This window comes from Aegilops tauschii, chromosome 6 (genome assembly GCF_002575655.3).
Source record: "Aegilops tauschii subsp. strangulata cultivar AL8/78 chromosome 6, Aet v6.0, whole genome shotgun sequence".
NCBI classification, from domain to species: Eukaryota; Viridiplantae; Streptophyta; class Magnoliopsida; order Poales; family Poaceae; genus Aegilops; species Aegilops tauschii.
This window is the reverse complement of record NC_053040.3, coordinates 492,612,127-492,683,458: the sequence shown is the minus strand read 5'-3', so window position 1 is coordinate 492,683,458 and position 71,332 is coordinate 492,612,127. Positions and strand designations below refer to the sequence as shown.

General features: G+C 43.1%; 4 protein-coding genes across 7 annotated transcripts; 1 reads left to right on the top strand and 3 right to left on the bottom strand.

Moving 5' to 3' along the window:
* Positions 1 to 15,889: 15,889 nt before the first annotated feature.
* Positions 15,890 to 20,017, top strand: LOC123494401 (uncharacterized). Its single transcript, XM_045230222.1, has 3 exons — positions 15,890 to 16,177; positions 16,430 to 17,423; positions 17,727 to 20,017. Exons 1-2 carry the CDS (start codon positions 15,929 to 15,931, stop codon positions 17,420 to 17,422), a joined length of 1,242 nt encoding a protein of 413 aa, XP_045086157.1. The 5' UTR covers positions 15,890 to 15,928; the 3' UTR covers position 17,423; positions 17,727 to 20,017.
* A 2,110-nt stretch (positions 20,018 to 22,127) lies between these two features.
* On the bottom strand, positions 22,128 to 27,144 carry LOC109756482 (uncharacterized). The gene is made up of 4 exons (XM_073502270.1): positions 27,124 to 27,144; positions 25,693 to 25,722; positions 24,385 to 25,334; positions 22,128 to 23,307 (listed from the first exon to the last, which is right to left on the bottom strand). Exons 1-4 carry the CDS (start codon positions 27,142 to 27,144, stop codon positions 22,128 to 22,130), a joined length of 2,181 nt encoding a protein of 726 aa, XP_073358371.1.
* A 3,202-nt stretch (positions 27,145 to 30,346) lies between these two features.
* Positions 30,347 to 34,128, bottom strand: LOC109756483 (uncharacterized). Its single transcript, XM_020315317.4, has 2 exons — positions 31,182 to 34,128; positions 30,347 to 31,031 (listed from the first exon to the last, which is right to left on the bottom strand). Exons 1-2 carry the CDS (start codon positions 34,090 to 34,092, stop codon positions 30,655 to 30,657), a joined length of 3,288 nt encoding a protein of 1,095 aa, XP_020170906.1. The 5' UTR covers positions 34,093 to 34,128; the 3' UTR covers positions 30,347 to 30,654.
* Positions 34,129 to 48,803: 14,675 nt separating this feature from the next.
* Positions 48,804 to 56,137, bottom strand: LOC109775899 (putative disease resistance protein RGA4). Of its 4 annotated transcripts, none has more exons than XM_040393201.3 (10): positions 51,610 to 56,137; positions 51,222 to 51,516; positions 50,957 to 51,118; positions 50,782 to 50,870; positions 50,568 to 50,681; positions 50,270 to 50,474; positions 50,118 to 50,183; positions 49,551 to 49,918; positions 49,376 to 49,452; positions 48,804 to 49,273 (listed from the first exon to the last, which is right to left on the bottom strand). In XM_040393201.3, the coding sequence occupies exons 1-2, from the start codon at positions 55,712 to 55,714 to the stop codon at positions 51,506 to 51,508; spliced, it is 4,116 nt and encodes a 1,371-aa protein (XP_040249135.1). In that variant the 5' UTR covers positions 55,715 to 56,137; the 3' UTR covers positions 48,804 to 49,273; positions 49,376 to 49,452; positions 49,551 to 49,918; positions 50,118 to 50,183; positions 50,270 to 50,474; positions 50,568 to 50,681; positions 50,782 to 50,870; positions 50,957 to 51,118; positions 51,222 to 51,505. The 4 variants fall into 4 exon arrangements, with proteins under 4 accessions (XP_040249135.1, XP_020190179.1, XP_020190178.1 ...); XM_020334590.4 differs by having other exon boundaries at positions 50,270 to 50,419; XM_020334589.4 differs by having other exon boundaries at positions 50,270 to 50,365.
* Positions 56,138 to 71,332: the final 15,195 nt, after the last annotated feature.

The window sequence follows — 71,332 nt, the reverse complement described above, 5'->3', positions numbered from 1 at the left end:
ATCTTTCTTTCTGCCTTTATACTTCTAACAGTTTAACTTTTAGTATTTCTCCTACTCGCAAAAGAAGCACCCAACTTAAGAGTGGCGTTTGCCCCAGACTTCCCAGGCATGTAAGTCATACTAACACCCTTTGGACACTTCCTTTCTCTTTAAGTTGTTGTTTTATTCATCTTTCATCATATGACAGGCGTTCTTTTGGATCCCTCTCTTATCAGTCAAATGCCCAGTAAACACTTTACTAATCCTTGCAAACAAACATTGCTTTGTTTGTATCTGAAAACAATTTTCAGTTCCATGAATATCACATAACTATCCCAAACTTTCGAAGTTCGAGTTTCATGGAAGCAAACATATTGCACTTGACCGAAACGGAATTCTAGCTTTTGGATCGAAGGACAAGAGTCTCATCATCCATTGCATTTAGCGGGAGTATACGGAAAGCATGCGATAGGACAAAGTCCTTCTCGGCACTTTTGAGGACAATCCTCACATTACGTTACCAACCGTAAAGTTTTAACCAGATATTTAACAGCTATTCAATTTTATCAGGGAAGGTGGAAACGCGAGCCATTATTCTACAACTATTTTGCAAGAAACACTTAGACAGTGTTCATAATTAATTGCACTGAGAATTAAACATGTTAATTCAATAGTGCGCTCCCACTCAAATCAATATCTCTCAAAATTGATTATGAGTGACACAAGATCCAGACTTCAATTCATCGCCATAGAATCATCATCTCATAACGGGAATTTTAATCGGTAGGCCAACTTGCCGATCACATCTCTATGTGACTCTTGCTCATCTTTCGATGCGTGTGTTCCGAGCTCAGGACGATCCTGCCATGAACGTCAAGACAACCAAGAGATCTTGCTGCGAGGTCTGACCTCACCCGCCTCACACTTCTCTAATCGTTCGTACCCATCCATCCATGGCGCACCCCGAAAAGATAGGTGCCGTGACGGTGCTACACTTGGGAGAACACTAACTACTTGATATTTTAGTGAGAGATCACCCTAATAAAAAGCGACTACCGCGCAATCAAAAAGGGTGCATCAAAGGGATAAACATCTCGGGCAATTCATAATAGCATGATATGGTATAGCCCTTTATGACGGAGAAGTCTTTCATTCCTTCGTCTTCGGCATTCGCGTCGGTGTTCACCTTCACGAAGATTGCCACCACCCTGTCTATGCACCGGATAACATTGCTATCTCTATAGCTAATAAAATAAGTGCATTACTTAAGGTTGACACGCATGTCATTAAAGTGACAATCATATGGCTCCAGCCATCATGCCGAATCATGACACGCAGGTCATGTTAATTACATCATATAGTCTTCTCATACATAATCAAATTGAATATGAGCATTGCTATACCACATCACATGCACATCCTGCAAACCCTCCTGCAAAACCAAGTTAGACGTTTCTAATCGGTTCATGCAAAAACTTGTTTTTCGTGGCTTCTAAGGTTTCGACTTAAACCGCAGCTACCAACGTTTTATCATCAAGTATGATTATTCAAGTTCCTAGATTAACATCTCGGGGTGTATGAAACACGAGATAATTAAATCTCGAGCCCCATACTAAACTTCGTCATACGCATGACCCCCGTGCAGATCATATCTGCAATGCCCTTTCATCCGCGAATTTCATCTTTCTTTTGACTACGGCAGAACCCAAATAACTGATAGCACTTCCATGATCAATCAGGATCACGGATTGCCAGAACTTTGTCAAATTCCACCATGCTGTCTCGAGATTGAGCAAACGCAAATTCTAGGGAAGCAACAAGAACGTCGGGTAACAGATTTCATCTGTCACCCGCATAAATAATTTTCAGCAATAGATCTCATCTACTCCAAAAATTATATTATGCAATACCCATACATCTCCATGTATTCTAGATCGTAACCTGCATCTACGCATAGCACGGCTCTTGATGCCACTGTAGGGTAACGCAGCAGAAAACAAAAAAAATTCCGACCTATGCACCAGCCCAGGACCACTATGGAGATTGCATACAAGGTTTGATCTTTTTCGTTACCGACTCGTAGCGCAGCGGGAAGTAGAGTCGATGACGATCGGCGGTGCAGATCCCCGCAGCTAGGATTTAGAACCTCCCCACCGCGAGGATGTATACCCTCATCCACCCCACGGACAGCCCTCCGGGAGGCGGTCGGACAGTCCCTCGGACGGTGTCGCGGACAGCCCTTCAGGAGGACTCACAGAACTCGGACCGTCACTTGGACAGCCCTTCGGGAGGCACTCTCAAAACAGCCCCTCGGGCAAAAGGATCGAAACTACGACCTCTCTACGGGGTTGCACACATACGGTGTCATCTATCTGGCAGGTTTTCGCCGTCCAGAACTAGTTCCTGCCGGAACCCAGACAGCCTTACGGCTCTACGAAACTATTTCGCTGGGAGGGAGAGAGAAGTCGGATCATGCATGGCACTTGTTTGTGAGAAAGAGAGTGTCTTTAGGCATCCCCCTCCACCCCTATTTATAGGCCAAGCCCAAGGGTGGCTTCTCCAAGAAGCCAAGGGGATAATACCAAAAGGCCCTCAAGGTGGCTTCTCCAAGAAGCCAAGTAAAAAAGCAATTTCACTATTCATGACAACATTTTTCAGCGTCTGTTCGAACTGAAAATATTTATGTGGGCTCAGAACATTTCCAGTACACACTAAAACAATTTTCAATGCGTTCCGAAACAATTTCGGTTTAGTGATTTTCATATGCGAAAAGCAAACAAGAATGTGTTTTCACTATTCATGAAGACAATTTTTCGCGTCCATTAAATCCGAAAATATTTCTGTGGGTCTTAGAATAATTCCAGTACCGACTAGAATGATTTTGGATTCGTTCCGAAACAATTTCAGATAAGTGAATTTCATCGCGAAAAACAACCAAAGCGGTACAGGCAGCTCCGGAACATTTTCGGTTTTGATCCCGAAAAATTCCCAGAAGTTTCCAGAATCATTCTGGCACCCTCCAAGAATTATCAGGCGTGTCCCGAAACCAATTTGACTTCATGGTATATCCCGAAACAACTTTTCAGTTTTATGAAACTATTTTGCTATTCTCTCTCCGGAACTCTTCCATTGTCTCCGAAACTTTTTCGGCGAATTTCTCTCAGACTCCCTGTCTAGTATTCAGCATATAGATGACCCTTAAGCGTGTGACCCTATAGGTTCGGTGAAGTATAGACATGACCCGGAACCCCTTCCGATCAATGATCAACATCAGAGCTGTGGACACTCATATTGACCCCTATACCCACACGAATGAATATTCGAGTGAACCTCCAGTTGCAGTGAGCTATTCCTGTTGCTTCGCGATATGTCACAAACACCCGAGGTGAGATTTATTGCATCCCCTTGGACGAACAATTTGTCCACCATGCAAGTTACCTCGTTACCGGTTTTGTTCTCATTTCTCGTTTCCGTGTTCTGGCATCCCAGTGATCAAATCACAAGGTGTCTGGCCAGACGATTATGGATACCGTAACACCGAGAGGGCCCGAGAATATCTCTCCATCGTCGGAGGAGCAAATCCCAATCTTGAGCTACCAAGTTACTTGACACACTTTTCCATGAACCCGTAAGCCGCCGTAATAGCCACCCATTTACGGATGACGTTTAACAAACCCCAAAGTTCATGAAGCAAGTATGAAGAAACTCGATACTCTCATGGTCTAAGGAATTATGCAAACATTAACCATCTCTGTGTTATCAACCATAAACTTGTGACAAATGAATCTCATAGCATAACATCAATCTGGGTCGATTCAACACAAATGTTCTCTTAACATTGTGCCCTCAAAGTTGCTGGCATAGACATGCCCATGGTCAGGAAAACACAACCATCATGCAACACTTGAGCTAGTCTTAGAGGCCAGACTAGGAATACTTCTTACCGTTTATTATTCCACACGTGCATATGAGTCTTCCTCCGAGCCTCGTGTTATTGCAGACTCGAGAACCATAGCAGTTATAGCATGGAACATAAACATAATTATGAACATGGAGATAAAAATATCATTTATTATTGCCTCTAGGGCATATCTCCTACATCCGACGTGGATGTTGCGGGTAGGCGGGCGGCGATGCCATGGACTGATCTACCTTGCTCAAGATCCGGTCATGCCTGCTCCTTGGCTGATGGGTTTGAGAAAGGCTATCTCCGGTAAGATGGAAGTCGATTATGATGTGCTCCATCTTGGTGTTGGTCGGTGTGGTGACAACTCCGACCTATGGCGGCTGCCTCACCACAGATTGTGGGGCCACCAAAAGATCTTTGCGAGGGTTCCTCTTTCCAGATCTGGTGGTTGCCTCGGCAGTGAGATGGATTCCATGGAGGGTATGTTTGTGCAACTGCGGCGATCGGTGTTCTATCCCAACGCATGTATCTGTTAGGATCTCGGGTAAGTGGTGGCAACAACACATGGTTGACTTCGATGGTGGTGCTTCCCGAGTGCCTAGTCTCGAGCATTGTGGTGAAAACCTAGGTTTGGCCCGAGTTGGTTATACCTGACAATGGTGATGTCTTTGCATCGTTACCTTGTTCAAGGCATTACTCAAATATGCTCATACCAGCTCTTCATTGTGAAAACCTAGGTTCTGGCCTTTGGGGGTTGGATTCGATGATGGCGACGCTTGAGCGACCCTCTTTTCCTAAAGGCATTGCTGTTGAAGAATCTCATTGTCCTTGTGGTGTTATGATATGATTGGTGCAGATATGGTCATTGATGTAGTTTGTCATTTGCGGATTTGATCGCTTCATTATTTTTCCTCTCGCTTAGGCTTAGCTTTGGTGTTATTGTACTTTGTTATTTGCCGGTGTTTTTGTGTGTGTGTGTGCATCCTACCTACGCAGAGGCCGGGTGTGTCTCACTGTGTTTATATCCACTTGATGCTTCATCTTGAATATATAAAATCCATCCTTTGTTGAAACACAAACACTTAGCTATACATTTTATATATTCTAGCCAAAGTTGTTTCTAGAAAGATAGTCAAAGTTTGAAAATCGTCTGGAGCAACCAAAAGTTGTACAAAATGAAGCTTCCTTTGAACTGATGGAAAATTGCTGTTGTTTACATTCTCAAGATCATATTTTTTACAGATAATACTTCATAGGGGTTGGGTGTGCGTGTGTGCGTTCACGAGGATGAGTATAACTAAGCATCCGTGGTGTACCGAGTTGACACTGGTGGTCGCATTTTTCTGAATTTATCCCGTAACCCTTAGTCGTGAAAAATAGCACGCAGGGGAAATGGCATTAGAGATACGTTATCAACCAAAATAAAGTCTAATTCTCCCAGTCTAAATGATACTAATCTAGATACTCCGAGGCACATGATTTTATTTGATTTGCTTATGCTATGGTATCCAGCAGAAAGAGTTGCTAGGTACTGCATCATAATTAACTTAACTTTATATAAAAGGTAGAATGAGCAAAAAATGTTGCCCTTTGTACTAATAACAGCTTCATAGGGGTAGGGTGTTCATGTGTGTTCATATGAGTGAATGTAATTAAGCATCTGTGTTGTACCGTGTTGGCACTGGTTTTTCACATTTTTTCTCAATTTATTTCAGGCTCTCCGGATAGCGTTACAGGGATAGGATGTGCGTGTATGCGTTCATAGGGGTGAGTGTATGTGAGCATTAGCGTCGTACTTTGTTGGTACTAGTGCCCGAATTTTCTTGAATTTATTTCAGGCTCTCTGTTGAGGAAAATCCTATTTGATGCATGGCGCTTCGCATAGGTGAGCGACCGAGCAGCGACACGATGGGCCGGCCGAGTTTTTGAGCGTACAATCGCAACTAGCCAACCAGTTTTAGGAACCTTCTAGAAGGTTCACGGAACCGTTTTTTGTTTTTTACTGGTTTTTCCGTTTTCTTTTGATTTTTTGTTTCTGTTTCTTTTTCCTCTTTTTCTTTTCTTTCTTTTCTGTTACTTTTTAATTTTTTTCCTTTTCAAGGTTATTTTATCTTTTAAAAACTAAGTTCATGTTCGAAAATTGTTCTTACATTTAGTAAAATGTTCTTTCCTTTAAAAAAGGTTTGAAATTTAAAAAATCATTGTTTTCAAAAATTATTGACAAATTCGAAAAATATTCTCAAATATTCAAAAAAATGTTCTTGTTTTTGATAAAATGTTGTGAATGTTTTTTTCTCAAAAATTTCACAACTTTCCAAAAAATGTTTGGGTGTGAAAAAAATGTTCATGATTTTCAAATGTTCTTGCTTCTAAAAATGATAAAAATTCAAAGAAGATCATTTTTCCAAAAAAATAAAAAAATGTTTGCATGCATTTTTCAAAAAATGTTCCCTTATTCAAAAACATGTTTGCGTTCTTTCAAAAAAAAAAGTACGGATTGTTTCTACTCCAAAATTTCACAACTTCTCAAATAATGTTCATGTTTCCATTTTTTGAAGTTTCAAAAAATGTCTCCGTGTCGAAAATTGTTCAGAAATTTCAAAAAGTCTGTTTGCAAATTTTAGTCGGGAGTTTAAAATGTTCGCTTTTGTACCATTTTCTTTTGGAATTTCAAAGAATGTTCCCATTAAAAAAAACTGTTTCTAATTTCGAAAAATGTTCATTATTTTTTAAAACATTTCAGTTTATATAAAACCGTTCTGAAATTTGAAAGGTATTTTCGTTTCAGAAAAACTAAGTTTTTCTATAAAAAAAATGCGTTCGAAATTCCGAAAATAGTTCGGATCTGCCCTGTGTGTTGGTTCTTAACGGAATTGCTATTTCACAACTAGATGCAATATACATATCTCACATCGAAGTCCAGAACCGTTGATCTGATTTGTTTTTAATTTTCGCGCAAGGTTTTTTCTTTTTTTAGGGGAAATTTTCGCGCAAGTTGATGTCTCGCCTCGCGCACTCGTCGGTGTTCGTTGTCGGGCGCAACAGCCTGTTTCCACGGCCATGCGAGTATGGGGCGGGCTGCTGTTTTTTGTTCACGATCTTGGATTCACGTCGATGCATGTGCGAGCGGCCGGGGTTTTTTTTTTTCCTTTTGTTGGCCTGTCGTCCCCGCACATGACTTTATGGGCTGTTATAGGGATTGTTTTCGCGTCGATGCATGTGTCCTTTTGCGAGCGTTATTGTTTTCTCATCCTTGGTGCAGGGTAGAAACACACGAGTTTGTTTGTTGTTTTATCTTTTTCCCATCCTGAGCGATTTTTCTTTGTTTGCCTTTTTAGTTTTTTGTTGGTTTTATGCATTTTTCTTGTTTCTTTGTCGATTTTCATCGGGCTTCTGTTAACACATGTCAATTTTTTCGATATACACTTATTTTCTTTAATGCATCAGAAACATATCTATATCGGGTTTGCTATTTCACATATTGATGTGAAATAGTTACCTCACATCTAAGTCCATCCCCGTAGGATAAAACTTTGCTATAAGATTGTTGCAACTGTCACTCGAACTCGTATGTCCCATGCAGTCATGTATGTTGCTCAGTTGTGTTGTCTTTGTCTAGTCTGGCTCAATGGCGAAATAACTAGTTTCTTTTATGGCTTTTTTGTGGGTTGGGCTGTCACTGTGATTTTTTTGAAGGGACGTAATTGAGAGCGGGGAGAGGCATTCTCAAAAGAAAACGAAAAGTAGGGAGAAGAAGCAAGGCAAGGTATAGGTACGCTCCATGAGTTATAGGGCGCTAGGGTGACGACTTGTAGTTTTCGTTCTTTTGAAATAAGGCTTCTTACTTTTTTCCTTGTTTGTTTTTTTCCTTTTTTTCTTTTGGTTTGTAAACTTTTGTTTTTATTTCTCCTTTTTTGGTCTTTTTGAATCCATGATTTTTTAAATTTTATAAATCGATCTTTAATTCGCTCATCGGTTTAGTTTCCGTAAATTCCGTGCAAGCACTCTATCTCCCGCCTTTCTTTGTTGTTATTTATGTATTACGTATCCTGTTAGTTGGCCTAGGCCCGTTTGGCTTCACTTTTGTTGGCTGTCGACTCGCAACTAGGGTGTGATCATTTTTTTTCCCAATTGCATGTCCACCCTCGACTCACAACCGAGACCCGATATTTTTTCCCAGTTGCAAGGCCGCCCTCGACTCGCCACGATGGCCCGACCTTTTTTCTCCCATTTGCAAGTCCACCCTCCAGTTACAACGAGGACTCGTTCTTTTTTTTGTCCCAATTGCAAGTCCCCCAACCTTTTTTTAGTTGCAAGTCCACCCTCGACTCGCAACTGGAGCCTGACCTTTTTTCTGTCCCAGTTGCAACTCCCCCCTCGACTTGTAATTGGAACCTGACTTTTTTTGTCCCAGTCGCAAGGCCACTCACAACTCGCAACTAGAGGGCCGGCCTATTTTTTGTCCCAGTTGCAAGTCCATCCTCGAGTTGCAACTGGGGCCGGCCTGGACTTTTTTTACCAGTTGTAATTACACTCTCGACTCACAACTGGACCCCGACATTTTTTCCTCATTGCAAGTCCACCCTCGACTCGCTACTCGGGGTTCAGCCTTTTTTGTCCTAGTTGGAAGTCCACCCTCGATTCGTAACTGGAGCCCAACCTTTTTTGTTCTAGTTTCAAGTTCACTCTCGACTCACAAAATGGGGTCAGGCTTTTATTTTGTCCAAGTTGCAAGTCCATCCTCGAGTCACAACTGGGGCACAACCTTTTTTGTCCGAGTTGTATGTCCACCCTCGACTCGCAATTGGGCCCTTGTTTCTTAGTCCCAATTGCAAGTCCACCCTCGATTTGTAACTAGGATCTGACTTTTTTTTGTCCTAGTTGCAAGTCCGTCCTTAACTCGCAACTAAGTGTCCGACCTTTTTTTCCGAGTTGCAAGTCCACCCTCGATTCGCAACCGGGGCCTGACCTTTTTTCCAGTTATCAATTCTAGTCTCTACACGCAACTGAGGCTCCACATTTTTTTGTCTTAATTGCAAGTCCACCCTTCAGATGCAACCGGAGTCTAACCTATTTTTTCCTAGTTGGAAGTTAACCCTCAATTCGTAATTGGGGCTCAACATTTTTTGTTATAGTTGCAAGTCCACTCTCGACTCACAAATGGGATCAGACTTTCTTTGTCCAAGTTGCAAGTCAGCCCTCGACTCGCAACTACGCCCCAACCTTTTTTGTCCAAGTTGCAAGTCCACCATCGACTCGCAACTAGGGCCCAACTTTTTTTGTCCGAGTTGCAAGTCCACCCTCGACCCACAACTGGGGCCCGATTTTTTTAGTCCCAATTGCTAGTACACCCTCAATTCACAACTGGGACCCAACCTATTTGTTGTCTCCACAAGTCGACTATCGACTGGCAACTGAGGCACGACCTTGGGTCCAACCTTTTTTGTTCCAGTTGCAAATCTAAGCTCGACTTGCAACTAGGGCCCGACCTTTTTATACTCCCAATTGCGAGTCCATCACCGACTCGCCACTGGGGGTCCGACATATTTTTGTCCCAGTTGCAAGTCCATCCTCGAAACAAACCACAGATGAGCCGACCTAGGTAGCTAGGATACACTTTTGTTTTGTTTTGTATTCTTCATGTTCTCATAAGTTGATCCCCATTTAATTTTTTTAGTTTTAAATTTTTTATTCATTGGTTTTCCTCTCCTTTTAATTTTTCTATTTTCAGAAGTTGATCTCATTTATTTCGTTTTTCTGATTCTTTTTCCTTTTTATATATTCACAAATTCAATAAATGTTCCAAAATTCATAAATTTGTTCATTTTTCTAAAAAAAAATCATGTTTACCAAATTAAAAAAAATCCGAAATGTGTTCATCTTTTGTTCTCTTCTTATTTATCTATTTTCTCTATGTGGTTTTCTCATAATTTTGTTTTTTCCTGTTCGCTTTTAGTTAAATGTATATCAAAAGTTCACTTTTTAATTCATCATATATAAAAAAAGTTCACTATATATTAAAAACATGTTCAATGTATATAGCAAAACATTTAGTGTGTATTAAGAAAATGATCATTAAATATTAAAGGATTTTTTTGCCGTATATTAGAACATTTTAAGTATTCATTAACATTTTTTATAATTTGAATTTTTTTATGTAAATTCGTGAATACATTTTTGGAAATATGTTTTGATCAAACTTTGTTCCTTATTGAAAATTAACTATAAAATATAACAGTGAAAAGCGCAAAAAACCAAGAGGCAAAAGAAATCATTGGCAGCCTAGAAGCTAGCAACGAGAGACGTACTTGTAAATGTATAGCGGTCAGACACCAAAGCTAACAAATCGATGTTAGCACTAGCGAGGAGCGATCAGTTTTTTTGTGTGGGTAGGTAGCTAGCTACCAGATTTTCTCTAGCGGAGCTAGCGACCAGATTTTCTCTAAACCGAGCACCCACGCGGACTCGGGGTGAGCTGGTTTTAGTTTTGGGCTTTGGCAAATTAAAATCAAACAAACATGAGAAATAATGAAAAGAATAGGTGGCGCTGACATCATACTTAGATGTGAGATATTATGTCACATCTGGATGCGACATAGACGGCCCCGGTTCTTAAAGGTGCGAAGCGATGACACTTTGCCGCAGAGTGCGGCATATAGGAGGTCCCCTCTGTTGATATTCCTTTGGTGGGAGCAGGGGTGGGCCAGGGTCAATTGCCCCCGATGACCTCGGTCCAAACCCTGTGCATTTAAATAGGCCAGTAAGAAAGAAGCCCCATTGGAAAAAATATTTGACCCCAGTCTAGCAGTAATAAGCCTACTGCCCACTACTTGTACAGGCCCCAAAAGACGCACAATGCCCACCACCGATTCAGACAGAGGCCGAACCCAATAGCTCCTCGATCACGGACTGACGCGCGATTGATCGTAGATAGCTCCATATACAATACATTTGTCAAAAAGAAAAAAAATGATCTGCGATTATTTTTCTCGGCGTTCCCTATTTGACGCGCGCGAGCGTCCAGCTGCGTTGCTTTCGCTGAAGCGCGTGCGAAAAAGGCTGGCCATATCGAGCGTTTTACAGCAGCGCCAGTCAACCGGTTTTGGGAACCTTCCCCTCAACCGTTTTTTTTCTTTTTGCGGGTATTCTGTTTTTTCTGTTTTCCTTTTTCCTTTTTGTTTCTGTTTTTTCTTCTGTTTCTGTTTCTGTTTCTTTTTCGTTAGCCTTAATTTAATCATTTTTTTCGTTTTTATCTTTTTTAAAAAAATATGAAATTCCTATCTCTGTTCATGGTTTCAAAATTTATTCATGGTTTCCAAAAAAATTCACTTTTTTCAGAATTTTTTCACAATTCAAAATTTTCTTTTGCATATATCACATAAATATTCAATGTATATTTAAATATTGTTCAGTGTATATCACAAAAATGTTCAATGTATATTTGAAAATGTTCAGCGTATATCACCGAAATGTTCAATGTGTTTTAAATATTATTCACTGTATATCACAAAAATGTTACAGTGTGTAGTTAAAAATTGTTCAGCATATATCTAAAAGAAATTCAATATATATTTAAAAATCGTTCATCACATATAAAAAAAAAATCCAATTTTTTGTTCCATGTTTAGAATATTCGTTAACAGTCTGTTGGAGTTTCTAAATCTGTTCAAGAAAACATTATTCAATTTTTAAGAAAGATTATAACGAATTTGCCGCTGTACATAATACTTCAAGTTTACCGCTGTACTATAAACCACTCCCAGTCGTTAGCAGCAGCGCCAAGCAAAGCCACGATCGAGCGCTTGGTCTGGGCTTCGAATCCATCCAGCGTTAGTTCTTTTTTATTATTACTAGCAAAAAGCCCCATGCGTTGCAACGGGAGAAAAAGTATCTTCTTGTGTTTTTCTAACTGGGTGGAGGCACACGTTGTATTGAACAATATATAATTGTAATTAACATTAAGCTGCACACATAACTGGCGACGACATGAATGGTTAATTTGAATTTCTTCTCCGGAAATATTAAGCTACTCCATTATGATGTGACTATAGAGAAGAAAAGCTTAGCTTTTTCTCAACATAAATGTCTATGCTCAAATTGCAACAGTAGTGTACTGGGATTATTTAAAATTTTGGATACAGTTTTCCTTGCTGAAGTGAATTCTTGAATTTTTTAATTCCAAATTCTGCACAAAGTTGTGCCAACTGTTTTGGTTTTCTCCCTAACTCTGAATATTGGGCCAACTATATATTAAATCTAACCTATGTATTTATGTGACCAAATGGTAAAATGAATCTCCAAAAAAATGATGCGTCTTCTCCTTGCGTGTGTATGCGTCAGAGTGAGCAGTGTCCAACTTCGGTTCGAATACTATGAGTCCCACGCTCAGTCATTCCCTCGTTATTTTCATTGTTTAGTCTCTGCCACAATCTGGCCAACACATCACCCTCTGTTTGATTATTTGATTGATAAAGAGGCTTGTTTATTGTCTATTTGTTGAGGTATTGATCAAACCGTTGAGATTTAATGTACAATAGCAAGGTGGGACTATTAATTTAAAACCAAACCCTCCCTTCTCTCACAACCAGAAGGTAGCTCTAATGGCTGCAGACTTTGGAACGGAAGGAGAAGACATGGATTTGTAGGAGCAGTAATTTTTGGCAGGCCCATCAACATATGAGCTGGCGCACTTCATTGGGAGAAAACGGGCCAAGGCCTAGACTCCCGATCCAAACAAGCGATCGACTATAAATAAGAGAACTTTCTCAACGTGAACACAATTCATTCTCTGGTTTGGTGGCTAGGCATGTGCCACTTCATATGTGGGAGGTTGTGTGTTCGACTGTAGAGGCCAAAACCTTTTTTATCTACGTAGAACATGTGGAGACCGGACGGGCGAATACTTTTTTTTTGAACAAAAAAGTGGACCAGGCCCAGCTAAACATGCTGCCCAAGAGCTGACAGACGAAACACGGCAAATTAAAGCGTCATATGTCCTTAGGTATGTACCTTAAATAGCAGATAAAATTAATGCGTGACGAAACCAAGAATATCATCTTGCTTTATTAGTAGGTAAATAGATACAGATATAGATTAAATTACGTTCACTCCTGGCAATGGGCCGGCCCATTTGCGCGAACTCTGCGCGAAAGCTGATCTGTTTGACGCCAACGAGCGCCAAACAGGAGCTCTCGATCTCCTCCCCCTTCTCCCGTGTCGGTAATCACGTTGATTACCCAATCCAGATTAGGCCTTTTTAAGTCGCACCCCAATCACAATGTCAAGTAAGCTAGCAAAATAAAAAGGTACTCCCTCCGTTTGGAATTACTTGTCACAAAAATGGATGTATCTATAACTAAAATACATCTAGATACATTCATTTCTTGGACGAGTAATTCCGAACGGAGGGAGTACCTACGTGGGATCGGAGTTTATTTTGTTATGATATATTGGCAACTATGAGTTTTTATTTATGTGAGGTTACAAAAAAAAACATCATGCACATGTTAGTTAACAAAAATTGCGCATTTTTATCCATATATTATTGATACGGGAATACAAAGTTTTACTTGTTCGTGTTGACCCTAGCGACATGTTTTCCTGGCTTTGCCCCTGGGTGGGAGGAGATGTTACTGTTGACTAAGACGTCTGTTGTGACTTCGTCAATCTGAAGATAGAGTGCCAGCTCAGTATCCCGAAGATTATTCTCAGGTAGGGTAGACGTGTGTGCGTTTATAAGGGTAAGCTTATGTGCGTATATGTGAGCATCTGTGTTGTACTGTGTTAAATAACTGTAGCAAACACAAAAGAAAAAATCTTGTAGTAAACTAATTAAAAAACTAACACGTGTCAGCTTGAAATTCACTCATGCAAAGTACTTCAAACGCATGACAAGGGCGCTAGCTTAGCAGCTTTTATTCTTTTACATATGGCAAAAGTCTGAAAAAAACCTTCAATTCGTTCTCAAAGTCTAAAAGCGACCCTGAAGTCTGAATCCCCAAAATTGACACCCTGTTCTCTCTGATCCCAGTTTATCCTAGCCCTTTACGTGTTTGTGTGAGATGGGATTGAGTGCGTGGCATAGAGAGGGGGAAAGGCCCGCCAAAACGGACTGGTTGTGGGCCTCCTAGGGCCCTCATAAACCCCAGCACGAACCCACCTCCCTCCCCTGTTTCTCGCCTGACGCCACGCCTTGTCCCGCCGCTCCTCTCGTCCTCCCAGCAGCAATGGCAGCCGGCAGCGGTTGATCGCTGGAACGCAAGAAGATCGAGGCGGAGAAAAATCGCTGGTAATCCCCTTCCTCCTTTTGCTAGTCTTGTCACACTTGCATCTCCAACCGCTGATTGTTGTTATGGTTTTTGATTAGGGAAAGTGAGGGTTCTTAGGGCGTTTAGTTTTTGAGTTAAATTCGGATTTCATCTTGCATTCAGTTCGGATGAGTTGTATGAGCCATTGATTCTTGTCAAAAATTGTATGGCAATGCAGGTTAGGGTTTGTGCTTTCATCATGGATCCATGTGACATACTGAATGTGAGGTTTCACTTCGGTGGCCAGTTTGTTCGGATGGGGCCTAACTTAGATTATGTTGGAGGAGATGAGGCAATGTCAGAGATAGAAAGAGACAAGTTGTCTTTGCCAGAACTGAAAGGGTATCTTGGTGATCATGTTCCTTTGAAAAAAAGTATGAAAATATACTTCCTGTTGCCTGGTAAAGAACTAGTGGATGGGTTGTTTTTCCTGTGTGATGATGCTGGCTGCATTAAAATGTGTGAATACATAACTGAAGGAGGAGTTGCTGATGTTTATGTGGAGTATTCTGGGGAGCAAGATGATGGAAGTGCAAGTGACAGTGCAAGTGACTTTGAAAATGAGATGGGTAATGAGTCAGCGGGAGAGAGTGATGTAGAACCAGATGCAATCATAACTGCAGAAGAAGATGTGCAGATTGTTAGTGAAAATCCATCATCTGTGACTGGAATTGGGAACTTGTTTGTAGCAAATGGGAGTGGTGTTATTACTCAAGTACAGGGACAAACTTCTCAGTTCGATGTTCTAGATGAACCCATTACTGGTAGCTCTCAGATCTTCAATCCAGGATCACAAAGTGGGAGTGCAGCAGCTCAACAACTAATTGTGCAGCAGTTAGATCATGCACATGAACATGAGGAAGATGGTAATGGCTCTGCATTTTCAGATAGTGAAGAAGATGATAGCGATTATGTGGCAGGAAGTGATGACAGTGGGTTGGATGATGAATATGTGGAACTAAGGGAAGAAGCAAGGGCTTTCAAGAAGAGAATTAGAGACTCAAAGAGGTGGGCAGAGAGAAATCCATCTGGTGTTGTTCCAATAGATCTAGTTGCAAATATGGAAGAAGTTGTAGGGGAAGATCACTTTGACTCAGATGATGATGAGACTGATGATGATGGCCATGTTGTCAGGAGGAAGAGCCAGTACATCAGGTATAACCCCAAAACAGATATCCCCATGTTCTGTTTAGGAATGGTTTTCAGGAGCAAGAGCCAAATGAAAAAGGCACTAATAAAGTATGGGCTGCTGACATTTAGGAGTATTATTTTCATGAAGTCAGAGGATGAAAGGATTAGGGCCAAGTGTGGTTGGCCTGGATGTCCATGGCTTATATATGGTGCAAAGACTACCAGGTGTTCCAGGTTTCAGGTCCTAACATATGAGGATGAACATATGTGTGCTCCAAACAGGGACAATCACCTTGTAACTTCAAAACTCATTGCAAGAAGGTATGAGCATATCTTAAGGGCCAATCCCACTTGGAAGATTGATAGCATTAAGGCCACTGTTCTGAAGGATTTCTTTGCTGATGTATCAACATCAAAGTGCAAGGCTGCGAAGAAGATAGTGTCACAGAAGTTGTTAGAAGGGATGAAAGAGGAGTACACCAAGGTCTTTGACTACCAGCTAGAGTTGCTGAGAAGCAATCCTGGTAGTACCATTCTTGTTGGTCTAGATCCTAAATACATGGATCAAAACATCTTCCAAAGATTCTATGTTTGTTTCAATGCAATGAAAAAAGGGTTTAAAGCATGCAGAAGGGTTATTGGGCTTGATGGTTGTTTCTTCAAAGGAGCTTGTCAAGGTGAACTTCTTTGTGCTATTGGTAGGGATGCTAACAACCAAATGTACCCAATTGCTTGGGCAATAGTGGAGCAAGAAACTACAAAAAATTGGGAGTGGTTTATTGGCCTTCTGATCAAAGACTTGGACATAAATGATCAAGGTGAAGGCTGGGTGTTCATTTCAGATCAACAGAAGGTAATTTGTTAATCATGATGTTAATCACTCTCTTAAGCATGTTGTTAATTACTATTGTTAAATATTCATAGAATATTGTAGTCATTGTTCTTTATTCGACTCGATGGAGCATGACCTAGTACTTTGGTAGAATATTGTAGTCATCATTGTTTATTTGCCACGACGGAGCATGACCTTGTACTTTGGTAGAATATTGGTAGTACCACTTCTTACAATTAATGTGCTGACATTGTAATTTATGGTGATCTGTAGGGCTTGATCAGTAGCATGCAGGATTTTCTGCCAAAAGCACAACATAGGATGTGTGCTAGACACATCTATGCTAACTGGAGGAAGAAGTACAGGGAGCATGCTTTACAGAAGAAGTTCTGGGCTATTGCAAAGGCTGCAAATAGAGAAGATTTCATGTACAGAAAAGCAAAGTTGGCTCAAGACACACCTGAAGGAGCAAGGGACATAATGAGAACAGAACCTAAGCACTGGGCCAGAGCATTTTTCCCTGTGGGTTCACTATGTGACTCAGTGGACAATAACTTATGTGAGTCCTTCAACAATTCAATCATTGAGGCCGGATTCTATCCTTGCATATCCATGCTGGAAAAGGTTAGACAAAAAATGACAAAGAGAGTTCAAGAAAACAGAGAGAAATCTGATAAGTGGACTAATAATCCAATTTGCCCAAACATTTTAAAAAAGCTTAAGGTGAACATCAAATTAACTCAGTTCTGTGACGTACTCTGGAATGGGAAAGAAGGGTTTGAGGTTAAACATGTTAGTGGAAGAGGAAGGACCTACACTGTCAACTTAGATAACAGGACATGCTCCTGTGGGTACCTGCAGCTGGCAGGTCTACCTTGCTGCCATGCTATCAGTGCTATTTATAAGAGTGGCAGAAGAATTGAAGACTTCATTGACAAGTGCTATTCAGTTGAGCAATTCAAGAAAATATATGAGCACTGCTTGGAGCCAGTTGAAGGTGAGGAAAGGTGGCCTATTTCTCAGAATCCCAGACCACAAGCTCCTAGTTATGTGAGCATGCCATGTAGACCCAGGAAAAATGGCAGGAGGAGGGAAGAGGGAGAAGCACCAAAAGGAAAGAAGATGTCAAGACATGGGATTAAAATTACTTGTAGTATGTGTGGGAATAAAGGCCACAATAAGTCAGGTTGCCACAAAAATCCAGAAAAAGGCAAGAAAAAAAAATGCCTTTCTGAGAAAAACAGGGAGGAAAATGAAGGCCTCTGAGGTATATAATTGTGTATTTCTTCTATTTCATATACTAGTGGATTTCTTCTGTTTCATGTAATTTTGCATTTCTTCAGTTCCATATAATTTAGCATTTCTTCAGTTTCATACACTAGTGGATTTCTTCTGTTTCATGTTAATTTGCATTTCTTTAGTTCCATATAATTTTGCACTTCTTCTGTCTCATGTACTTGCGCATTTCTTCAGTTTCATATAATTTTGCTTTTCTTCTGTTTCATATAATTTCGCTTTTCTTCTGTTTCTATTAATTATGCATTGTTGGATATACTTGATTTCTCAACAGCAAGCACAAACAGATGCTAACATCACAGCAAGCCAGCAGAATGGAAACAAAGGAAAAGAACATGCCCAAGCAGGACCAAGTACAGAGAAGAGGAAGGCTTCTAAAATGCATAATGGGCAAGGCAAGAAAAAGGCAAAGAAGTGAACCTGCTTGACAAGTGTACGGGTTCTTTTAGTTCCGATCAAAACTAGTGATTCTACCCTTTTGGTGTTAGTACTGGTCATGTAATTTTGGTCCTGGTCAAAACTGGTTATTATGGCCTCTTTGTTTAAGTACTGGTATTATGTAGTGGTCATGTACTGAAAGTTTAGTCGAGTTTGAAGTACTAATTTACAGAGCATTGAGTGTGTGTTTCAAGGATCTTTTGTTGCTGCGTGTGTACTGTATGAGCACCCAGGTCATTAAAATTGGTCATGGGAACCTTACAAACTGACAACGTGCTACTAAATTAACAAGAAGTTATTAGTGACCAATGTTGAGCGATTAACTGATCAAAATGAGATGGAGCAATAGCTGATTAACAGTACTTCCATACTAGAAGTGGTGAGAAGTAAAAAAGATCTTGGAATAGGAAATGAGACTGGAAATTAGGTGAGGAATAAGAAAACAACTTACAGGCTATCGGCGCATCTCATGCTTTGTATTATCCCATTTCACTCCCGAAGCTAGCTGCAGAACCAGAGAAAAATAGAGAAAAGTAGAAGGATGAGCAATGCAGTCTATATCATGACACATGTAGTACAGACTAGACAGTGTTCTGAAAGTATGTGCTGCCAAATACCAATTTCCTACTACTTACGAGCTGTCAAATTTGAAACACAAACTGAAGTTCCGGTCATATTTTTCATAAATTGAGCACAAAGGCCATACATCACAGAAAATTTAGTACAAAATGTGAAGTTCGACTCATAATTTTCATAGTTTGAGTACAGAGCCCACTCATAACAGATCAGTTCATCCAACCTTTACATCATCTAGCCACAACATTGATCCTCTACCTAGCACAAATCCTACAAAAAGACCAAGTTTAGCATCGCATCGCATCTCTCTCTCTCCGTCCTTTCACATCTAGCCCTCGCTTCATTAATTTCTTCATTCTTCTCCTCAACTTGCTGTCTCTGTCCCTGTTCTAGCCAGGCTTGTCCACCATCAGCATTCATCCTCCTCATTGCATCCTAAGATCAATCAGTACTTGATGAAGAAATGGGGAGCACGGATCATCATGCCTGTCCACTGTCAACAAATCATACAATCATAATCTGGAAAGAATAAGAGATATGAAATAGGAATGAGGAAAAACGGTGGAACAGAGCAACACACAGTAGCTTACAATTCCTAGCACGCAAACAGTAGTATCAAAATCTGGAAAGAAGAAGATATCCAACGGGGAGGCTTCTTTCGTGGAAGGCGGTAGCATTCCCTCACCGGCTGGTACGCCGCTACTGCCTTGCGACTGCGACGGCATCCTCCGCATGAGTACGTCGAACAGGAGGAGGAGGCCATTGTCGATTGCTCTGCCGCCGCTCGCCTACCCTCCTCCAATAGCCGGCTCAGCCGCCGCCGTTCGCCTACCCTCCTCCAATAGCCGGCTCCGCCGCCGTCGTCGCCGCCGCCGCCGCGAACCCTAGTCTCTCTCTCCCCACCGGCAGTTCTTCTCTATTTGCATCTGATTAAACCATAATCCATGCCACATCAGCAAACCCGGTGCACAAACGAGCTTCTCAAAGAAATCAGCCAGGATAAGCTGGGATTAGAAAGGACAGGGTGACGAATTCATGGATTCACAGGTGAGGGTCGTTTTCAGACTTTGAGGACGAATTCAAGGTTTTTTTTAGACTTCTCCCTTTACATATATATGGCTTCCCAATCACATATTGCTTATTCGAACAAAAGTTCAATTTTGATAGGAGTGCACTTTGGCACATTCGAACGCATAACTCTTGTGGGTAATAGCACATACTCGTCACAAGGCAACAATAGTAGTTATTTTCTCTATGGACGCACAACCCATGCGGAAAATTGATCTTATCATTATGCATGCCTTCGGTGATTTGACCTATAGAAAAATTTAAAGACAAACGATTGACATTAGTATGACTCACGTTGATTAACTAGGAAGCACCAGATGGCACAAGAATAGAAAAAAACATGTCATGAACTAACAAAATATCTACTTCCAGCATAAATAGAAAATTAAATCATTACACGAGTATAATTAGCATGTGCATGGACATATTTTAAAGACAGATTACCGAAATTAGAGTTGTGTATCGAGCGGCGCTTACATTGTGTGGTAGTTGCAAGGCATACGAGAAGAAGCAGAGAAAACAGGACTGGAAGAGTCATGTACTTGTCCATCTAGATAATGTAATGCAACGGTGGCGCTTGTTTGGCTTATTAACAGGATCGAGAGTGACAGGACAATATGTGTTGTAAGCAAAACTGCAAGATGATTTGCCCATCCACATATGCACAATCCCGTATATATAGAAATAGTCCGAGCAGGATTTGCATAAGCCTTTTTATGTTTAGGAAAGATTGCCAAAATAAGCTGGCCATAAATGATTGCCATTAGGATTGGGTGAAGATCACTATCACTAGTATTAAAGGAGAAAGTGCGCATGTAGCCGTCGTTCACAAGGAGACATTAATGCGATATTTTCTTGGAAACCAAGGACAAAATCAATCTGGGAAGCAAGAGATTTATGCAATAAATTAGTCAGACACTTAGTTAGATGTACAATTAATTCAGTCCATTTAAATACTCCCATGGTTCCTAAATATAGGTCTTTCTAGAGATTTCAATATGGACTACATATGAATATATATAGACATAGTTTAGAGTGTACATTCACTCATTTTGCTCCGTATGTACTCTATATTGGAATATCTACAAAGACTTATATTTAGGATTGAAGGGAGTAGGGATTTTTCCGTGTGGAATCAATTTGGATACGGAGTCCGCTGTAGTCGTTCGCACACAACCCCTAATGCAAAAACTATTTGGAAACCAGGTGCCGAATCAACATTAATGCAATTAATTACCAGTTAGATATTAATTAATTCATGTAATTAATTAGGTTCATCTAAATGTGGATTGAAAAACAAGTAATTAATGTAATTAATTAACAACACATACATTTAATTAAGTCTACGGATAACTAGAAGTTTTGTGCAAAAAATGTCCTTGAGGTCGGCTTTTTTCGTGAATAAGAAAATACAAGGGAGTTTTATGCAAAAGTGCATAGGCAGAGCACTGTCCCTCACTGCCATGTGGGTCCATAGACGTGGATACACCCTCATATGCATTTTGTGACCGTATGTCCCCGCTTGAGTCAAGTTGAGTGACTGCAATTTCGTATTTTGAAAGTTCTAACACCAAACTGAACATCGAACCCAAGTTCTATGACTCCTGGTGATATTACCTTTTTTTCAAATATATTTCCCTACTAGTCTGGATGATAAGCTTTTCTAGCTATTCTTTCCAAAAATGCACATAATCTACCATTTTGCATGCCAGACACTCTTCAAATATTGTCGCATCCCGTAGCAACACACAAATATTAAGCCAGTTCTCCTAAAATACGCTTCTATCATTACTTTTATGCTAGTTTATCTCCCTTCTTTTGGACAAACTTTCAAAACAGGGTGGCGAAAAATGAATGCTGGTCAACAAATTATTATTAGATAGATTTTATCACCTTCTAATTCGATGTGTTTCCAAATTAAACTCCTTCGAATTTATTGTCTGCCGAGAAAATAACCAAACCCAAATTACCAACAAATTCTGGTTCGAGTAATTCGGTTATCCATGAAAACTGAAATATTGGAGGAAGCAGCTCCTAGACACCCTGCACAAGGCGACCACACGCGGGATCCACGTGTAGGATACCCTCGGTCATCGTCTTCCTCAAATATTAGGCCGAGGCCCTCGTCCTCGCCATTGGGACAGATGAGGCGACGAGCAGCGGGTCGTGAGCTCGTCAAGAAGGCCGGTATCAGTGTCAGCTCATTGCCATGGGTGGAGGTGGTGCTCCTAAACCTAGGCAATGACAGATCTAGCACAACAACAATGAGAGGTCGAGGAGGAGGTGGACTGTCTTGGCCATGGGGCGTGGTCGAGACAGGAGCTCTGCCTGATCCAAAATTAAAAGGGCGATGGAGAGACAAGAGAGGGGGTGGTGGGGGCGTGGGGTGAGTAGAGAAGGTCGGTTGGGTTATCTTCTCTAATGGGCCGGGCCTATTTTGCGAGGTGGGACGTCGCATGTAGGTTTCTTTTGATTATTGTGGTCTATTCTAGTAATGAGCGATGATACCCGATTAGTGCTTGAAACCGAAATTGCAGATTAAGCAAGAACTAAACCCGAACCAGAAGACCATAATACCCGACAATTGGGAAATTCAGGACGGTTTGGGTTCAGTTTTTAGTACCCGAATGCCCATGGTTAGCTTGAGGGGAAGAATACAAAGATTCTGAACTGAACGGAGGATAACATTATCAGCCATTTCTGCAGAAAACGTGTCACTACATTTCATGAAATGTATATTTCTCAACGAATTTAGTTTTTGGAGGTCTGAAAATGAAATGTGTGACACATCTGTAATTTGCATAACCTCTACTTCATCCATATTGTGGAAGGCCAAAGCACTAGCATACCCATCAATGATCAATTGTTTACCATCATATAATAGCTCTGACCCACCATTTTCCACACGAATATTTGTTAGTGTGGAGGTGTGAGGCATGGGTGGGAACTGAGACAACTCGGGGCAGTTGTCAATATGAAGACTACACAGGTTGGTAAATAGGTCAGAGCACTCCAAGAAGGGAAACAAGCTGAGAATGGGACAACCTCCAATCTTGATGCTTTCAAGCCTTGAAAATAGACGGCTATTAGGTTCCCCGACCCACTTCTCAAGCTCTGGCATATTCTCAAACTGAAGTTTCTTCAGGTGCATGAAGCTTCTTTCTGTAACACCACTAAAGCCAGGCCCGAACACACTCAGCCCAGCAATATTTTTCAAAGTGAGACTACTGAGGTGTGGTACCTGCTCAAAAGCTGGAAGAGTTCCCCAAGATACACCCTCCAGATGGAGATCCTCCAACCCTTTTATGCTAATGTCACCACACAACCATCTAGGACAAGGGGCAACACCGGGATTTATAATGCCAAGCACCCTAAGATTAGGGTGTGGTTGAAGACCATCAAGAACATCATCATTTATGGTCTGGTGCTCTGTACTCCAGAGTAATTTTAGTCCTTTCAGATTCTTTTTATTGTTCAATTTGGCAGCACTAGCTTCCACCTTGGATGCCACAGTTTCAAGATTACATACACAGAGCTCTCCTGCTAGCTCTCCCAATTCCCCTAGTTCTCTCAATTCAAAGCCAACACCCTCTTTCTTAACATGGAACTCTTTTAGCTCCTGTAAACACTTCATCTTTCCAACCTCATGAATTTTGGAATGGAGTTCTTTGGAAGAATGGAAATGGCATAAATTCACAAGACGGCTAATGTCTCTAGGCAACTTTGTACTACCATGCCAATCTTCTAGGTCTAGGAATTTTAAGTGGTAAAATCTAGACAATGTGGTAGGTAAAGTAATTTATTTTGAGCTATAGGAGCTAATTTTGAGGTATTGCAGGTGGATAAGTTTTGAAAAGATGTTTAGTAGAGATCTCGGGGTGTCGATTGCTATGAATAATACTCGGAGGCCCATCAATTCTTCAAATGTGTCTTTCAAGACGTTGGCTATTGTTCCATTACATAACCCAAAAATCATCAAAGTCCGCAAATTGCCAATGTCTATCCTACCCTTCAGTTTACCCATTTCTTCTTCAAAACTTTCATCATTTATATCTTCTATGTTGATTGATAAATGTCGAATAGGTTGTGGTATGTTATGAACACTGAAACTTAAACTACTTATATTGACACATTCTTGTGATGAAACATTACGAGATAGTTCATGTAATAAATCATGCATCACGTAGTATTGATCATTAGATTTGTCAACTCCCGTCACAAGAAATCCATTGTCCACAAGTTCTTCTAAATAATTCTTATTGTTTTGGCAACTAGAGTCTAAGATACCAATCGCGGTCCAAAAGCTAGTAATCTGTAAATTATAAAACTTATAATCTTTAGGGAATAGGGCACAATGTGAAAAACATTTTTTTAGAAGGAAAGGAAGGTAATCATAGCTAATTTTCAGACAAGGCATAATATCATCATCATTTTGTGTATTTTGCCACTCATTATTTTCAAGAACTCCAATCCAATATTCCCGAGAAAGATTTTTCCTCAATAACCGACCAACTGTATTGGCTGCTAGTGGTGAACCCTTTAGTTTCTTAGCAATATCTCTTACAACATCGGTTAAGTCATCTTCATAATGCGCAGGTTTGCTATGACCAAATATGCATGCTTCAAATAATTCCAAGAAGTCATTAGGCTCCAGACCATGCAGTTCTACTGGATCAGTTGTTTTCACCATATGTGCTATAGATGGAAATCTAGTGGTGACAAGAACCATGTTGCCCTTTGTCCCCCCCCCCCCCCCCCCCCCCCCCCCCCCCCTTTTAAATGGAGATGATAGGTTATTCCAATCACTTTCACTATTGCATTTCCGAATGTCATCCAAGACAATTAAAAACCTTTTGGACTTCAGTCGCTCTGCAATGGATTTCTGAAGCTGGTCTAAGCTGGCTGTTTCAACTGTACATTTGTATTTTTCGTTTTCAATTGCTGGTATGCACCTAAGGATCTGCCGGGTGAGGTTTGTCACATCAAAACTAGTTGAGACACATACCCAGACCCTGATAGTGAACTGCTCCTCAACCCCTTTATCATTATACAAGTGTTGGGTCAAGGTTGTCTTTCCCATACCCCCTGGGCCAACAAAAGGGAGAACAGAAAGGGTTTCACCAAGATATGTGCTACCAGTGAGCGCACTTATAGTTTGCTCAAAGATAACACCCCTCCCATACAATTTATCTTGTGCAGCTACTGAACCCGTGGGAGGCCTTTTGAGAGTGATAGGTGTGCTTGTTGCAGTGTTACTATGGTTGGCAATTTTGAGCAAGTCAGAGACAGGTCCACACATGGAGTTCAATTCCTCTATTACCAACTTGATTTTGTTGGACATGTCTACCCTTTTGAAAGACAACTTATCAACGGGGCCACCATCATTGCCACTACCAGACCTTGTTGCCTTTTGTGGGTTACAGAAACACCATCTTGTGACAACAGGAACAGAAGAATCACCATCTTGAGTACGCGAGCAAGAAAAGCATGGAAGCCAGTTACCGAAGGTGTGGCGAGCAGCATGGCGGACATGGAGGGCAGGGCCCTGGACGCCATCGAGTTGATCCTGGATCATGAAGTAGTGGAGCTCGTCGAGGATGTCCTCGGCCTCATCGGCCTTCTTGCTCAACTCCCGCAGCAACCCGTAGAGGCCAGGGTTGTTGCTTAGGTCCCTCCCGTCGGATGCGTGCAGCAGCCCTTGTGTGTATAGGAGCTTCTGTTTGATGTCTTGGAAGTTGAGGCCCAGCTCCTTGCTGGACACGTACGCGGCCACCAGGTCCTCGGACAGCTTCGTGAGCACCTTGCCCAGAAGCCAGTTGGCCGCAGGGATGGTCCCGAGCACGGGCCGGCTAGGCTAGCTGGTTGATCTGCGTGGTGGGAGTTTTGTGTGTGTTTTGGGTAGAAAGGTAGCAGTGTGAGCGTATCTTGGAGGAGCCTCGATGGCTCGTTTTATAGATGCTCCAGGCCAAAGGAAGGTTCCACTCAATACTAGTATCCAGTGCGACAAAAAATATTCAGACTCGTTTGCCTATTGAGCAATTCGTAAGGCCATCATTGACCTCGCGGATGGTACACCGGAGGAGAGGCATCCAGGAACAGGATTCTCTAAATTAAATGGGGATCAAGCTGAGGTCTAAATCCAAGTGTATAGCCATAACCATTGTTAGATCTAAACCTGGTAGACGAGCCTGCAGCATTGATCAAAAAGGAGCATGATTTAATTAGCCAGCCCAGATGCTAGTGGTTCCCGGCTTCAGTTAGAAAGGATGGATGGATGTTGTTTTTGAATTTTAGTTTTGGAGACGCAGATGCAGGATGCATGATGGCATTTCCTTTCTAACAAGGGTGAACTACGAGCTGATTAAATTAACAAGAAAGAAAGGAAGGAACAAGAGACCAGTGATTTGTTTGCCTCTTGAACTATTCGAAATGCCATCCTTGACCCAGCACCAGACAACATGCATGTTCTCCAAATTAGGAGCAACGTAGCAACAAATCACATCTTGATCGAGCTGGAGTTTTAGAAATACAAGGACTTGGTGCTTTAGAAATACCAGAAGGGTCGATCGATCCAACCGGTGCCAGTGGCGACTAAGCAAATAAGTCAATGGTACCGTTGCTTGGCTGTGTGCACTCAAGAAGAGGAAGCATCCAATTAAGCTAGGGGCCAGCTAGCTCCGGTGGTTTAATTTCTTTAATCTGAGCTATACTACTGGTTAATATTGGATGCACGCCTTGTCGACGAGCCGTCATGTGATGGAAGGTGTGAGAAGACGAGCTGATAAGCTCGGTGGTAAGTGGCTGGCAGCCTGTGATCCTGACTGGGTCAGCTCGGCGGAGGGTGACTAATAGTGGGCCTTAAGTTTGGGTCAGGAAGGGCTGGGGACGTCATGGGCCTGGATTATTGGGTTAGATCATCTTCAACATTTGTTTTCTGATACCCCTAAAAAAGTTGGTGTATTTTGAAAAAATAAAGACAGCTCCGACAGATGCCCTATCTCTGTATGGCGTCAAAATAATTTGCTACTGTTTTAAAATTCTGCAACAAATGCTGCAAAATTGTAGCACCTCTGTTGCCTAAAACCAAAACATTGTGGCGAGAGCCCTACCGTCGCGATGAAACATCTCCACCACCGATTCCGGCTGGTTCACACCGCCATGGTCGACCTTGCACACTGTGCCAGTGTTTTGATTTTCGGTTTTTCATTTTTTGGTTTGTTGAATTTCCGCTATTTTCAAAGTTTTCGGCTGAAATTTGACCAAAATTTGCCAAATTAAATCAACTTTTTGTCCGAAAGGTAGTTTCCGCCCCAGACCGAGATGGCCGAAATCTTTCGGCCAAAAATCAAAACACAGAGCTGTACACGTTCTGTAAAGTAAGAGCAAGGTACAACAGCTGCCATGTGGATTGAGCTGGATTTTCATAAATACAGGGACTCTTGGTGTTTTCGAAATGGGAAAAGCTTACCTCCTGCCGACCGATCGCGCACGCCCGTCCACCGACTCCGTGGCCGTCCGATCTATGTTTTATCTGACGGTCGAGAGCACTCCCGTGTCCGCTGGAGGCGTGTCCGTTTCCTGCAACTCACCTCTTGTTTCAGGACAGCCATTCCCGCAACTCGATAACAGAAGGAGGGTTTCACCCCGCAGTAGCGTGGGCTCATGTGGCTAGGAGTATGAGCGGCTGGATTTGGGAGGGCGGCGGACGCGGCAGCGCAAGGCGTTGGACGACCGGGGCTTATCCAACGTGGTGGCGTCGACGACTAGCTCGGGATCGGCAGTGGCCGGCGACGACTCAAGCAGGTACGGACCAGAGATCCCTTCCCCCATTTTCTGGCCGATGTGGCGATGGTGGTGTTCCCTGCTATTTCTCTTGTTTTTGCAACAGAGTATTTCTGCAACCGAGCGTTTGTTGTGGGAAGTAATGAGTGGGCATGCGGTCTTGTTCTGCAATAGAGCGTTTGTTGCGGGAAGTAACGAGGCGGCGTGCGGTCTTGTTTCTGCAACAAAGCGTTTTTAGCGGGAAGTAACGAGTGGGCATGCGGTCTTCTTTCTGCAACAAAGCGTTTTTTGCGGGAAGTAACGAGTGGGCATGCGGTCTTGTTTCTGTAACAAATCGTTTTTTGCGGGAAGTAACGAGTGGGCATGCGGTCTTGTTTCTGTAACAGAGTGTTTGTTGCGGAAAGAACGAGTGGACATGCGGGATGCAGACACTACATCGGATGGCTATCAGCTCTGGGCATTCAACGGCCATCGAGGCCACGGATAATATGTAAACATCGGCCGGCGGACACGTAGCAGCGCCCTTTCAAAATACAGGGACTTTTGGTACCTTGATCGATGGCGCTAAGCACAATCAATGCTACTGTTGCTTGGCTGGGCACTCAAGGAGGCATCCAATTGAGAGGTCAGCTAGCTCCGGTGTTTTCTTTAATCTGAGTCATAATACTACTGATTTTATTGGATCTTGAACTGGTCGATGAGCCGGCATGTGATGGAAGGTGTGGGAAGAGGAACTGTAATTAGCGAGCTGATAAGCTCGGTAGTAAGTGGGCGGCAGCATGTGATCCTTACTGGATTCAATTAGTAGAAAAAGAAACGATGCACTGCGGTCTTTGCCTTATTTTCCGCATGTGATCACAGTAGTAAGGTGATCCTTTTACTGGGTTCGATTAGAAAAAGAAAGGATGCTGCACTGTGGTGCTTGTCCTATTTCCATTTTGTTGGATCGGTGAGACCTAGCAAAGTCAATGGTATGCTGCACTCTGGTGTTTGTCCTATTTTCAATTTGTTGGATCAGTGAGGACCTAGCAAAGTCAATGGCTGTGCACTCAAGGAGAGCAGCCGGCTTCCGATGTTTCTTCAATCCAAGGTGAACTAATTATTTACTTCTAGATCCAAACTTGGTCGATGAGCCAGCATGTGAAGGTGGTTAATTGGCGCCATTTGATCGTCACCCGGCTTCAATGTTCAACCAATTAGAAAAAGGAAATATGTTGCTAAACTGCGTTGTCTGTCTTAATTTTAATTTGGTAGACATGGGTGACATGGTGCCGGAGGTAAGCAGGGTGATGAGCCGAGCAAATCCATCTCCAATGTTCATACTCTGTTGCCTTTGTTCAGTAACTGTGCGCTAGCTGCTGCAAGTTTTCAAGGCCAGAGTTTTTGTTGTCGATCGGGAGCCGGTCCTACCAATCAAAGATGAGCTGGTGGTCACTGAAGCCTGCCATTGTTATTCCAAGTTAACACATCGTGGCATCTAATTTTTTCCTCGGTCAACTCTTTAAACATGACAATATTGCCAACACTAACACAATAGTTCTTGGTTAAGCCTTCATTTTTTATGATTTAAGTACAATCAGTGAAACAAGTGTCGTCATAATTGAGTACACACTTGATGTGCCTGGCAGCGATGCCAGACTTCCATATCGTCGAACACTTCACACTGCAAATCCTGGATAGATGATCCTGATCAAGCCAGGTCGGCATCGAGGTCCTTGTGGGTGTACTGGAATAGCAGGTCCTTGTCGATGAGTTACTCACGCCCAACGACGCACAAGAGGCGGATGAGGTGTTGGGCGTGATGACTCACAAGAGGATGACGAGCCGTCAGCAACCAGCGACGTACATACCCCCTGTGGCAGAGCTGAGATGGTGAGGTTGACATAGGCCGAGGATGCCTAAGAGGTGGGCGAGGAACGTGACATGCTTGACAGATTCCATGGTCGCGACACGAAGGCAAGGGACGGAGGGTCATGTTGGCCCGGGACTCCTCATAGAGGACGAAGCGGCAGGCTGCAGCAAGCATCTTGTGTACGAAATGGGGCGGCTTGGGTGGGTGGGTGTGTCATCATTGGAGAAACCGAAATATAGTTCAAAATTTAAAATACATAATTCAGACATAAAAATTGTTCAAAATATATAGTATTTTCAAACAACATCACTAATATAATTGTTTCTATGTTGAATCCAGAAATATTCGACAAGATCATTGAGTAGCATGTACTTCTTGATCTAATATTCGCCAATGCTTCTCTAGGAAACAGGCTCTGCCTTTTGGTCCAGGAGGTGGGCATGTTCTCCGTACTTCTCAAAATCTACATTACATATATCATCACTCCCATCCTCCACAATCATATTGTGCAAGATTACACAAACAGTCATCACTTCCATAAGATCGTCCGGTCTTGTACTCTAGTGCATCCACTATCAGGATATTTGTATTGTTAGAACTTAGAACTGTAGACTAAAATATTTACCTAGATATTTAAAATTTTGGAAGACGCTACATATAAAAACATCATAATACAATAAGTAGCAGAACATAGTTTACCAATAAACATGATCTTTCAAATTTGCTAAAATTGAGGGACAAAAACTTTTTCTTACAATCCCAAGCTAAAATCACCATGAAACATAGGTTTCTAGCTTATAAGAAAAGAGCATAAGTAATGATATATAATTTTCATCCTTTTGTACTTGTAAAAACAACCCATGCATTGTAATCTCCCGGTCTGATCGCCATGGCTTCAACAATCACTACGCCAGTCTGATCGCCACACCTAGCCTTTCCTTACCGACTGCAGCCCATCAAACGGTTCAGGACTCCTGCCTGAAGTGTCTGACACTACCGACCGCATCCGCGATCACCGCCATACTTCACCTTCTGCCAATCGCACTCCCCTGGCACCCGTCAAGCATGATCCTTACACCTCATGTTGATCTTCGCATAGCCTTCTCGCAAGCTTGCTCGTGATACCACTTGTTATAATAAAACACTAGCAAGATCATAGGCGACACACCGAGGCATGATATTTGTTAACGAGGTTCATCGATATGGCTACATCCCCGGGGCAATGACTACGGGCGCTCCTCCCCAAAATACCATAACACCGGCCGCCCAGGGGCCGGCACAAGCCGCCAGCTCCTAGGCGTACCTATTGCTATCAAGTCATCATGGGTTACAACGTGCGGTGCCCCCTCAATATATAGGAGGCATAGGATATAACATGTCCGACTCCTACACGACTCGTATCTATCCACACCAATTACAACTCAAAGTGCACGCAACCCCCTGCGTACAAATATATTTGACAGAGCCAACATATCCATACGAACAATCACCGTGCCGCCCTCCCCATCTCTCGTGTCCATTCAATATACTCCTTTTTTATCTTCTTTAGCCTCACTACCACATCGCCCATAGTCATTCTTTGGTCAGGCGAGCTGGTAGAGCAGAGCAAGCCTATCTCGAATAAAGGCACAAGAAAGCGACCATCCAAGCTGCAGCTTGAAGTGGAGGAGGAGGATTGTAGCAGCTGACCATCAACGATATGGACAAGATTTACAGGGAACGCCTGATGAACCCATTGCCGAAGGCTCAATTCTCCGACAAACATAGCATCCGTGGGTCTCCGTCTAGTGAACACTTCAAGAAGCATGATCCCGTAGCTGAACACATCACTCTTCCGCGATGCTCTCCCATAAGATCCATACTCTGCTCGTCAAAGTTCACAAACAATAACGAGAGCACCATTGGTCAATTTTCCTTTTTGCGTGAATTCATTGGTCACAAGTTCTCACTAAGAAATGGTATGGTATAAATCAAGAAGTGAATTAAGCGGTATAACAAGTACTAGTTCAATACCTGGTGCCATGTACCCAACTGTTCCAGGCATGCTTGCACAGATCATGGATCCCTCATCACCTAGTAGTAACCTTGCAATGCCAAAGTCTGCCACATGAGCCGTCATGTCCTCATTGAACAGAACATTGCTAGGCTTCAAGTCGCAGTGCAAGACTACATCATAATGCTCATGGTGTAAGTATTCCATTGCCATGGACACATCGAGCATGACACCCAACCTCTCAAGGAACCCGAAGTGCCTTATGCCTTGAGAGTGGTGTAGGAGTGCCTCTAAGCTTCCATTCGGCATGTACTCAAGCACTAATGCTCTCCAATCTAGGTTAGAACAGGTGTTGAGTATCTTTATTAGGTTGCGGTGCCGCGCCATGCGCAGCACTCGACACTCAGCATCAAAACTTCTAATCGCTTGTTCCTGATGCATGTCTAGCACTTTTACTGCAACCACTAGGCCGCTGCTGAGCTGGCCCTTGAATACTTTCCCGAAGCTGCCAGACCCTAACAAATTTTTGTCGCTGAAGTTGTTGGTGGCACGACTGAGCTCATGATGGGAAACTAACTGGTGGCATATTATGTCAGATGGATCGGTTGAAGCTTTAACCTCACCCTTTCTTTTATGTCTCCTTCTCATAGAAACATATAAGAAAATACCAAGAGCTCCAAATGCTACACCGATGGCAGGGAGTAGAATTTTTAGAAAATTTCTATTAACAGAGGGATGCTTCTCAAGACAAGGAGAAAATCCAAGGCTTGGAGAACCACATAGCCCAGCATTCCCAGTCAAACTTTGCAATGTGAGGTTTGAGAAAACACCTCCACCTGGTATCTGGCCTTCTAGTTTGTTGAAGGACAGGTTCAAGGTAGTCAAGTAGGAAAAGTTGGCGAGAAACATGGGAATGGTACCAGAGAGATTGTTGGAGGAGAGGTCCAATGTTGCTAAGCTCACTAGATGCTCAAACGTGTATGGGATTGCGCCTTCGAATTCATTGTGTGATAGATTGAGGTTCGATAGCATCTTAAGTCTTGCAAAAGAATCTGGAATGACTCCTGTCAAAATGTTGAAAGACAAGTCCATTCCAACCACTTGACTTAGCTGATCAACAACGGATGGTACTACACCAGCGAAGGAATTGTGAGAAAAATCTAGTGCAATGAGTTTAGGAAGCTGGAATAAGTTTGCAGGTAGCAGAGAACTTAACTGGTTATTGGATAACGAGATGTATTCTAACCTGCTTAGATTAACAATACCGGTTGGTATAGAGGCAAACAATTTGTTTCTTTGGAGATACAACCTTTCCAAACCCCTGAGCATGCCAATTTGTGTTGGGATAGGGCCTAACATGTCATTGCTAGAGACATCAAGATGCGCGAGATTTTCCATCATAGTGATAGATTCTGGAATTGCGTCGGTTAATAGGTTTTTAGAAAGATCTATCATGGCAAGGCTGCTTAAGTTTGAGAAGGCAGCTGGAATACCTCCAGTTAACTTGTTGTGATCTGCAAGGAAAATTTGTAATCCTGCGGAGAGGTTTCCCACATGGTCAGGGATGGTGCCCACAAAAAAATTGCTTGATATAGCAAGGTCTTGGAGCTGCACGCAATTGGAAAGAGCTGACAAGAAGTCAATATTGCCCTCTAAATTGTTCCCTAACAGAGAAAGAATGCCCAGAGATGCAATGTTTCCAAGTGTTGTTGGTACAGGGCCGGATAATTGATTTGTGGCCAATACTAGGAAAGATAATTTGGTTAAATTGCCAAGGGAATCTGGAATTTTGCCTGTTAAGTTATTGGCTTCAAGATGCAGATACGAGAGTTCCTGCATTAGACCTACTTCAGGTGGAATTTCTCCTTCCAAATTACCGCGAGAGAGGTCCAGGTAATTAAGATTGCTAAGATTGCTGAGAGTAGCTGGGATCAAGCCAGAAAGGTCGTTATCACCCAAGGAAAGAGCTTCAAGCTGCGTCAATTTAGTTAACCATGTTGGTACAACATCCACAAAAGAATTGACAGACAAAGATAACTTTTGCAGGTACTGGCATGATGCAAGTCCTGGTGGAAACTGACCAACAAAGTTGTTTTGTGCGAGGCCAAAGTAACGCAACATTGGGAGGCTGAAACTTTGATTATCTGGAATCGGCCCAGTTAGGTTGTTGTTGGCTACTAGTGCCATGACTTGCAGCCTGGATTTATTGTACATGGCTTGATGCAATGGACCAGAAAGCTGATTTAATTGCAGGCTCAAGACCTCAAGCATGGTCAGGGAGGCAAGACCAGTCGGCACAGGACCTGATAGGCTATTGTTTCCGAAGTCGATATATGTCAAGGAAGGCGTGTTATTGAATAGATGGGATGGTATTTGACCTCTCAAGTTATTTCGGGTTAGAACAATTTTCCCAAGGTTGTGCAAACGCAGCAGGAGCTCGGGAGGGATCTGGCCGGAGAGTTGGTTGTGACCTAGATCAAGAGACACGAGCCTCGAGAGGTTCCCTAGGGCGGGAGGAATGGTATTTGATAGGCTATTCCGACTGAGAATGAGGTACCTAAGGCGACGTAGCCCGCCAAGGTCGGCTGGGATGGAGCCGGTGAGGTTGGTATTGGTGAGATTGAGGACAGAGAGGAAAGAGAGGTTACCGAGGTGAGGAGCAATTGACCCATGGAGGGCCATGTCAGGCAGGGACAGAGCAGTGACCCGCGGCTGGCGGCGGCTGCAAGCGACGCCAGCCCAGCGGCAGAAGGACACGTTTGACGTCCATGTCCTGGCGAGGACGCCCAGAGGGTCGGAGAGCTGGGCTTTGAAGGCCAGCAGCGCCGCGAGGTCCGTGTCACTGCCGTTGGCGTTGGCCGGAGATGGAGAAGAAGCGGAGATGGCCAGCAGTGCCAGCAGTATGACGACGCGAATGCATTCGGCGGCCATTGATTTTGGGCTGTCTCTGTTTGTCGATCTCCTCTCCAGTACACAAGTGAGAGCGGTGAACCCAGACTATATAGACCAAACGGCTACAAACAAGGAAGGCTGCTGCTGCTAGTCAAAGGCGGCATATTTTCTTTAGAATTTCTGTACGCATATAGTGCCCATCTGTTCCCAGTTGAAGACCACCCCAGGCAGGTCATGTGTAAATCCCTGTCATGCGCACTGAAAAAAAGAAACAATGGTTATCATCTCATATATTGACCATGACAAACCACTAAAGTACCTCCGTTTTCTTTATTGGCACTACCGATCGACTTTGACCTGTCAAATTTCCTAAAATGTGAGTAATTACATTTTTTGGCTATTTAGTATTACCAATCTTACAACGTACTAGACCAACGATTCATATGTCCAAGGTGCATGAGCACTTCAATTTTGCATCAAATTATTTATCACAATTGTATTAAATACAATTTCATTATGCATTTTATTAAGAAAACAACACTTTCTTTGATTAATTGAAAGCATAGTTCGAGATCTAATTATTACATTTTTCTTTGCCATATATTTAGTCATGTGTCTATTAATCTTCTCAGAACTTTGGGAAGTAATTTTGGATTTCATTTGTATTTCTTTCTCCTTTTGTAAAGTTTAGGGATCAACTATCAGGATATATATGAACGATTTCTGGATATTACCAAATATGTTTGTTAATGTTCAAAAAGTATTCTTATTCATATTCTGAATACAAATATTTATGTTATTAGAAGCCAAGAATCATTTTTGACTGACTATTTGGTGGCTCAGGTTAGACGGTCAAACAGAAAATGCCATAACCAACTTGATTTTTTTTTCAGAAATGAGCACCGAAGCACCAATCAGAGACAACATTTTGTATATTCAACAAGTTGGGCCCTTTTATACTTCATATTCCAAGAGAACTGTTGCTGGGTCATGATCAGCTGCCATTTGTTGACCGAGTCCTCGTGCAAGCCTTGAATGGAATGAGTATGCTGTGGAGTAACTGTTGACTATTGGGGAAGGGTATGCCAAGAGAACTGTTGCTGGGTCATGATCAGCTGCCATTTGTTGACCGAGTCGTCGTGCAAGCCTTGAATGGAATGAGTATGTTATGGAGTAATTGTTGACTATTGGGGAAGGGGAAGAGAACCCAGTGGGAATAATCAGAGAAAATGAGCCCACTAAGAGCATGTTCAATAGATGATGTAAATTTGAAGATATAAAACTAGGTGTTCACTAGTAGAAAAAGGGGCTTTCGTTCGGGCCTGGCCAGCCCATTAGTCCCGGTTCTTATACGAACCGGGACCAATGGGTGCATTCGTCCCGGTTCGTGAGCCCAGGTGGCCGGCCGGGGCCTCGCAGGCTTTGGTCCCGGTTCGTCTGGACCCATTTGTCCCGGTTCTAGGAACGAACCAGGACCAATGGGCCTCGCTCCTGGCCCATAACCATTGGTCCCGGTTCCAGCCACGAACCAGGACAAATGATTTTCCTATTTATAGCCCATCGCCAGCGAGCAGAGCACTCCACCCTGCTCTGTTTTTTGCTGGCCGGCGAGGGGAGGGCATTTGGATGCTATAGCTCACCTCCTATGCACATGAGGTGTTCGATGAAATGTCCGAGCCACACTAGTTAATATTTCTTCTCTCGAAACTCGACATCCGAGCTCCATTTCCCCGAGATTTTTCTAGGTTTAGCGGTCCATCACGTCCCGCCTTCGTCTTCACCGTCGTCGATCACCCGCGCCGATCTCGTCGCCGGCACCACCGTGGTGAGCCTCTTGTTCTTATCTTCTTTCTGAAAGAAAAAAATTCTTACTTGAGATAGATACTTGTCTAATTTTCTTACTTTTATTATTCCTTGTTACTCCCTCCATTCCAAAATATATTGCGCCCGCGCTTCCCGAGGTCGAACTTTGACCATAAATTTAACGAACGAGACCGACTGCGGCGGGTGAAAAAATTACATAATTAAAAACTTCTTTCGAATACGAATTCGCTGATATAATTTTTGCTCCCGCCGCAATCGGTCTTGGTAGTTAAATTTACGGTCAAAGTTGAAGCACGGAGATAGAGGAAGCACTACATTGTGGAATGGAGGGAGTATTATATAGTGCGATGGTTCTGGTATCCGCCCCCGTCGGCCCTCGTCCTGTCTATGATTCGGATGTGGTATATATTATCTTTTTATAACTATTTGGTTCATTTATTGTTTATGACAATTATGCCGACCAACGTGACATTTTATTTATGTAGGAGGTGGTTGAACCGGAAATTCCAACCGACCCTATTGTCGAGAGGTTAAATTTAGTCGAAGAAGAAAACAATTACTTGAAGGAAAAATAAAAAAATTGAGGAGGAGAAGATGATATTGGAGTTGCATGTTACGGATGTCGTCGATGATCACAAGATCAAGATGAATGCAATGCGGTTGAAGATTAGAAAGATTAGAAAATATGCCATTCATACCGAGGCTTGGTATCATTATGCCATTGGATCAATTGTTACCTTAGTTGTGATTATGATCGCATTTGTTGTTGCATTGAAAGGTTTTACATAGTTTCAATGTATGGTTTAACTAGATGCTCTGGAGAGCTATATGTTGTTCAATTTGAACTATGTATGTACTTTGGTTTTAATATGATGATGAACTACTATTAATTTGTTCACTTGTAGTGCTTTTCAATTTCAGGGTCTTATAGCTGGAAAAAATCAGTAAATGCATGAAAAATAACAAATGAAGTCAGAAAGGGTTGAAAATTGATGATGCGGCTTTGAATGGTGCATTTGAACATAGAAAAACTATGGAGTTCATATAAGTTCAAAAAAAATGAAATCCTTTTGTAACAGACGAGTTTCCGTATGAAACCCTGATACTTCGAAAGAGATTGTCCGTTTTGTACACGAAATGCGTCCAGTTTTTGCCGTAAGCCTCTCTACTTTCTTTCACATCCTATGTGGGTGAAATGATGATACCATGCCAACTTTTAACCTTTTCAGAGCTCATTTGAAATGCTTTTCAATTTCAGGGTCTTATAGCTGAAAAAAATCAGTAAATGCATGAAAAATAACAAATGAAGTCAGAAAGGGTTGAAAATTGATGATGTGGCTTTGAATGGTGCATTTTGAACATAGAAAAACTATGGAGTTCAAATAAGTTCAAAAATATGAAATTCTTTTGTAACAGACGAGTTTTCGTATGAAACCCTGATTCTTCGAAAGAGATTGTCCGTTTTGTACACGAAGTGCATCCAGTTTTTGCCGTAAGCCTCTCTACTTTCTTGCACATGCTATGTGGGTGAAATGATGATACCATGCCAACTTTTAACCTTTTCAGAGTTCATTTGAAATGATGTTCAATTTCAGGGTCTTATAGCTGAAAAAAATCAGTAAATGCATGAAAAATAACAAATGAAGTCAGAAAGGGTTGAAAATTGATGATGTGGCTTTGAATGGTGCATTTTGAACATAGAAAAACTATGGAGTTCAAATAAGTTCAAAAAAATAAAATCCTTTTGTAACAGACGAGTTTCCGTATGAAACCCTGATACTTTGAAAGAGAAACAAAATAAAATAATCTGTAAATGCATGAAAATTTAATAGCAAAAAGAATTATCATAAAAATAAATAAATAAGTAATTTGAAACAAAATAATATAAACTTTAATAAAATATATAAGTAGAAACAAAACAAAATAAAATAAAATAAAATAAACTTTAATAACATAAATAAAATTTATGAAACTAAAATTATCAAAGTATTTTCTGTTCAAAACATTATAAGCAACCTCTAAAATTTATGAAACTAAAATTATATAAAATTGATGCAACTAAAATTATCAAAGTATTTTCGGTTCAAAATCATTAAAAGCAAAAAGAATTTTCATAAAGAACTTTGTTTGTCAGAAACTTTAATAGCAAATATGTAAGTAGAAACAAAACAAAATAAAATAAATAAGTATTTTGTTGTAAGTAGAAACAAAACAAAAAAAAGCAAAAAAGAAAACAAAAAAACTGGGAAAAAATAAAAAATTTGCCACCTACTGGGCCATCACGGCCTGAATACGACTAGAAACCCATCAATGGGCCAGGATTCAGGCCCGCAGAAGGCCCAGTAGGCCCATCTGGCATAGCAGTGACAATTAGGCCCGTAAGCCTGCAATAGAGAGGAGCTCGAGAGGGGTGCGGCAGTGGGGCTTATAAACCACTGCGCGCCCCTCTCAACTAGCGAGGTGGGACTAAACTCCCACCACCACGCCGCTGTGCGCGGCCTTTGGTCCCGGTTGGTGGCACCAACCGTGACTAAAGGTGGGCATTGGTACCGGTTCGTGCCACCAACCGGATTAATCTAGACATACCACACTAAGCATTCACAGGTGCCTGAAGCTTCATTCAAAATTCTATGGCCCCTTCAAAGTCCTACAAAAAATAGGCAAGGTCGCTTACAAGCTGCTGTTACCAGAGGATTGCAAGCTTCACCACACATTCCACATCAGCTAGTTAAAGAAACACATCGGCCCTACTGCTGTGCCCAATCCCAAACTTCCATTGATCAACCCAGATGGCACAATCCTACTGGAACCAGAAATGCTTCTGGAAAGGAAATTGGTTCCTCGAACCCAGGGGGACATCGACATACCAGTAGTACGCTGGAAGATCAAGTGGGTCAACTTGCCATTGCAGGATGCCACCTGGGAGGATGCTCAGTTCATTCAGAAGGTGTTTCCTTCCTTTCAGCCCTGAGGACAGGTCTGGTCTCGCACGGGAGGAATTGTCAGGACCCAGTTGCAGTGTTCTCTCTGTTTTCGTGATTCAGTTGAATTCAGACTTCTAACCATGGGCGTGAAGCTGTGGGAACCGTCCATCTTCCATCCAACGCTCCTGGTGGCTACGTACCGCTTCGGAAAGCTACAGAAGACGTGGTGCGTTGATCTTCCATCGGACGGCTCTGGGTGGTCAAGGCGTCGCTGTTGATCTCTCTGGAAAGCTCAACCACTCCCCTCTCCTCCATGTGCGCTTCTCGCACCTTCTAGAGTCTTGTAAGGCTATACAGCCAGGTTTTGAGAGCCTGCGTGCTCATGCTTATCTTCTTGGGGTAAACCCTACCCGCCGGTGTTCCCGGTTGGTCTCGCTTGTACCAAAACCTTAGTTAACTTTCCTCTGAAATTCAGCCCTGAAGGTGCTAGTTCTCTGAATTTTGAGTGTATTTCTGAATTTTAGTCCGTCAGACCATCTGGGTCTGACATTTGGTATTCAGAGCAAGGTTGGATCCTCGGCGGCGAGCTGGATTTGGGGGCCGGAAAAGAGTTGGAGGAGCCGTAAAATTCTCTTTTTCTCCCTCGATCCCGGCGGCGGTGCTTCTAGGTGGCGCAGGCGGCGGTGAAATTCGGGTACTGGTCTGGTCAGGTTAGTGGTTACTGAAGCCCCTTGCTTTGGTAGTAAAATCCCACCACCCTCCCGGATCCGGAGTACTTCTTGGCGGCGCGGCGACGGCGGCGGCGTGGCGGCGGTAGGATCTTCAAGAGTAAGGTCAGGTTGCAGCCTTGTGCTGTGGTAAAATTCCCTCCTTTCTCTGGCTGGATCGTCGGTAGTAAGGTCGTTTGGCTCCCTGCCAACTTAATTCCTTCCTACTAGTCCTAGTTCACAGTATGGGGGGAGAAGGTGATTCATCGAGCACTCAATCTCTGGAGTTCCAATCTCTGAAACTTGATGTTAAAACCTTACAGCAGAACAGAGAGCTGGACAGAAAGGATTTCCTGGATTTCAGAGAACATGTATCAAACAATTTTCAGTCAGTGCAAAAGACCTTGGGTGAGCTGCAATCTTGCTTGGACAAGTTCATTACTTCATTTCCCAAACCAGAGATGTCCCACCCCCAGTTCTTCAGGAGGCTCCGGAAACAAGCATCAATGCGACCCCACACGGCCCTGCTAAAAAACCTGGAGAGGGCTTGCACACTCCCGAGACAGCAGGATCTGCGGTTCTAGTGGATGTCAACACTGGTAAGGAACTGCAGCTGGATGGAAGTAACAACCCCCCCCCCTACGGACACCCACATTTCGCTCAAAACAGGCCAGTCCAAACTGTGTTCGAAAATAGATTGGCTTTGCAAGCTCCATAACCAGTGCAGCCACCCATTACCCTGCCTCCTCTCCCTCCTAATGCTCAAGCTGAAGCAGAGGCTCAATTAGAGCTGGTAAGGAGAAATGCTCAGGCCAACAGAGAAGTACAGAATGATATCCGAAGACCTCTAGCTCTGGTTAAACCAGCCAAGATGAACATTCCTGAATTTGATTGAAGTGGCACAGACTCGTGGATACAAACCATTGAAATGTATTTTGATGCTGCTAGAACTCCTACGGAAAGTAAAACAGAAATTGCAGTCACATACCTCACTGGTCCTGCAATGGAATGGTGGAGAGGCACGGGATTTCAAGCTAACACTCTACCCTGGTATAGATTTTGCAGACATGTGGGAGATAGATTTGCCAAAAATTCTGTTTGTGATAATGTCAGAGCATTCCATGCCCTCAATCAGTCAGGCAGCCTCAGTGATTACATCCTCAAATTTGAACAGCATATGAATCTCATGAGGAGGGACAATCGTGCCCTCCCAAATGACTATTTCAAAAACAGTTTCATAGCTGGCTTGCATGACAGCATACAACACTATGTACAGTGTCATGAACCTGATGATTTACAGAGAGCAATCTGGCTAGCTAGAAGAATGGAGCAAGCCCAACCCCCAAGAAGGAATTTTCCTCAGTTCCCTCCCACAGCTGCCAGGAAATCATTGGTGCTGGAACAACCCAGAACTAACATTAATAACACTCCGGCTGTTATTCAACAAGCAAGACTCAAGGGTATCTGCTATAAATGCAAGGAGACTTGGTTTCCTGGGCACAAAAAGGTGTGTAAAATGAGCAACCTAGCTCAAATTCAGGCCTTGCAAGAACAGAACCCTGATGATACTGATTTGGTCTATGTCACTGAAATGTCTGAAGAAATGGAACAAGACACTGCTGAACCACCTGATCAACAGCAGTTACAAATTTGCATGCATGCCTTAATGGGAGTCAGCAATTCCAAATTCAGTTTTACTGTCACAGTAATGGTGGGCAAACTCCCTGCTACTGCCCTAATTGATAGTGGTAGTTCTGCAACCTTCATGTCCCCTGCTTTTGCTACTCTGAGCAAGTGCCATCTTACACCCATTAAGAAAACAAAGGTGCTGGTGGCCAATGGAGGCACTTTATGGACTGAATTCATGGCCCCAAACTGTCCATATATCATTCAGGGAGAGGAATTTGTTTCAGATTTTAGAATTCTAAAACTTCAGGGCTATGACATTATCTTGGGAGCTAACTGGATGTCCACCCACAACCCTGTGAAGTTAGATTTTGACCTTATGGAATTTCAGATTACAAAGGACAAACAAAAGTTGGTCACTTTCTCGGATGAGAGCTTGCCATCTGGTCTTGTCACTAAATCTAGCATGGATAAGCATATATTGGAGCAATCAGTTTGTGGGGAAGTCATTGTTGTAAACAAGCTACAGCCTGAAGCTACACCAAAGGCCCCTGTGCATCCTCAAATTAAGGCCATGATGGGAAAATACAAAAAGGTCTTCTGTAGTCCTACTATGCTGCCCCCTGCTAGGGCTTGTGACCATGCAATTCCTTTTATGCCCGGGGCCAAAGTAGTCAATCAAAGACCTTATCGACTGCCACATCATCAGAAGAATGCTATGGAGAGAATCATCTAGGACATGGTCAATAAGCAAATAATTAGGGACATCTCTAGCCCTTATTCTTTTCCAGCTATTCTGATTAGAAAGAAGGATCTGTCTTGGAGGCTGTGCAATGATTTCAGAAAAGTAAATTCCCAAACTATCAAGAATAAATACCCTATTCCAGTTATTGAGGATTTGCTGGATGAGCTTCATGGGGCTACTGTGTTTACCAAATTGGATTTGAAGAGTGGTTATCACCAAATAGGAATGAAGGAGGAAGACATTGAAAAGACTGCTTTCACTACTCATTGTGGACATTATGAATATTTGGTCATGCCTTTCGGCCTAAAAAATGCTCCTGCCACTTTTCAAATGCTAATGAACAAAATCCTCAAGAAATATCTCAGAAAATTTGTTTTGGTTTTCTTTGACGACATACTGATATTCAGTGAAACATTGGAGGACCATTTGGCACACTTGTAGGAGGTTTTTAAAACCCTACAGGAAAATCAACTGGTGGTCAACTTAAGCAAATGTATTTTTGCTCAACCTCAGGTGGAGTACCTGGTCCACATTATTAGGGGAGATGGGGTTGCCACAGACCCTGTGAAGATTGAAGCAATTACCCAATGGCCTGCCCCTGAAAATGTTTCACAATTGAGAAGTTTCTTGGGCCTCACAGGGTATTGCAGAAGATTTGTACAAAATTATGGATATATCTGCAAACCCCTTTTCAATGCCCTTAAGAAGGACAATTTCCAGTGGTCAAATGAGCAGCAAGAGGCATTCAACACCCTAAAACATAAGATGACCCAAGCTCCTGTCCTTGCTCTACCTGACTTCACAAAACCATTTGTGCTAGAAGCTGATGCTTGTGCTTATGGAATTGGTGCTGTTCTCATGCAGGGTGGAAGGCCCATTGCTTACTTCAGCAAAGCAATTGGACCTAGAGCTACTGCTTGGTCCACTTATGACAAGGAAGCTTTGGCCATTATAGAAGCACTCAAACAGTGGAAACATTACTTTTCAGCTTCTTCTCTGATAATAAGAACTGACCAACAAAGTCTAAGGTACATCCAAGACCAGAAACCTACTGAAGGCATTCAGCATAAACTCTTGGTTAAACTGTTGGGATACAACTACACAATTGAGTACAAGAAGGGAAATACCAACAACGTTGCTGATGCACTTTCAAGAGTGCAACACAAACTCCATAGTTTGTTTGTTAGTACAGCCAAACCTGCTTGGATAGGAGAGGTTACTGATACTTACAAATCTGACAGCAAGTGCAAGGACTTGATCACCCAATTATCCATTAATCCTGCAGGCTTGCCCAACTACACTTTCCAGAATGGTATTCTCAGATACAAAGACAGAGTAGTGATTGGAAACAGCAAACCCCTTCAAAACAAATTAATTGCTGCTTTACACAGCTCTGAATTGGGGGGTCACTCAGGTCATAGAGCTTCTTATCAGAGAATCAAGCTACTATTCCATTGGCCTGGCATGAAACAAGCAATAGTGGACTATATCAAACAGTGTCCTGTTTGACAAATCAACAAAGCAGAGCATTGCAGATATCCTTTCCTATTACAGCCACTGCCGGTCCCTGACTTTGCTTGGTGCCATATTAGCATGGATTTCGTGGAGGGGCTGCCTACATCCAACAACAAGGATTTAATCCTAGTGGTTGTGGACAGGTTCACCAAGTACATCCATTTTATTGCTATGAAACACCCTATCACTGTCAGCTCTGTAGCACGGGCTTTTGTGGATAATATTTTTAAGCTCCATGGTCTTCCATCCGTGATAGTAACTTACAGGGACAAGATCTTCACTAGCAACTTGTGGCAGGAACTTTTCAAGAAGCTGGGCATTAAACTCCACCTTAGTACCTCCTATCACCCCCAATCAGACGGTCAAACCGAGAGGGTTAATCAGTGCATGGAGAATTATTTAAGATGCATGGCTTTCCTCAAACCAACTAAGTGGCACCAGTGGCTTTCCCTGGCTGAGTGGTGGTACAATACAAGCTTTCACATAGCTCTCCAAATCACACCATTTCAGGCCTTGTACAACAGGAAACCTCAAATGCTAGCTGAAGCTGCTTTATATCCTGAGGACAACACTGACACATTACCGTCAGTGCTCACTGCTGAACAGACAGCCAATCAGATCAAGGACAACCTACTCAGAGCACAGGAAAGAATGAAACATTATGCAAACAAAAAAGAGAAGTGAAAGGTCTTTGGAAGTGGGAGACATGGTCTACTTAAAATTGCAACCGTATAGACATACCACACTAAGCATTCACAGGTGCCTGAAGCTGCATTCAAAATTCTATGGCCCCTTCAAAGTCCTACAAAAAATAGGCAAGGTCGCTTACAAGCTGCTGTTACCAGAGGATTGCAAGCTTCACCACACATTCCACATCAGCCAGTTAAAGAAACACATCGGCCCTACTGCTGTGCCCAATCCCAAACTTCCATTGATCAACCCAGATGGCACAATCCTACTGGAACCAGAAATGCTTCTGGAAAGGAAATTGGTTCCTCGAACCCAGGGGGACATCGACATACCAGTAGTACGCTGGAAGATCAAGTGGGTCAACTTGCCATTGCAGGATGCCACCTGGGAGGATGCTCAGTTCATTCAGAAGGTGTTTCCTTCCTTTCAGCCCTGAGGACAGGTCTGGTCTCGCACGGGAGGAATTGTCAGGACCCAGTTGCAGTGTTCTCTCTGTTTTCGTGATTCAGTTGAATTCAGACTTCTAACCATGGGCGTGAAGCTGTGGGAACCGTCTATCTTCCATCCAACGCTCCTGGTGGCTACGTACCGCTTCGGAAAGCTACAGAAGACGTGGTGCGTTGATCTTCCATCGGACGGCTCTGGGTGGTCAAGGCGTCGCTGTTGATCTCTCTAGAAAGCTCAACCACTCCCCTCTCCTCCATGTGCGCTTCTCGCACCTTCTAGAGTCTTGTAAGGCTATACAGCCAGGTTTTGAGAGCCTGCGTGCTCATGCTTATCTTCTTGGGGTAAACCCTAGCCGCCGATGTTCCCGGTTGGTCTCGCTTGTACCAAAACCTTAGTTAACTTTCCTCTGAAATTCAGCCCTGAAGGTGCTAGTTCTCTGAATTTTGAGTGTATTTCTGAATTTTAGTCCGTCAGACCATCTGGGTCTGACAGATCCCTCTCCTCCATCGAGTAGCAGCGGCGGCGCGGGACGCAGCGGGCCCGGCCTTCGTTGGCGGCGGCAGGGTCCCTCTCCTCCCTCGACCATCGGCGGCGGCGGGGTCCCTCTCCTCCCTCGACCATCAGCGCCAGCGCGGGAAGCAACAGGCGGCCAGCGACGCGGCGCTGGGCGCAGGGCGCGGCGGCGAAGCTGAGGGAGCCGGGCCTTGTGGCACGGGGGCGCGACGATGCCATGGGCCATGGCGGCTGTGGGGTGGAGGGCGCGTGCGTGAAGGCGGCGCGTTCCTCCGGCTTCCGGCGTGCCGCGACATGGACTTCCTTGCTGTCGCCATGCTCCCTGATGCCAGCTCCTCCTTCCTCCTGTCCCAGGACATGCACAACACCATCCCATGTCCTCTGCCCGCTGGCCAGAGAAATGTTAGTAGCTTCATTCGTTTTTTTCTTTGAAGAAGAGAGAAGATTAATAAATGATCTTGCCCACTATACCATACCGTGGAATGAGCTGGGATCCTTGCGTTGGCGCATAAGCATTCTTTTTGTTGATTCATGCTTCAGATCTAGCATAAATAGGATAATCCAAAAAAACTGACCACCAAGTGTTTGTGTTTATGCTCACAAGGCTTTTCATTCTCTATTTCGATGGTCTGAACATTCCAATCGAGGAGAAATCTGTTAGTGCCATGAGTTCATCGAGTCTATGCAGCTATAAATTTGAATGAATCAACCAAAAAGTTACAGCCTAGAACCCTAGACAAACAAAAAATTATGCAGAGAAATCACCTAAATCAACAGCAGCCATGGGTTGTTCAGGTGGGGTACGCGGCCTCGATCGCATGCAAGCACGCAGCTCATAGATAGCCAAGAGCAGGGCAGGTAAGGAAATGCATGCTTACCCTTTAGAATGCATGCTTTCCAGGATAGAAATGGACTCTGCAGCAATGCCAGTGATACATGCTGAAATTTTTCAATATAGAAACCCATGAAGCAACAAACTAAACCGCAAAATTTAAGATTAGGTGCAAGACAAGGAATAATTGATCCAGTGTGAAAAAAAAGTCAATGACACTGTTCTTGCGTAGATATATAAATTCTATCCAATTTTTTTGTTCACACACAACAAAAAATATTATTAGTGCGAGGAAAATGTAATGGGTGCATGGAAAACAATAATTTCTGCTTCAAACATGTTAGTTACAGCATAAAAAATTGTTGCATTACGAAAAAGAAAATGTATGGTATATGAAGGAAGTAAATATGTTTCATAACAGCACGGTTGTATGTTGGGAAAGAGCAACTTGCAAGACTAAACAGATTCCTTATAATTACAAGGAGAATAACAAGGCCAACCTAAGCTGTTAGGAACGCATACAGAAGAGGCATAATCTGCAGTTTCACATTGACAACAAGGATATAACTAAATGTTGTGCTCCAGAAAAATAGTCAGAAAAGGACAAGAATTTATACCATTGTCAACAGGCATCTGGAAGTTGGATGCGCACGAATTTGGTGAACACGACCTTGATCTGCACGGATCCGGTGACGGTGACCTCAATCTGCACGAATCCGGCTATGACAAGTTGGATCTACGGAAGGGACAATCATGGCAACGATGCCATCGCTACAGATCGACACGCAAGAACGCATGTTGCGGGACAGGGTATCCATCTGCTGTATCTAGATATCAGAACACTTCCCTTGACTGAATGTAAAAGTGTTAGGACAACAAATGCATCATTCTTTAGTCTTTTAGTCCTGAGATTTTAGTTATGTATCAGTCTTCAGACCCTCTTATTTTTTTTCTCTTCGTCAATCAGTGTTTTTAGTCATATTCCCTAAAAAAATTGTCCTTACTGTATTCTTTCTTCAGTCTATTTTTTCAATGATATGATCCCATTCCATAAATTGTAGCCATTGGTGAGCAATATGGGTGATGCATGTGAATGGATTGGGACTGCCATCTCCACTGCACTGAAGGAGATCAAGCCCATTTTCATCAGCATCAACTGGAACCTCCCCTAGGCCTGCATCCTTGTCCATTCTTTTTTCTCTCCCCGAGGTAAGTTGGCATGCTCCCTTTCGTGCATAAGGACGATGATACGGGTATCAGGGTATGGGTTTGGTATTACTGATGTTGATGACCTGCTCACTTGCCAGACTGTCAAACCAGATGAGCCTGAAAGGAACTAAGAGAAATGACTATTCATTTACCAGTCTTGTCAGCCTCTGTATTGTCAATTTGTCATTCGACTGATGCTTGAATGTATTAGTAGACAAAATGACATGTTTGTTGATCAACTATGATATGTGTTTCCACTGTCTACTTGCCGCCTTCTGAGGGGCAGATTGAGCTTGAGAAGATTTTTGCGAAAACATAGTGGTGCTCTTGCTCTGATGGAAATTGAGAGTAGGGTGTTCCAAACTAGATTGATACATGTAGGAATTTGTGACTGAGTTTTATGCTCAGAGTTAGATACCTGCTCTCCACTCTTCACCTATCCTAGAACTTGCATTTCATTTTTTGTGTTGCTATAATCTGTCCATTAATCGGTATCTACCTCCATTAATCGGTATTCTAGCTGAAAGTTTCAAAGTTGTCAATTGTTTTCGAAACTCGGTTTTCAGAGTAGCTGGTCCTTTTTTGGGACATATTTGTTGTGTCTTTTGCCCATTTTGTCTTGTATTTTGTCATACACCGTTCAATTAGCTAATTGTCATTATGCCATAGCAAACTTGTGCAACCTATTGCCGCTCTGCCATGGGTCACATGGCCATCCTTCATACACCGCTTCACTAGGACTAACCCCGAAGTACAGATGATGGTATGTATGTTTTCGCTATTTCGTCAGTTGGTCTTTTTGTTTTTCCACGGTTTCCCAACTGGGGTTCTCACACATTTTTCGCTTTTGTACATTATGGGCACCTAGAAAATTCCAAAAGAAGTTGCCTCTTGTTTGGATACCCCGAAGCACGGGCTGGCGAGACTAAGTTTGGGCAAAGAGAGCTTCAGGAGGACCGAATATGACACCTCACTCGACTGTCGCATATTCTTCAAGCAAGGATGGAAGGAGGTCCTCACGAGACATGACATGAGGTTGACACTGTTGTACTAATTACATTTAAGACCATCGCCAACAATGAGTTGGAGATTATAGTCATCCTTTTATGTCCTCTCAGAAGATCATGTTGGACGAGTTCGGGGCTTTCATGAGTTATTTAGTCATTTCTCTGCGTTTTTTTAAACCATGGAGGAGAACTGCATGTGAACTTCATAGATACGAGAACTGCATGGCACGTACAAAGTTCAATTCCTCTTTTGTTTATTTTGTTTCCTCTTTGTCTACATACTGGTTTTTGAACTATGTTTTGTGAATCGGATGTATATAGACATGTTTTAGTGTGTTTGTTCACTTATTGCAATCCATATGTAGTCTATATTAAAATATTCAAACATATATTATATTTGTGAATGAAGGTACTATTTTTACAATTGTCATATATGGTTATAATATTAGTCGAGACGTATGTTGCACGTGCATACTTACTACTCCCTCCGTTCCTAAATATATGTCTTTCTAGACATTTCAAATGACTACCACATGCGGATGTATGTAGACATATTTTAGAGTGTAAATTCAGTCATTTTGCTCCGTATGTAGTCACTTGTTGAAATGTCTAGAAAGACAAATATTTAGGAACGGAGGGAGTAGTATACATATACTAATATTCATGAATGGCTCTGGAAGATATTTGCCATCTTGATACCCAGGGACAAATCATATTGATTTATGCCTCGATATATGCACAACAGGCAGTTGTAACAAGACATGCTAAGATGCTAACTGATGTCTCAGTGTCATCACGATAATCTAAACCGTGTCTTCTTTTGGCGACGAATCTAAACTGTGTCTTAGTGTTTCATAGGTCTATACATTCATCTACATGGCAAATCAACGTGTACTCTTTCACAAGGAAGATGGTAGTCCCTGTTCTTGTCTGACATGTAGTTCATCTAACAGATGCATGCAGGTGTATCCATGTACACATGGTGCTAATGGTGCAGAACATCAGGGCGTGGATGATGAGCCCCTCGGTCTCAGCCCCAAGTTGCGCCGGTGATGTGGGCCCAGGCGGTGCCGTGGTCGAAGATGGCGAGGTTGTCTTGGCCTAGGAGACAGAGTAAGCAGAGTGGATGTGCAAACCCGAGGTGCAGGACACTGTGGACATCAGGATGCAGTACCGCTTCGCTGTAAAATACGGTGTATACTGAAATATTTAGTTTATTCATGATGTAACAGCAGGATGCAGTATACTGACTAAATCAAATAATACTCAAAATTAGTGCATACCAGCAACGATCCCGGAATCATTAGACACTGAATATGGTGCCATTTGAATTTGCAGAGTCAAGTTCGGATAAATTTTCCTATGTAGGGACCCAAGAAAAGAATGTAGCAACTTACAATCAAGGCTTAGATTTCATGGAAAACGCAAGGAGTATTGCCGTGCAGCAGTAAGGCATACCTGCATTTGCTTCAACGTGGATAGGCCGAACTGGTAGCAGCTCGGTGTCGGCCCCAAATTACGCCGGTGACATGGAAATATGCCGTGCAGGAGTTGACACTGGCGAGGTCAATCTATGAACTAGGACTATAGGGGAGTACCAGAGCATGAGTCTAGCGGGCGGGCACACCAAATGCACAGGATGAGGTTAGCATCGATCGAGGAAGTGACAGCACACGCAATCCTCGCGTAGCGCAGGCGCAGCACGCCTGGTTCTGCGTGTAGAAGAGGCTGACCACAGTCATGGATGGAGTGGGATGTCATGCTTGGTGCGCGTCGTCAGCGTTGGTGATTTGTTGTGTACACATACAACGGCTTGCCAATCCCCACTATAAAGCATATACAGGAAAGATTCATTTTACTCACGAGTTCACAGCAGAACCGAAATCAATAGGAATTCAATTATGTGAAAATAGGTACTCCCTCCGATCCATATCACGTGTTGCTCAAACGGATGTACCTAGACATATTTCAGTGCTAGATAGATCTATTTGAGGGACAAGCAATATGGGATGGAATACTACATACCAGCATGACACCACCAATTTAAGCTTCAGAGGAGTATATGTTTGGATGATTGTTCCTCCTTGGGAGCTGAAGAAGATAGAGCACTGAATTAATGAAGGGAATGATGATTTCATGGGAAGTAGAGAAAACATTATTACATATCAGTAAAGCACCTTGTTTTGGTTCCTATCAAACCGGATGAATTCCCAGCGCGCATGCTTTATCGATCAGCTGCTTAGCATATGTGAAGAAGGAACAAATTGTGCCACCTGTCGGCCGGAGTAGCCATAAATTAATCATGATACACCTTAAATCATGACTTCCTTCAGGTTTGGGCTCGCCAACAGCAGCACAGTTAGTGGGGAACCCGAATGATTACTTCAAGTTCACACGTCAATGTGTTGCAAATCCAAAAACCATCATTACAGAACAGGGGATTGCCACTTTTGTTGAACAGAACGGCCAACTGACCTTTTCGGAGTTGCTGCTTCAAGAAGTTAAGATAGGTGTTTTGATGAAAGAGCCATGTCATGAATACAAAATTGCCAACCGCGAGCTCAGAGGTCACCGCTGGTTGCGACTATTCTGCAGAATCCAAATAATGAAGTAGTTAAGGTAAGAAACATGGACAAGGTAGAGAAACCGAGGATATAGTCATTACTTTAATGCGTAATAAATGACAGACCATGGAGCGTAGCGTGGAACGGGAGGGATGCCTGGTTTGCCACATAGGAAGAAGCAGGCCACAGTAAGCGCATTGTTCCTCCTTCCCAACTGAAGGAACATAGAAACTGGATGAAGGCAATGATGATCTCACGGGAAGAACAGAAAATTCTCTTGCATATATTGCAGTAAAGCACCTTAATTTTCTTCATGGTGAACCTTCTGACAGAAGTGTCAGTGCAGTTGTTCCATACATACTTCACAAATAAGAGATGGCGCAGATTGTGCCACCTATCGTCCGGAGAATACAATATCATGATATTTTTTCGGGTCTTTGATTGGCAAATTGAGAGGGAAACCTGAACAATTAAACCAAGATCACAAGCCAATAACGCAAGTCCAAGAATCCAGCAGATGGCACAAGGGATCACCATTTTTTAATGCAAAGAATGATAAACTGACCTTTGGGAATTGTAGCTTGTCAGTGATGCTCCTTAAGAATACACCATTGGTTGCAATTGTTCTGGATGCGAAGCTACTAACTATATGAATTGAGCATCGGTTGCAATTGTGTGCAGAAGGTGAGTGAAATAATCGAGGTCAGAAAATGGAGAAAGTAGAGCAACCCACGATGATAGATGCTCTCTTAGGCCCAGTGAGTAGACTCTATCATTACTTTCAGTTGCTTAGTCATGATTTTCGGATCATCATGCAGTCACTTATATGGTAATGGAAGGACGCCCATCTCATGGGCACACTGTAATCAAAATGAGTAGCCTGTCAGATTTGGCATGCAAGGAGGCATCAGCTTAAAAGAAGAAAAGATGGCGGGAAGATAAGAGTAGCATACCAATTATTTTTGCTGAATATGTGTCTGATTTTTTCAAATTCTTGGCATTCTCAGTTAACTCGGGACTGCAATTTGCCACGATTATTGTACTTAGTGAAGCGTTGAGGCTCTCCTTGGGCGGCAGCGATCTGATTTTTTCACACCCAAAGATCACTAATGTTCTGAGAGAAGAAAGGCCACGCAATTGTTGTGGTAGGGACTGCAAACTACTGCAAGCACTAAACTGTAGATCTTGGAGCGAGGTGAGGAGCTGAAGGGCTTGCTCCTGCTCTTCCGTGAAGGTTTCTACCCACCGATCATATCGAAACTGTAATGTGTGGAGAGTAGCGGCAAGGTGGCTGCAAACTGGAGAACCAAGCAGCGCCGAGATGCTGTTCACCGCAAGCTTTTCCAGTTCGAATGAACCAGCATGCATCAGTCCATCCCTTGCCACCTCTGACAGCACATCCGCTCCTACAGAGATCCTTTGTTTGTCATAGATAGACAAATCCTTGAGGTTGGTTGTGATGTGAGGATTAAACCCATCCATAGTTAATTCTTCACAATCTACCAGCTCTAGATAGGTGAGAGAAGTGAGGTTTGAGAGTAGGGCCATTGACTTTATGCTTGATTCTTCGACAATCTTTAGTTTCCTGAGGGAAGGAGGAAAAGGCTTGATGGTCTGAGCTCCTCCTACTTCTCCCATGGGCCACCGACAGAACAACTTGTGACAGTATGATGCAGAAAACGATTGGAGCATCACCAGGTCCCACGGTCCTCCTCCATCCTCCAAGGGCAGAAGAACCAGGCTCTTGCACTTGTAGATACTAAGCTGGGAAATAGCTGGAAAAGACCTCAAGGCTTTTGAAAACTCTTCTCCTGTAATACTTAATTCTTCTAGCTCAAGACTCTGAACTGAATGGAGGGCGACATTGTCATCCAGTTGCGCAGAGAAAATGTTTTCACATCTTTCAACACTCAGACTTCTCAAGGAGTTTAGGCATTGGATGTCTGACAACGAAATGCCTGATACATCCCTAATTTCCATAACCTCTACTTTATCCATATTGTCAAAGGAAAAATCATGATTATACCCTCCGATAGTGAATTCCTTTCCATTGTATGACAACTTTGAGGTAGCATTCCTCACACTCAGAGATGTTAGTGTGGAGGTGTGAGGCATGGAGGGAAACTGGGACAGCTCAGGGCAGTTATGAATAACAAGTTCACACAGGTTTGTAAACCGACTTGAGTACTCCAAGAACGGAAATGAGCGGAGAAGGGGACAACCTGCACATTTGATTCTTTCAAGCCTGGAATACAAATGGCTATTAGGTTCGCCAACCCACTCCACGAGTACTGGCATATCCTCAAACACAATTGTCTTCAGGTGCATGAAACTTGTCTCTGTAACACCATTATTGCCAGGCCCAAAAGAATGCATGCTAGCTATATTCTTCAAAGTGAGCTTGGTGAGGTGTGGTAGCTGCTCAAAAGGTGGAAGTGTACTCCAAGATACATTCTCCAGATGGAGAGACTCTAACCTTTTTGTGCTAATATCGCCGCACAGCCAGCTAGGACAAGGGGCGACACCCGGATTTATTATATGAAGCACCAAAAGATTAGGGTGTGGTTCAAGACCATCAAGAACATCATCATGTATAGTCTGGTGTTGTGGACCCCAGATTAATCGCAACTTTTTCATATTTCTTTTGTTCTTCAGTTTGGCAACACTAGCTTCTCCCTTGGATGCAATCATTCCAAGATTACATATACGGAGTTTTCCTCCAAGCTCTCTCAATTCCCCCAGCTCTCTCAATTCAAACCCAACACTCCCTTTCTTTACATAGAATTCTTTTAGCTCCTGTAAACACTTCATCTTTCCAACCTCAGGAATATTGGAATGGAGTTCTCTGGATGAGTGGAAATGTTGTAGATTCACCAGGCGGTTAATGTCTTTAGGCAATTTTTTACTTCCATGCCAATATACGAGGTCCAAAAATTTCAAGTGGTAAAATCTAGATAATGAGCTAGGTAAATTCATTTCTTCTATATAAGGTGATCTAATATTAAGGTATTGGAGGTGGATAAGATTGGAAAAGCCATTTGGCAAAGATTGTGGAGTGTTCATTCCTATAAACAGAACTCTCAGACTCTTTATTTCTTCAAATGTACTTTTGAAAATATTATCTACTCGTGCATTATGTAACCCAAAAATCATCAAAGTCCGCAAATTTCCAATGTCTACCCTTCTCTTTAGTATACCCATTTCTTCTTCAAAACTTTCACCATATATATCTTCTATGGTGATTGATAAGTGCCGAATAGATTTTGGGATGCCATCGGCACTAAAACATAAACTACTTATATTGACACATTCTTGTGATGAAACATTCCGAGACAGTTCATGGAATAAATCATGCATCACATAACATTGATCACCAAACCCATCAAACCCCTTCATGAGAAAACCATTATCCACTAGCTCTTGTAAGTAATTTTTATCGTTTTGGCAACTAGAGTTTATGATACCTACTGCAATCCAAAAACGAGTAATTTCTATATCATAAAACTTATAATCTTCAGGGAAGAGGGCAAGGTATGAAAAGCATTTTTTTAGATAGAAAGGAAGGTAATCATAGCTAATTTTAAGAGATGGCATAATATCATCATCATTTTTCATGTGTTGCCACTCATCTTTTTCAAGAACTCCCTTCCAATATCCTTTAGAAAGGTTTTTCCTCAATAACTGACCGATTGTATTGGCTGCTAGTGGTGAACCCTTTAGTCTTTTTGCAATATCTTTTGCAACACCAATTAAGTCATCTTCATAATCCCGGGGTTTGCTATGACCAAATATAGAAAACTCAAAGAGTGTGAAGAAGTCATTAGGCTCCAAACCATGCAGTTCTATTGGATCAGTTGTTTTCACCATATGTGCTACTAATGGAAACCGGGTTGTGACAAGAATCATGCTACCCTTGGTTTCCCCCTTAGTGAATGGAGCTAATAGGTTTTTCCAGTCACCTTCGCTGCTGCATTTCCAAATATCATCCAAGACAATTAAAAACCTGGTGGACTTCAGTCTCTCTGCAATGGATATTTGAAGCTGGTCTAAATTGGCAGTCTCGATTGCAATTTTGTTTCCTTCTTTTTCTGTTGTAGGTACACATCTAAGGATCTGCCGGGTGAGGTTAAGCACATCAAAATCAGTTGAGACACATACCCATACCTTGACAGTGAAGTGTGTCATGATCTTTTCATCACTGTACAAGTGTTGGGTGAAGGTTGTCTTTCCTATACCCCCAGGGCCAACAAGAGGCAAAATAGAGAGGGTTTCAGTGTGATATGTGCCACCGGTAAGAGCAGTTACAGTTTTATCAAAAATGTCACCCCTCCCAAACAACTTATCTTGCACCACTGTTGAACCCGTGGTTGGCCTTTTGAGGGTGAGGGTTGTGGTTATTGCAGTGCTACTTTGGTTTGCAATTTTGAGTAAGTCGGAGACATGTTCACATGTAGAGTTCATTTCCTCAATTATGGACTTGATTCTGTTGGACATGTCTACTCTGTCGAAAGATAGCCTGTCGATGGGGCAAGCATCATCAGTGCCACCAGAGTTGGTTGCATGATGTGGGTTACTACTACTATTTGTTTTTTGTTTTTTGCGGGACGTGTTACTACTACTGTTGACAGAACCCGGATTTGAAAAGTATGGAAGCCAGTTACCGATGGTGTGGCGAAGAGCATGGTGAGCATCACGAGCACGACCACGGACGAGATCGCCTATATTTGGGGCGGGGTCCTGGATGGTGGCCTCGCTGGTGTGGTCGAGTTGATCCTGGATCATGAAGTAGCAGATTTCATCCAGCAAGTCCTCGGCCTCATCTGCCTTCTTGCTTAGCTCCGCGAGCAAGCCCTGCACGCCAGGACCAGGGTTGTTGCTCATGTCCCTGATCCGGGCTGCGTGTAGCAGCCCTTGCGTGTGCCACAGCCAGTGCTTCATGCTCTGGAAGTTGTGGCCGAGCTCGGAGCTGGTGGCAACGAACGCGGCCACCAGCTCGTCCGAGAGCTTTGCAAGCGCCTTGCTGAGAAGCCAACTCGCCGTTTCAATAGCTGCCTCCATCTCCTCCTCCGGCTAGTTATCAGTGTTTGTGTGGTGAGAGTACTGCAAAGAACAATAGGAAGTTGGAATGTGCGTGCAATTTGGAAGAGGCCTTGATGGCATTATTAGCATGGCTGGCTTCGGAGGTCACCACACACACAAACACGTTACATCATCAAGCAATATTGACCATATATATTGTGGGAATTGTAGAAATTTGGGTAATTATGTAATTTGTGGGTGGTATGGAATGGCATTCAGTGAATCGGTGGTGACAGGAAATGATTCTTTGCCACTCATTAAAAAGGAATAGAAAACCATAAAGGAAAAAAAATGCAGGGTCAGAAGTCAACCATGATGGCGTTTCCCAAGCTAGAATTTTTGGCAGTGTTTGTCACCACAAATTGCAAAAACGAGATAACGAGCCGCACAGAGTTGAGCAATCTAGCGACCTTGAATTGGAGTGAAGTGCATCATAGGTCCTCAAACTATTTCAGAGGTGTCACGTAGGTTCTCGGACAACGAAAAACGTCATCCAGGTCCTCAAATGCAATATGTGTATTATCTTGGTCCTCAAACTATTTCAAACGTGTCATTGTAAGTCCTTGAACTATTTCAGAGGTGTCACATATATACACACTAATTACACTTTAAGGATTTTCAAGGACCTAGATGTCACTTTTCATAGTTTAAGGACCTGTGTGACGCAGTCAAAATAGTTCGAGGACTTAGGATGCATTTCACTTGTCAAGGTGGGGGAAAACAAACATCATTACCTAATATTAAAGGGAGGATTGTTTCTCCACTTTATCTGTTTTGTGGTGGGACCCATATGTTTTTTCGTCCGTCGCAAATCCTCTGGAGCAAGTTTGCTTTTCGTCCAGTGAAAAAGCAACAAAACTAAAAGTGCCAAGGTGGGACTCAAATCAGCAACCAACGGCTGCTACACCCGCGTAGCAAGCCACTATGCCAGGCTAACTTTAGTGCAAGGTTTGCAGCGCGACCGTTAAAGAAAAGAGCGACAGTGGCAAAACATAAAAAACAGGTAGCAAAAAGTTGTGCGTGAGTGGGACCAATCACATGACCTCCCGTGAGTTAACAACGTCCCTAGCCACTGTAGTTCTTAGATTTTTTTTGTATAAAATTGCAGCGAAAGATTTAAAAAATTTCAAGTTTTCAAATATTTTTTGAGAAGAAGTGAACAAATTTTGAAACTTTTGAATTTCTGGACAAATTTGAAAACTGGATTATTTATTTGAAAAAATGAACTATTTTGAGAAATGTAAACATTTTTTAAGATTCTGAACATTTGTTGAGAAAAGAAAAAGAAACCTTGAGTGAGTAAATACGGCTAGCTCGTATTTCTCTCTATTACCTTCATCCATCATTATTAAGCCAGGTGCAATGAGTGTACGTCCGTTATTTTTTGGGTCGTTGGATAAAAAATGCTTGATTTATTCTCTCCAGCAGATCGTTATGGAGCACCAGCCAATGTATGCGATGGGTTTTCTTTCCTCCAATTGGTGCATTATATGCCGGCCCAATTATCCCACGTGGCAGCCAAAATGTAATATTTACGTGGAAACTGCGTCTTCACCGGTCACTGGGTACAGTTAGATGCATTTAATCTTCACGCGAGGTTGTATCTTGGTCGTAGAGTTTTGGCCCTCGAGTGCTTTAAATCCAGATGAGAGGGTTTGTTTACTTATCAAATTAAATAGTAGCTTCTCATTTTCTTACACTAAATATCATCAGTTTATATACGTTTGCAAGTCGTATGGAAAATCAATAAACTGCTCCATGAATTGATAGAGGGTGAGGAGTGGGTCCTGATTATCCCTGGAGAAACGAACACATAATTGTTTTGTTACAGATGAGCAGGAAGGATTTAACTCACATTTCTCAAAAAGAAGAAATTAAGTCCCAATATTCTAGATGCTTTGTACGTGGGATTGTCGGTGAACATGAGATAGACAGTATATTATAAGACTATGGGATTATGATATAATTTAATATAAAATTGCAATCCGACAATGTTTAACTTGGCCGTGTTGTATGTTGATCGACTGCACATTCACAACCTAGATTTAGGGTTAATACATATGATTATAAGTTCAAATATAGTGGGGAGTGCCCTTAGGGCAATTGAGTGTGTCAGTTAAAACTACTTAATGAGTTGATATGTCGTGCTTGCACATCCAGTGTTACCTAAATTGAAGTACATATCAATTTTCTTTCCCGTTGCAACGCACGGGCATATGTGCTAGTGTAGGACAAAGACGGATCCAAGAAAGGATCACCTCCGCGCAGGACACAGCGACTATCTTTCTAATGCCGCCTGTGAGGCACCACGTAGCTCTGTAGCTGCGTCTTCTTTGCTTCCTCCAGATTGGGGGTCGAATGGGTGGCCGCATCGCCACGCTCCTTAATCCCTTATCCACTTGGTGACGGGTTCAGGGCAAAAATCACTGTTCTGATCTGTGGACGAAACAATATCATAAAATGAACCGTTGACGAAATTTTTTTACCCGGCTAACTCTTTCGTGTAGCGCCCGGCATGTAGGCGTCACACTATACTGTGTAACGCCTATCTCTCAGGCGCTACACGCCTAGACAACGTCACACCTCAGATTGCCTCAAAAATACCAAGTCAGTGTGCAACGCCTGAGAGCTAGGCGCTATACTGTGTAGTGTAGCGCCTAGGGTCTAGGCGTTGCACTGTAGTAGATCCATGAAATTTCCATGCTTGACACCGCAGAGCTAGCTAGAGTAGCAAGTCAGGCTTTGGTGTTTTTCTGGCCGGCCGATCAGTCCATATCGGTGTGTCCGCGTGTGGAAGTATTAGTACTAGAATCGCTGACTGAATTTGGGAGACCGTGCTGCAACACTAACTCATTTGCATTAGAGCATGGTTAATAAGAGAGCCCGCTGCTGGCTATATAACAAGGTCATGTCACATAAAGCCTTCATTAAAGCCCACTAATACAATAGCTTGGCTATAAACTAGCTATTGAAATAACTGTACCATTTAATACTTGCATGCAAAGGGAGGCAAGGAAGGCCACGTGATTGGGGGAGAGGATGAAAAGTCTGCGCTTTAGCTTTCACATGGCTGCATGCGAGCTGCTTTTTCTTGTTTCTAGCGCTTCAGCCGGCTGCAAGTGAAGCGCCCGCTTCCTTCTCTTTCCTCCCTTCTCTCTCTTCCAAGTAGGATTTTAATGACATGGAATGGCTTATAGCCTGCTGACTGGGACCTATTGTACTTGCTCTTAGAGCAAGTACAATAGATCTGAGTCAGCGGGCTATAAGTATTAAACTAGTATATTTCTGCTTAGTTGGAGGAAAGAGAAGAGGAGAGAGAAGGTAAGCGGGCTCTTCGTGAAGAGCCAGCTCTAGCACTTTGCGAGAATAAAAGGTGGGCCACATAATAAAAAAATAGTACACTTTTTTGATTTACTATTGTACATGTTGGCTATAAGATGGCCTATAGATGACATGGCACTGGCTTATAGCCAGCGGCTGGCTATATTATTAACCATGCTCTTAGTAGTAGCACTACTTTTGGTCTACAAATGCTTTGAAGATAATATAATATAGTACTCCTAGACAAGCAGTAATCCATGTGCAGAAGTAAAAAAGGAGAAAAACAAATCTTCGGCTGCCGCTGCTGGAGCATTATTGCTCCTGGCCCTGTGTGGCGCTAGTTGCATCAGCCAGTAGTGCAACGCCTTGACGCAACACTGTAGCGCCTAGCTCTCAGGCGTTGCACACTGATTTAGTATTTTTGAGGCAATTTGGGGTGCGACATTGTCTAGGTGTGTAGCGCCTGAGAGATAGGCGTTACATAGTATAGTGTGACGCGTATATGTCGGGCGCTACATAAAAGGGTCAGCCAGGTGGAATTTTTTCGTCAACGGTTCATTTTGTGATATTGTTTCGTCCACAGGTCAAATTTGTTGTTTTTGCCACGGGTTCACATGGTTGCCAGAGACAGGCAGGTTCACATCATCACGTACACATGGGGTGGTGAGCATGGTCAAGGAATGCGGGCGGGGGTTTACATCATCACATGGGGTGGCCAGAATTTTGGGCAAAGGACAGTGCATGTTGTGGGCATCGTAGAAATTTTGGGTAGCTATGTAACGTGTGGGCTGTATGGAATGGGATTCCGTGGTGAAGGATTTTGAGGATTCTTTGCCACTCATTCTTTCTTCTAAAAAAGACAAAAAGAAACCAAGAAAAAAGATGCATTGCAGGGTCAATGGCCCAAGGTACTATCTAGAATTTGCTTGTGTTTGTCATCTATCCACAACAAACTACAGAAAGAAAATAACGAACGCCGCACAGCTGGGGGAACTATCCAGGAAGCAAGCTGGGGGCAAAAGTATGACAAAGACGAATCCAGCCACTACTGGAATCCCCACCTATGCTGAGTGCCAGAAACACTTGGCAAAGGGCCTAAAACCCTCGACAAAGGCTTTCCCAAGAGTTGCTCCCGGCAAAGACCACCCGGCGTACACCACTCTGGCAAACAGGGATTTTCCGAGACCCAATCATCGGACACCCGGCAAAGAGTTTGCCGAGAGCCAAACAGTGCCTCCCGGCAAAATAAAGTGACTTCACAGCCGCTGGTTCCGTCAGGTCTTTGCCAAGTGCCCCTCTCAGCATAACTGAAGCAGCCAAGTTCTAGCAGCTCACAGCGCATGCCACTCTGCTGAGTGCTGCTCTCAGTAAAGATTCGTTCCCAATTCTGTTTCTGCTGCTTTTCCATCGGATCACTGCAGCAAAAACAGATATACGATAAGTTTGAGAATAGGGTTTAGGGTTTCCCGTGGGGCAAAGTCTTGTCTTTCTATATATAACAATCAGCATATACAATTACATATGTACAGAGTACGTGTACACGACACGCTAGACCTATTTTAACACTCCCCCTCAATCTAAACTTCTACTCTGTACAAGGTTTAGATTGGTACTAAAATGGTCTAGCATCTGTCTGGTGGCTGGTTTAGTAAACACATCAGCCAACTGATCGTTAGAAGAAATGAACCTGACTTCAAGAGCTCCAGAAGCAACACGCTCACGCACAAAGTGGAAATCAATCTCGATGTGCTTGGTACGCGCATGAAAAACTGGGTTGACAGTCAGATATGTGGCCCCTAAGTTATCACACCATAGAACCGGAACACACTTCTGAGACACTCCAAGCTCTTTGAGTAGTGACTCCACCCGGATGGCTTCAGCAGCTCCATTTGCCAAGGCTTTGTACTCGGCCTCTGTGCTCGATCTCGACACTGTTGGTTGTTTCTTCGAACTCCAGGAAATGAGGTTCGGTCCAAAAAATATGGCGAAACCTCCAGTGGGTCGACGATCATCCTCCGGCTAGTTATCAGTGTTTGTGTGGTGAGAGTACTGCAAAGAACAATAGGAAGTTGGAATGTGCATGCAATTTGGAAGAGGCCTTGATGGCATTATTAGCATGGCTGGCTTCGGAGGTCACCGCACACACAAACACGTTACATCATCAAGCAATATTGACCATATATATTGTGGGAATTGTAGAAATTTGGGTAATTATGTAATTTGTGGGTGGTATGGAATGGCATTCAGTGAATCGGTGGTGACAGGAAGTGATTCTTTGCCACTCATTAAAAAGGAATAGAAAACCATAAAGGAAAAAAAATGCAAGGTCAGAAGTCAACCATGATGGCGTTTCCCAAGCTAGAATTTTTGGCAGTGTTTGTCACCACAAATTGCAAAAACGAGATAACGAGCCGCACAGAGTTGAGCAATCTAGCGACCTTGAAAAGGAGTGAAGTGCATCATAGGTCCTCAAACTATTTCAGAGGTGTCACGTAGGTTCTCGAACAATGAAAAACGTCATCCAGGTCCTCAAATGCAATATGTGTATTATCTTGGTCCTCAAACTATTTCATGTAAGTCCTTGAACTATTTCAGAGGTGTCACATATATACACACTAATTACACTTTAAGGATTTTCAAGGATCTAGATGTCACTTTTCATAGTTTAAGGACCTGTGTGACGCAGTCAAAATAGTTCGAGGACTTAAGATGCATTTCACTTGTCAAGGTGGGGGAAAACAAACATCATTACCTAATATTAAAGGGAGGATTGTTTCTCCACTTTATCTGTTTTGTGGTGGGACCCAGATGTTTTTTCGTCCGTCGCAAATCCTCTGGAGCAAGTTTGCTTTTCGTCCAGTGAAAAAGCAACAAAACTAAAAGTGCCAAGGTGGGACTCAAATCAGCAACCAACGGCTGCTACACCCGCGTAGCAAGCCACTATGCCAGGCTAACTTTAGTGCAAGGTTTGCAGCGCGACCGTTAAAGAAAAGAGCGACAGTGGCAAAACATAAAAAACAGGTAGCAAAAAGTTGTGCGTGAGTGGGACCAATCACATGACCTCCCGTGAGTTAACGACGTCCCTAGCCACTGTAGTTCTTCGATTTTTTTTGTATAAAATTGCAGCGAAAGATTTAAAAAATTTCAAGTTTTCAAATATTTTTTGAGAAGAAGTGAACAAATTTTGAAACTTTTGAATTTCTGGACAAATTTGAAAACTGGATTATTTATTTGAAAAAATGAACTATTTTGAGAAATGTAAACATTTTTTAAGATTCTGAACATTTGTTGAGAAAAGAAAAAGAAACCTTGAGTGAGTAAATACGGCTAGCTCGTATTTCTCTCTATTACCTTCATCCATCATTATTAAGCCAGGTGCAATGAGTGTACGTCCGTTATTTTTGGGTCGTTGGATAAAAAATGCTTGATTTATTCTCTCCAGCAGATCGTTATGGAGCACCAGCCAATGTATGCGATAGGTTTTCTTTCCACCAATTGGTGCATTATATGCCGGCCCAATTATCCCATCTGGCAGCCAAAATGTAATATTTACGTGGAAACTGCGTCTTCACCGGTCACTGGCTACAGTTAGATGCATTTAATCTTCACGCGAGGTTGTATCTTGGTCGTAGAGTTTTGGCCCTCGACTGCTTTAAATCCAGATGAGAGGGTTTGTTTACTTATCAAATTAAATAGTAGCTTCTCATTTTCTACACTATCATCAGTTTATATACGTTTGCAAGTTGTATGGAAAATCAATAAACCGCTCCATGAATTGATAGAGGGTGAGGAGTGGGTCCTGATTATCCCTGGAGAAACGAACACATAATTGTTTTGTTACAGATGAGCAGGAAGGATTTAACTCACATTTCTCAAAAAGAAGAAATTAAGTCCCAATATTCTAGATGCTTTGTACGTGGGATTGTCGGTGAACATGAGATAGACAGTATATTATAAGACTATGGGATTATGATATAATTTAATATAAAATTGCAATCCGACAATGTTTAACTTGGCCGTGTTGTATGTTGATCAACTGCACATTCACAACCTAGATTTAGGGTTAATACATATGATTATAAGTTCAAATATAGTGGGGAGTGCCCTTAGGGCAATTGAGTGTGTCAGTTAAAACTACTTAATGAGTTGATATGTGGTGCTTGCACATCCGGTGTTACCTAAATTGAAGTACATATCAATTTTCTTTCTTCCCGTTGCAATGCACGGGCATATGTGCTAGTGTAGGACAAAGACGGATCCAAGAAAGGATCACCTCCGCGTAGGACACAGCGACTATCTTTCTAAGGCCGCCTGTGAGGCACCACGTAGCTCTGTAGCTGCGTCTTCTTTGCTTCCTCCCAATTGGGGGTCGAATGGGTGGCCGCATCGCCATGCTCCTTAATCCCTTATCCACTTGGTGACGGGTTCATGGCAAAAATCACTGTTTTGATCTGTGGACGAAACAATATCACAAAATGAACCGTTGACGAATTTTTTTTACCCGGCTGACTCTTTCGTGTAGCGCCCGACATGTAGGCGTCCCACTATACTGTGTAACGCCTATCTCTCAGGCGCTACATGCCTAGACAACGTCACACCCCAGATTGCCTCAAAAATACCAAGTCAGTGTGCAATGCCTGAGAGCTAGGCGCTATACTGTGTAGTGTAGCGCCTAGGGTCTAGGCGTTTGCACTGTAGTGGATCCATGAAATTTCGATGCTTGACACCGCAGAGCTAGCTAGAGTGGCAAGTCAGGCTTTGGTGTTTTTCTGGCTGGCCGATCAGTCCATATCGATGTGTCCGCGTGTGGAAGTATTAGTACTAGAATCGCTGACTGAATTTGGGAGACCGTGCTGCAACACTAACTCATTTGCATTAGAGCATGGTTAATAAGAGAGCCCGCTGCTGGCTATATAACAAGGCCATGTCACATAAAGCCTTCATTAAAGCCCACTAATACAATAGCTTGGCTGTAAACTAGCTATTGAAATAACTGTACCATTTAATACTTGCATGCAAAGGGAGGCAAGGAAGGCCACGTGATTGGGGGAGAGGATGAAAAGTCTGCGCTTTAGCTTTCACATGGCTGCATGCGAGCTGCTTTTTCTTGTTTCTAGTGCTTCAGCCGGCTGCAAGTGAAGCGCCCGCTTCCTTCTCTTTCCTCCCTTCTCTCTCTTCCAAGTAGGATTTTGATGACATGGAATAGCTTATAGCCTGCTGACTGGGACCTATTGTACTTGCTCCTAGAGCAAGTACAATAGATCTGAGTCAGCCGGCTATAAGTATTAAACTAGTATATTTCTGCTTAGTTGGAGGAAAGAGAAGAGGAGAGAGAAGGTAAGCGGGCTCTTCGTGAAGAGCCAGCTCTAGCACTTTGCGAGAATAAAAGGTGGGCCATATAATAAAAAAATAGTACATTTTTTTGATTTACTATTGTATATGTTGGCTATAAGATGGCCTATAGATGACATGGCACTGGCTTATAGCCAACGGCTGGCTATATTATTAACCGTGCTCTTAGTAGTAGCACTATTTTTGGTCTACAAATGCTTTGAAGATAATATAATATAGTACTCCTAGACAAGCAGTAATCCATGTGCAGAAGTAAAAAAGGAGAAAAACAAATCTTCGGCTGCCGCTGCTGGAGCATTATTGCTCCTGGCCCTGTGTGGCGCTAGTTGCATCAGCCAGTAGTGCAACGCCTTGACGCTACACTGTAGCGCCTAGCTATCAGGCGTTGCACACTGATTTAGTATTTTTGAGGCAATTTGGGATGCGACACTGTCTAGGTGTGTAGCGCCTGAGAGATAGGCGTTATATAGTATAGTGTGACGCGTACATGTCGGGCGCTACATAAAAGGGTCAGCCAGATGGAATTTTTTGGTCAGCTGTCCATTTTGTGATATTGTTTCGTCCACAGGTCAAATTTTTTGTTTTTGCCACGGGTTCAGATGGTTGCCAGAGACAGGCAGGTTCACATCATCACGTACACATGGGGTGGTGAGCATGGTCAAGGAATGCGGGCGGGGGTTTACATCATCACATGGGGTGGCCAGAATTTTGGGCAAAGGACAGTGCATGTTGTGGGCATCGTAGAAATTTTGGGTAGCTATGTAACGTGTGGGCTGTATGGAATGGGATTCCGTGGTGAAGGATTTTGAGGATTCTTTGCCACTCAGTATTTCTTCTAAAAAAGACAAAAGGAAACCAAGAAAAAAGATGCATTGCAGGGTCAATGGCCCAAGGTACTATCTAGAATTTGCTTGTGTTTGTCATCTATCCACAACAAACTACAGAAAGAAAATAACGAACGCCGCACAGCTGGGGGAACTATCCAGGAAGCAAGCTGGGGGCAAAAGTATGATAAAGACGAATCCAGCCACTACTGGAATCCCCACCTATGCTGAGTGCCAGAAACACTTGGCAAAGGGTCTAAAACCCTCGACAAAAGCTTTGCGGAGAGTTGCTTCCGGTAAAGGCCACCTGGGGTGTACACCTCTCAGGCAAACACGAATTTGTCGAGAGCAAACCATCGAACACTCGGCAAAGAGTTTGCCGAGAGCCAAACAGTGCCTCTCGGCAAAATAAAGTAACTTCACAGCTGCTGATTCTGTCAGGTCTTTGCCGAGTGCCCCTCTTGGCATAACTGAAGCAGCCAAGTTCCAGCAGCTCCCAGCGCATGCCATTTGCCGAGTGCTGCTCTCGGCAAAGATTCGTTCTCAGTTCTGTTTCTGCCGCTTTTCCATCAGGTCACTGCAGCAAAATCAGATATATGATACACAAACTTGTATTTGAATTCACAAAGGTTAACAACAAACTGGCATACAAATTATATAAATAGTTCACACAAACTTCATTTGAAGTCACAAAGTAGCTCTTTAGTACAAGTGACTACTTAATAAACAACAAAGTGCTCAATGCATGTCTACATCCGACCCCAATTTTTTTAACCAAGACCGTTCAAATAGTCGCATATATAGTCAAAATAGTTTAAATGTTCAAATGCAGCAGAGTTCTAATTAAAAAAGTTCAAATATTACACTTCAACATTGTTGTCACCTTGATCGTCCACATATGCTCAATAAGATCTACCTTCGGCTGCTCATGAGTTGCTCGATGCTGAATTTGTGGACAGGACGCCATGATAGAGACAATCAAAGACATCTTGATTGCGGTTGAGCAGTCGATGACACTTGATTGATATCTTGAAACTAAGAATATGCTCCTCCGCACGCTCCGTGTCTGCAAGCACCGCTGCATCATCTCCGTCTCAATACCGACCGCTCGGGGGGTCAATATATACGAGGGTTTTTATGATACCCTATACTGCTACTGGGAAGATCCCACCGTTGATTTTTATAAGGGTAGTCCTGCCTTGGTGGGCTTTGCTGGTGGGTGAGACGACGGCGGCGGTGATGACCAGGACACAATCAGGTTGAGTCCTGCCTGGGTTGGCATTCGAGCACAGGACGTGGTGGACTGGTGGTCGACCTCGCAGCAAGGCCAAGTGAGCAGCTCAACGTCCACTCGTCCAGCATGTTGCGGATGAAGTAGAGCCACGAAGAGGTCAAGAGGAAGGCGCGCTGTAATAAAGTAAAGACAACCATGATCGTAGCGAGGGCAAGGTTAGCACGAAGTAGTCGAGATTGTGTTGCGCTCTGGCACTCTCGTAGCCGCATCTCTCCGTGCGCCAGAAGACCTTCACGCGTCGTGCACATCGGCGAGCTCGTCGACGGAGTAGGGTGGTTTGGTATGCGATGTCGTCATGAACCAGGCAACACAATAAGTGCGATGCTATGGTGCTAAGCCATGTGGGCGGCATAGACCCTCGCGGCCGTAAACTGTAGAAGGAGGATGGGGCGCATGGCGTCGGGCCAGAACCGTAGATGGTATTGAATTCATGCTCCACCCAGTTGCTTCAAAAGTTCGAACTGACCCTCACATCTAGGCTATTTTTGTCCTTAGACGTGGGATCGATGTAGGCCGCAGAATCGTTTTTATTTAATACTGCGTTGGCAGGGTCTTAAACTCAAGACCTCTTGACTCGGATACCATATTGAATTCATGCTCCAGCCAGTTGCTCCAAAAGTCCGAACTGGTGGAAGGAGACGGGCAATATATTTCAACAGAAGCATCGGTCCACGATTACGCCAGAGCAAGGGGAGGCGGCCCGGCAGGGCGCGCGGTCAAAGAGGAGGCGAACGCCCACTAGTAGGAAAGAAACCTTTGATCCGGAGCATTAGTCCCGGCTGGGTTTGGGTCCGATACTAATGTGACCATTAGTCCCGGTTCCAACGGTTAGGAGCGCGCGGGGGGGGGGGGGGGGGGCACGGCCCCCTTTAGTCCAGGTTTAAATGGGACCTCTAGTCCCGGCTAGTGATACCAACCACCCCTTTAGTCCCAGTTGGTGATACCAACCGGGACTAGAGATAGACCTTTAGTCCCGGTTGGTCTCTAGTCCCGGTTGGTATCACAAACCGGGACTAAAGATATCCCTATATATAGATGCTTCGTCCAGCCCTAGTCTAAGCTTTCTCCTTTCTCTCCTCTCTGTTTCCTTCCCCTAGCTCGAGCTCATCCTTCATTTTTGCCAAGATTTATCAAGATTTGAGACACCCATATATCCAAGCGTTCTAAAAGGTTAGCAAATTCATTCCTTTCATCTCTCATTGCTAGTTTAGCTCGTTTCATGCTCTATAAGTATAGTGATTTGTGAGATTAGTGCAGCGGGCTCGGTCTACGTCGATGGACGGCGTGGTCCTGTCAGGACCCAGTTGCAGTGTTCTCTCTGTTTTCGTGATTCAGTTGAATCCAGACTTCTAACCATGGGCATGAAGCTGTGGGAACCGTCCATCTTCCATCCAACGCTCCTGGTGGCTTCGTACTGCTTCGGAAAGCTACAGAAGACGTGGTGCGTTGATCTTCCATCGGACGGCTCTGGGTGGTCAAGGCGTCGCTGTTGATCTCTCTGGAAAGCTCAACCACTCCCCTCTCCTCCATGTGCGCTTCTCGCACCTTCTAGAGTCTTGTAAGGCTATATAGCCAGGTTTTGAGAGCCTGCGTGCTCATGCTTATCTTCTTGGGGTAAACCCTACCCGCCGGTGTTCCCGGTTGGTCTCGCTTGTACCAAAACCTTAGTTAACTTTCCTCTGAAATTCAGCCCTGAAGGTGCTAGTTCTCTGAATTTTGAGTGTATTTCTGAATTTTAGTCCGTCAGACCATCTGGGTCTGACATTTGGTATTCAGAGCAAGGTTGGATCCTCGGCGGCGAGCTGGATTTGGGGGCCGGACAAGAGTTGGAGGAGCCGTAAAATTCTCTTTTTCTCCCTCGATCCCGGCGGCGGTGCTTCTAGGTGGCGCAGGCGGCGGTGAAATTCGGGTACTGGTCTGGTCAGGTTAGTGGTTACTGAAGCCCCTTGCTTTGGTAGTAAAATCCCACCACCCTCCCGGATCCGGAGTACTTCTTGGCGGCGCGGCGACGGCGGCGGCGTGGCGGCGGTAGGATCTTCAAGAGTAAGGTCAGGTTGCAGCCTTGTGCTGTGGTAAAATTCCCTCCTTTCTCTGGCTGGATCGTCGGTAGTAAGGTCGTTTGGCTCCCTGCCAACTTAATTCCTTCCTACTAGTCCTAGTTCACAGTATGGGGGGAGAAGGTGATTCATCGAGCACTCAATCTCTGGAGTTCCAATCTCTGAAACTTGATGTTAAAACCTTACAGCAGAACAGAGAGCTGGACAGAAAGGATTTCCTGGATTTCAGAGAACATGTATCAAACAATTTTCAGTCAGTGCAAAAGACCTTGGGTGAGCTGCAATCTTGCTTGGACAAGTTCATTACTTCATTTCCCAAACCAGAGATGTCCCACCCCCAGTTCTTCAGGAGGCTCCGGAAACAAGCATCAATGCGACCCCACACGGCCCTGCTAAAAAACCTGGAGAGGGCTTGCACACTCCCGAGACAGCAGGATCTGCGGTTCTAGTGGATGTCAACACTGGTAAGGAACTGCAGCTGGATGGAAGTAACAACCCCCCCCCCCCCTACGGACACCCACATTTCGCTCAAAACAGGCCAGTCCAAACTGTGTTCGAAAATAGATTGGCTTTGCAAGCTCCATAACCAGTGCAGCCACCCATTACCCTGCCTCCTCTCCCTCCTAATGCTCAAGCTGAAGCAGAGGCTCAATTAGAGCTGGTAAGGAGAAATGCTCAGGCCAACAGAGAAGTACAGAATGATATCCGAAGACCTCTAGCTCTGGTTAAACCAGCCAAGATGAACATTCCTGAATTTGATTGAAGTGGCACAGACTCGTGGATACAAACCATTGAAATGTATTTTGATGCTGCTAGAACTCCTACGGAAAGTAAAACAGAAATTGCAGTCACATACCTCACTGGTCCTGCAATGGAATGGTGGAGAGGCACGGGATTTCAAGCTAACACTCTACCCTGGTATAGATTTTGCAGACATGTGGGAGATAGATTTGCCAAAAATTCTGTTTGTGATAATGTCAGAGCATTCCATGCCCTCAATCAGTCAGGCAGCCTCAGTGATTACATCCTCAAATTTGAACAGCATATGAATCTCATGAGGAGGGACAATCGTGCCCTCCCAAATGACTATTTCAAAAACAGTTTCATAGCTGGCTTGCATGACAGCATACAACACTATGTACAGTGTCATGAACCTGATGATTTACAGAGAGCAATCTGGCTAGCTAGAAGAATGGAGCAAGCCCAACCCCCAAGAAGGAATTTTCCTCAGTTCCCTCCCACAGCTGCCAGGAAATCATTGGTGCTGGAACAACCCAGAACTAACATTAATAACACTCCGGCTGTTATTCAACAAGCAAGACTCAAGGGTATCTGCTATAAATGCAAGGAGACTTGGTTTCCTGGGCACAAAAAGGTGTGTAAAATGAGCAACCTAGCTCAAATTCAGGCCTTGCAAGAACAGAACCCTGATGATACTGATTTGGTCTATGTCACTGAAATGTCTGAAGAAATGGAACAAGACACTGCTGAACCACCTGATCAACAGCAGTTACAAATTTGCATGCATGCCTTAATGGGAATCAGCAATTCCAAATTCAGTTTTACTGTCACAGTAATGGTGGGCAAACTCCCTGCTACTGCCCTAATTGATAGTGGTAGTTCTGCAACCTTCATGTCCCCTGCTTTTGCTACTCTTTGCAAGTGCCATCTTACACCCATTAAGAAAACAAAGGTGCTGGTGGCCAATGGAGGCACTTTATGGACTGAATTCATGGCCCCAAACTGTCCATATATCATTCAGGGAGAGGAATTTGTTTCAGATTTTAGAATTCTAAAACTTCAGGGCTATGACATTATCTTGGGAGCTAACTGGATGTCCACCCACAACCCTGTGAAGTTAGATTTTGACCTTATGGAATTTCAGATTACAAAGGACAAACAAAAGTTGGTCACTTTCTCGGATGAGAGCTTGCCATCTGGTCTTGTCACTAAATCTAGCATGGATAAGCATATATTGGAGCAATCAGTTTGTGGGGAAGTCATTGTTGTAAACAAGCTACAGCCTGAAGCTACACCAAAGGCCCCTGTGCATCCTCAAATTAAGGCCATGATGGGAAAATACAAAAAGGTCTTCTGTAGTCCTACTATGCTGCCCCCTGCTAGGGCTTGTGACCATGCAATTCCTTTTATGCCCGGGGCCAAAGTAGTCAATCAAAGACCTTATCGACTGCCACATCATCAGAAGAATGCTATGGAGAGAATCATCTAGGACATGGTCAATAAGCAAATAATTAGGGACATCTCTAGCCCTTATTCTTTTCCAGCTATTCTGATTAGAAAGAAGGATCTGTCTTGGAGGCTGTGCAATGATTTCAGAAAAGTAAATTCCCAAACTATCAAGAATAAATACCCTATTCCAGTTATTGAGGATTTGCTGGATGAGCTTCATGGGGCTACTGTGTTTACCAAATTGGATTTGAAGAGTGGTTATCACCAAATAGGAATGAAGGAGGAAGACATTGAAAAGACTGCTTTCACTACTCATTGTGGACATTATGAATATTTGGTCATGCCTTTCGGCCTAAAAAATTCTCCTGCCACTTTTCAAATGCTAATGAACAAAATCCTCAAGAAATATCTCAGAAAATTTGTTTTGGTTTTCTTTGACGACATACTGATATTCAGTGAAACATTGGAGGACCATTTGGCACACTTGTAGGAGGTTTTTAAAACCCTACAGGAAAATCAACTGGTGGTCAACTTAAGCAAATGTATTTTTGCTCAACCT

What these genes read in the sequence shown, in the direction of transcription:
- LOC123494401 (XM_045230222.1), top strand. Translation starts at nt 15,929, where the DNA reads ATGAAAAAAGGGTTTAAAGCATGCAGAAGGGTTATTGGGCTTGATGGT. An exon ending in TCATTTCAGATCAACAGAAG is followed by an intron (nt 16,178 to 16,429) that starts GTAATTTGTTAA and finishes GGTGATCTGTAG; the next exon opens with GGCTTGATCAGTAGCATGCA.
- LOC109775899 (XM_020334588.4), bottom strand. Translation starts at nt 55,714, where the DNA reads ATGGAGGCAGCTATTGAAACGGCGAGTTGGCTTCTCAGCAAGGCGCTT.
- LOC109756483 (XM_020315317.4), bottom strand. Translation starts at nt 34,092, where the DNA reads ATGGCCGCCGAATGCATTCGCGTCGTCATACTGCTGGCACTGCTGGCC. An exon ending in AGTTGGGTACATGGCACCAG is followed by an intron (nt 31,032 to 31,181) that starts GTATTGAACTAG and finishes TTTGACGAGCAG; the next exon opens with AGTATGGATCTTATGGGAGA.
- LOC109756482 (XM_073502270.1), bottom strand. Translation starts at nt 27,144, where the DNA reads ATGGCTGTCCTGAAACAAGAG. An exon ending in CAGGTTTAGATCTAACAATG is followed by an intron (nt 25,335 to 25,692) that starts GTTATGGCTATA and finishes CTTCTGGGCAAG; the next exon opens with GTGCTCACGAAGCTGTCCGA. An exon ending in GAGCGACTGAAGTCCAAAAG is followed by an intron (nt 23,308 to 24,384) that starts GTTTTTAATTGT and finishes CACATTGTCTAG; the next exon opens with ATTTTACCACTTAAAATTCC.